Source organism: Lycium barbarum, chromosome 8 (assembly GCF_019175385.1).
Source record: "Lycium barbarum isolate Lr01 chromosome 8, ASM1917538v2, whole genome shotgun sequence".
Taxonomy (NCBI): Eukaryota; Viridiplantae; Streptophyta; class Magnoliopsida; order Solanales; family Solanaceae; genus Lycium; species Lycium barbarum.
In genome coordinates this window covers 69,780,036-69,849,388 of record NC_083344.1, presented here as the reverse complement: position 1 = coordinate 69,849,388, position 69,353 = coordinate 69,780,036, and the positions used below count along the sequence as shown (strand labels likewise).

General features: G+C 38.2%; 3 protein-coding genes and 1 long non-coding RNA gene across 5 annotated transcripts; 3 read left to right on the top strand and 1 right to left on the bottom strand.

Annotated features, from left to right (window-relative positions):
• The first annotated feature begins 9,045 nt into the window (after positions 1-9,045).
• LOC132605096 (uncharacterized) lies at positions 9,046-11,884 on the top strand. Its single transcript, XR_009569028.1, has 3 exons — positions 9,046-9,261; positions 10,089-10,139; positions 11,472-11,884. It is a non-coding gene; the product is annotated as an uncharacterized LOC132605096 (long non-coding RNA).
• A 2,603-nt stretch (positions 11,885-14,487) lies between these two features.
• Positions 14,488-48,315, top strand: LOC132606180 (actin-related protein 5). Of its 2 annotated transcripts, XM_060319555.1 has the most exons (12): positions 14,488-14,742; positions 14,812-14,882; positions 23,640-23,764; positions 24,407-24,451; positions 25,683-25,785; positions 26,064-26,173; positions 44,547-44,656; positions 44,750-44,840; positions 44,917-45,348; positions 45,766-45,893; positions 47,222-47,567; positions 47,648-48,315. In XM_060319555.1, the coding sequence occupies exons 1-12, from the start codon at positions 14,642-14,644 to the stop codon at positions 48,146-48,148; spliced, it is 2,163 nt and encodes a 720-aa protein (XP_060175538.1). In that variant the 5' UTR covers positions 14,488-14,641; the 3' UTR covers positions 48,149-48,315. The 2 variants fall into 2 exon arrangements, with proteins under 2 accessions (XP_060175538.1, XP_060175539.1); XM_060319556.1 differs by lacking the exons at positions 14,488-14,742; positions 14,812-14,882 and having other exon boundaries at positions 23,670-23,764; positions 25,678-25,785.
• Positions 48,316-48,459: 144 nt separating this feature from the next.
• Positions 48,460-51,877, bottom strand: LOC132607868 (uncharacterized). The gene is made up of 4 exons (XM_060321943.1): positions 51,522-51,877; positions 50,365-51,338; positions 49,801-49,872; positions 48,460-48,539 (listed from the first exon to the last, which is right to left on the bottom strand). Exons 1-4 carry the CDS (start codon positions 51,875-51,877, stop codon positions 48,460-48,462), a joined length of 1,482 nt encoding a protein of 493 aa, XP_060177926.1.
• A 2,000-nt stretch (positions 51,878-53,877) lies between these two features.
• On the top strand, positions 53,878-56,929 carry LOC132606178 (B-type cell cycle switch protein ccs52B). Its single transcript, XM_060319554.1, has 10 exons — positions 53,878-54,687; positions 54,948-55,070; positions 55,157-55,261; positions 55,341-55,520; positions 55,602-55,664; positions 55,756-55,950; positions 56,036-56,137; positions 56,227-56,289; positions 56,371-56,439; positions 56,566-56,929. Exons 1-10 carry the CDS (start codon positions 54,133-54,135, stop codon positions 56,617-56,619), a joined length of 1,509 nt encoding a protein of 502 aa, XP_060175537.1. The 5' UTR covers positions 53,878-54,132; the 3' UTR covers positions 56,620-56,929.
• Positions 56,930-69,353: the final 12,424 nt, after the last annotated feature.

The window sequence follows — 69,353 nt, the reverse complement described above, 5'->3', positions numbered from 1 at the left end:
GGGGGGGGGGGGGGGGCTTCCATTCATCAGCCCTTTTTCTATGTGTTGGTGTTCTATATGACCGACATAAGACTCGACTTTTTAGATATTACGGAGGTTCAGTGAGCACGAGTCCATGACTTGACATCGGTAGAATGCTACCTCCAATTCCCTGTATGTTCGATAGAGCCAAAGATCCCCCCCCCCCCCCCCCCCCCACTGATCGGAGTACGACGATTACCCCCCGAATCGTACGAGATAGTTACCACCTATCATACGACTTTCTAACTTCACTTCTTTTTCTGGTCGTTCCGCTCTGTCGATCGATGGTAGTATAAGAGATCTGTAACCCCCCACCTTTCTTCTAACATCATATACTACATGGCTTGGTATACACGGGCAACGCACATGGCGAGAAGCTAGTCATTTATGAAGGCACATATTTGTCAAGTATTAATTTTTAATTTTAAACTAATCAATTGTGTGATTATACATGTGCAGTATATTATAATTACACTATTACTTTATACAAACAAACATATCTATAGTAACTAGCAATACATGCTCGTGCGATACACGGGCCGAACATGTCTATTTACTTTAATTAGCCAGTCTTTAAGGTTTGTATTTTGAAAATAACTTTTAAAAACGTTCTAATTGTTATTATATATAGCAACATATACAAAATGTATTTTATGTACCATCACTTTAGTTATAATTAAAAAATGGAGTTTAAAAATTAAAAACATATGATGGAATTAAGTCTTTGAGATGAAAAGAGTCAGACTTTTTTCTCATTGTCATGACAATTTTCATCGATGTGAAAAAAGAAAATTAGTAAGAATATGAGGGAAAATTAATATTTTGATTCTAGATTTTTTTTTAAAATTCTTTAATATCTTATATGTATATCGACAGTTTGATATCCATTTCAACTAACTAATTGTTCAGATCCAAACATAAGAACCATTGTTGTATATATTGGATTTTTTAAAAGCAAAACTAATTTTTTTTAATTAAATTACTTAAAAAATATATTATAATTTTATATATTAACAATTATAGATAAAAAGAATTGTTACAAAGAAATCAAAAATAGAAAGATATATGTTATATCGTAAATCATCAAATTTTAATTTTGAAATGAAAATATAAAGTAATACATTTTATAAATGGGACGGGGGAAGTACTTCGTTTATTAATTCTTAAAGAACTTGAAAAGTCAAAGTCAATAAGTATAAGTGCACGGAGGAAATAAATGTGTCGGAGAATTAAAATTAAAGTGCATACGTGTATACATGAGAAGAGATAAATATTCATTGCTATGACATATGCCCACTTTTTAGTAATGTGGCCAAGTAATATGGGACGGAGAGGGTAAGATTTAATTAATTTTATCTTGGTTTTGTAAATGAACAAGTAATTTGGACATATACTTTTAGTAATGTTGAATACTTCATTTATTAATTCTTAAAGAACTTGAAAAGTCAAAAGTCAATAAGTATAAGTGCACGGAGGAAATAAATGTCTCAGAGAATTAAAATTGAAGTGCATACGTGTATACATGAGAAGAGATAAATATTCAGTACTATGACATATGTCCACACGGGATAAAAAAGTAGTTGGTTAAACTGTACTATTTATATAGCTTGTGGTACAAATTTGTATTGTTGTGTAAGTCATCTCTTCACATTTATGTATAAACTAGCCATATATGCCCGTGTGATGCACGGGCCGAACATATTTATTCATTTTAAGTAGCCTGTCTGTCACGACCCAAACCCCGTGGGCCGCGACTGGTACCCTAACTGGATACCCATACGTACCTATCTGATCGAATTCGAATCATACAGATTTTTTTTTTTTCGTTTCAAAACAGAAGTACGGAAATAGGCCGATGCAAATACGGCACGCGCGCAACCATACGTATATATACATATATACCTGAACATACAGACATTTACAAGTAAGCCGATAAGGCTAACATACAGACGAAACCCGTAACCCACATATCCATCTACAGGCCTCTACAGACATACAGAATCATATGACGGGACAGGGCCCCGCCGTACCCAGAATATACATACATACGGAGTACACAGAAGACAGAAAATATATACCAAAAGATATGCTCCGAGTCAAAGGAGCTCTTCGAATGGCAGAGTCAGAACCTACACTGGCGGCGTGTCACCTGGCGCGTCTGTACCTGCGGGCATGTAGCGCAGCCCCCGAAGAACGGGGGTCAGTACGGAAAATGTACCGAGTATGTAAAGCAGAAACGTAACAGATATAAACATAGTCCGAACTAGAGTCACAGAAATATGACGGGCAGAATCATAAGTCAAACTAACGGACAGAGTTATGATCCAGACAGACATACAGAGTCGTGTTACACACAAATGAACAGAATTATAGTTCGGACAGACAGACGGAATCATAATACGGACAGACGAGCAGAATCTGAATCCATACGGACATACAGAAGCAGAAGCCATACGGACATACAGAAATAGTTGTAACACAGACGGACAGACAGTAGTATGACGGACAGAATTATGCATGCAGAGTAGCACAGAGTCATACAAAATCATACAAAGGCGTGTGCTTTATAAATACAGATGGCACACGCATATATTCATACAGATCCCGGCCCTGTCTGGGGGCGCGGTAACAGAACCCGGCCCTCTTAGTACGGGACGCGGTGGACAGACAGAATCAAATCAGATCATATGCCATCCTGGCCGCCATCCCCATACACAGATCATACAGACATACAGATCCCGACCCGTACGCCGAGGGACGCGGTGAACAATGCAGAGAAATATGCACGATAACAGAACCTGGCCCGGGTCGCAGTGAAAGAATGCATTGAGACAGACACGAATCGATAAATGAGAAACCACCTACCTACAGACTCAACATACAGACTCGATCAATCAGAAGGGTGCCAAACGGCGAGCCAAAATCAGAATACCCAGATAGTATGCATAGCACGCGCTCATATCCTAGTTAGGAAGGCACGACAGATTATCAGAATGGGATGCTCGGATGTTCAGAAATAATATTGTATAAATTACACAAAAATATCCATAATATTCACAAAATAATAGTTCAGAAGTTTTTGGAGAAGATCGGACCAAAACAGAAGTATTTTAAAAATCGTACCGGAAGTATCGGGCCTTGTGGGCCCACCTCGGACCAACCCGAGGCTACATACGTAAATTACTGATGATTGACCTTATGAGGTCACCCATACTCATTCGGAAGTGTTCCGACTCCGTTTGGGGAAGTTTTGTACAAAATCTCACTTTAAGGGCAATTTGCAATAAAATAGTTTCAATTGAATTGAAGGAATTGGAGCGGTTTTCCGTCTCGAATTCCGGGGAACGGAGTCGGACCTAGGGCTCGCGGCCGAGCCTACCACATCCAGAACATGCCTAGGAGCGTATAGAAGTGCTTCACATACCTCGATGGCGCCTTATGCTCGCTCGGCGCCAATCCAAATTTCGTCCAAAATCTGGAAATGGTCAAGTTTACCATTTGGTTAGTTTCATTCTTTCAATACTCTATCTTTACACATAATTGCCTACCGAAATTTCGGCAGCATTTCCTCTGTATATACGACATCCCCGAGACTTAGCTCGGCTCAATTCCTCAACACAACAGCCCAGAGAAAACATCCAAACAACAACAAACATCAATAAACACTAATTCATACACTATGGCATTATTAGCCATCTTTCGACACAACGAGTTATTTTTCGTTTTAAACTTGCATTTCCAACCAAACTTATTATTTTCATATCCATTATCCATCAAAATCATTACGACACACATCGGAGGAATCCATAACATGTTCACATAATATTCACAAGATATTCATAAAATTCACAAACATTCAACTTTCCATCAAGTCACTACTTTTCCAATCCCTTCCTAACTTTCAACATGCAAACTCATCAACACATTTTTATATTCCAAGTTCATTGTCGTCAATCACAATTTCAAGACATTAGGCTAACGCAACATACTTTCCGACAACGACTTAACAAACAATTCTTCGTTTTGGCTTAACCATTATCCTTCAATCTACTTCACAAAGCCATAACACAATTAACATACAACCAAAATCAAATTCACATCCCATATTACACATAGTACCATACGGCCAACATACTATATTTTCCAACTCTCACTAATTCATCCCACTTTCCTTTCTAATACAATTTCCACCATACTACAACTAACTTACACAAGAATTCAAACCATTACAATCATGCAATACATATATATGCATTCGGCCACCACCCATATTTTTTCAACATACAAAATTTCCATGTTTTTCCTTCATTCACACATACTACAACATACCTATATCATTTTTAACACAACAAAAGCATGGAATCCTTACCTTTCTTCAAGTTCTTCACTTGGGGTTGAAGTTGTTTTCTTGCCAAAATCTTTACATCAACTTGTAGATAATCTTGTGCTTAGTAATAATCTCTCAAGAGAGGAACTTTTTAAACCCAAGAATTGGCTCCAAAAAAATTTTCTTTCTTTTCCTTTTCTTTCTCCTCTCACCCGAAACCCTCTCCTTTTGTTCCTTCTTTCTTGCTTTGTATTTTTTTTTCTTGAAAGTTCTAAGGATAATGATGGATATATAATGCCACATGGAAAATTAATCCATGGGCTTGGATCATGGTATGGCCGGTTGGGCCATCCCATTTGGGCCTAATTTTTTTTTTTGTCATTTTTGAGCCCAAAATTGTTGTCTAAAGATGGTAATTTATGGAGCAAATTTCCAAAATTCCCTTGGCCACCTTTCGTAATTCCACACCATTAAATTCATAACCTACACATGCATACAAAGTAAGGTCCAATTGTGGCCTTATTCATCACAAGTCAACCCACCTTGAATTTTTCGAATAAACAAAAATGTCGGATGTAACACTGTCTTTAAGGTTTGTATTTTATAAATAATTTTTAGAAGTTTTTCATAGTCATGACAATGAAAGTTGTTCATCAATGTGAAAAAGAAAATTAGTAAGAAGGTGAGGGAAAATTAATATTTTGATTTTAGATTTTTTCTTTTAAATTGTTTAATATTTTATATGTATACCGACAAGTTGATATCCATCTCAATCAATTAACTGTTCAGATCCAAACATAAGAACCATTGTTGTATATATTGATTTTTTTAAAAGCAAAACTAATAAAATATTTTTATTAAATTAATTAAAAAATATGGGGAAATAAATGTGTCAGATAATTAAATTGAATTGCATACGTCTATGCAATAAATATTAAGTATTAAGACATATTAGAAATGCAATATGTTATATCGTAAATCACCAAATTTTAATTCCGAAATGAAAATATAAAGTAATACATTTTATAAATGTAAAGAAACAATTATTAGAGAATGCAAAGGAGAATAAGATAAGTAAAATATTGACAAAGAAGGAAAACGGGTTTTCCTTCTTTCTTAATACTTTAAACGTGAAAAGAGGACGAACAATAGCAATGCAAATTTGTACCAAAAGTTATATAAATTGCACACTTTAACCAACTACTTTTTTATCCACTTAGACATTTGTCATAGTCTCTCTCCAATAGACTATTTTCAAGAATATTTATTAGAAAGGATTAATTTTATTTTGGTTTTATAAATGAACAAGTAATTTGGACACACACATATAATATTTTTCAAGAACGCGAAAAGTCAAGAGTGAACAAGTAAAACTGCATGGAGGAAATAAATGTGTCGGAGAATTAAAATTGAAGTGCATACGTCTATGGAAAAAATATTAAGTACTATGACATATTAGAAATGTCCACGTGGGATTAAAAAATAGTTGGGTAAAGTGTACAAGTTATATAGCTCATGGTACAAGCATTCATTGCGTGTACAATTTATGAAGCTCATGGGAAGAAAATGAATATTCACCAAAAACGTGAAAAGTCAAAAGTGAACAAGTAAAAGTTCACAGAGAAAATAAATTTGTCGGAGAATTAAAATAGAAGTGCACACGTGTACACATGAGAAGAGAATAAATATTCAGTACTATAACATATATCCACGTGGGATTTATTAATTCTTAAAGAACGTGAAAAGTCAAAAGTGTACAATTTGTGAAGCTTTTGGTACAAGTTTGGGCAGCTGTGTTCGTACCCCCAAGTCACTTATATATAATAGAAACATGGGAAGAAATTAAATATTCAGCAAAAACGTGAAAAGTCAAAAGTGAACAAGTAAAAGTGCACAGACGAAATAAATATGTGTCGGAGAATTAAAATAGAAGTGCACACGTGTATACATGAGAAGAGAATAAATATTCAGTACTATGACATATATTCACGTGAGATTTATTAATTCTTAAAGAATGTGAAAAGTCAAAAGTGAACATATTAAAGTGCACGAACGAAATAAATTTGTGTAGGAGAATTAAAATTTGAAGTACATACGTCTATACATGAGAAGGGAATAAATATTAAGTATTATGACATATGTCTACGTGGGATATAAAAATAGTTGGATAAAGTGTACAAGTTATATAGCTCATGGTACAGGCATTCATTGCGTGCACAATTTGTGAAGCTCATGGGAAGAAAATAAATATTCAGCAAAAACGTGAAAAGTCAAAAGTGAACAAGTAAAAGTGCACGGAGGAAATAAATATGTGTCGGAGAATTAAAATAGAAGTGCACACCTGTATACATGAGAAGAGAATAGATATTCAGTACTATTACATATATCCACGTGGGATTTATTAATTCTTAAAGAATATGAAAAGTCAAAAGTGAACATATTAAAGTCCACGAACGAAATAAATTTGTGTAGGAGAATTAAAATTGAACTGCATATGTCTATACATGAGAAGAGAATAAATATTCAGCTAGAATACAAAAAGTCAAAAGTGAATAAGTAAAAGTGCACGAAGGAAATAAATGTGTCGGAGAATTAAATTTGAAGTGCATACGTCTATACATGAGAAGGAATAAATATCAAGTACTATGACATATATCTACGTGGAATATAAAAATAGTTGGATAAAGTGTACAAGTTTATATAGCTCATGGTACAAGCATTCATTGCGTGTACAATTTGTGAAGCTCATTGTACAAGTGGGCAGCTGTGTTCGTACCCCCACCACACTTATATATAATGAAATGAAAATAAAAAGATAATAGAAATATAATATGATATAATATAGAATAGAATATAGTAGAAATAGATGGGTACAACATGGAATGCTCTATGTAAAATTTGTTAATGCAGTGTTGGTCCTCCTTTGACACTTATATATAATAAAAAGTGAACAAGTAAAAGTGCACGGAGGAAATAAATATGTGTCGAAGAATTAAATTGAAGTGCATACGTATATACATGAGAAGAAAATAAATATTCAGTACTATGACATATATCCACGTGAGATTTATTAATTTAAAGAACGCGAAAAAGTCAAAAGTGAACAAGTAAAAGTGCACAGAGGAAATAAATTTGTGTAGGAGAATTAAAATTGAACTGCATACGTTTATACATGAGAAGAGGATAAATATTTAGCAAGAGCGTGAAAAGTCAAAAGTGAACAAGTAAAAGTGCAAGGAGGAAATAAATGTGTCGGACAATTAAAATTTAAGTGCATGCGTCTATACATGAAAAGGGAATAAATATTAAGTATTATGACATATGTCCAAGTGGAATTAAAAAATAGTTGGGTAAAATATACAAGTTACAAAGCTTATGGTACAAGCATTCATTGCGTGTACAATTTGTAGAGCTTTTGGTACAACTTGGGTATGTTGTGTTCGTACCTGCAAGGCACTTATGCAATTTATGCCCGTGCGATGCACGGGCCGAACGTGTTTATTCGCTTTAATTAACAAGTTTTTAAGGTTTGTATTTTGTAAATAATTTTTAAAAATTTGTCATTGTCATGACAAAGAAAGTTGTTCATTTATCGATGTGAAAAAGAAAATTAGTAAGAAGGTGAGGGAAAATTAATATTTTGATCCTAGATTTTTTCTTTTAAATTCTTTAATATCTCATATGTATACCGACAAGTTAATATCTATCTCAATTAATTAACTGTTCAGATCCAAACATAAGAACCATTGTGTTGTATAAATTGGATTTTTTAAAAGTAAACTAATAAAATATTTTATTAAATTAATTAAAAAATATGTTAATAAGGGGTAAATTAGTTACATTATAATTTTTATATTAACAATTATAGATAAAAAGAATTGCTACAGAGAAATCAAAATTAGAAAGATATATGGTATATCGTAAATCACCAAATTAATTCTTAAATAACGTGAAAAGTCAAAAGTAATTGTCCACGTTAACATATCAAGAGAAAGAAATTTTTCTTCTTCTTATTTTACCCTTCACATTAATTACTGATTTTCAAATCATTTTTGTTATAGCCGTATGTTGCACGTTTGGATATTTCAATGTCGTCGTGGAAAGTTAAGGGCGAGACCATTTTCAAAAAATTATTTTAATGTACAAGTTGTTATGAATATTATTTATGACTATTATTAGTATGGAAATGTTGGAAAGGCCATGGGTAGAAAGAGAAATTCGCAAAATGGCTTATGGTAATATTGTGGAAGGCTAAGGGTAAAATGGGAATTTCACAAAGAGTCTTGAAAGTTCATGAAAAATTCCAAGTTGGCCGTGTGGCATAAGTGGTATATGTCCACATTTTATTATTTAATGGGGGCTAATTATAAATTACAAAGATGCATGGGCCAAAGCTTGCACAAGAAGACATTTAGTCTTCTTTGTTATTTTCAAAAAAAAAATTCTAGAAAAATGGAGGAAGGGGATCATGTGTCTATATTCTTATTTTAAGGGACTTAAAAATAAATAGAAGAAGTGGTGGAAAGAATATATAATAAGAAGACCATTAGTCTTCTTTGACCAATTTGGAAAACTTCAAGAAGAGAAAGAAATTTCTAGAACAATATGGAGAGAAAGGCATGTGCCCCTCACATGTTCATAATAACTATATATATATATACATAGAGAGAGATGGCCAAGCAAGACAAAATATTCATCTTCCAATTCAAGAAAAACTTGAAGAGAAAATATAGTAGTATTCGGCCAAGGTTGGCTAAAATGGAGTCCATGGAATTGATCAAGAAAAAATATTTTCTCCTAGTACTCTAAGTAATTGGAAGGTCCTCTACAACATGGAAGAGTTGTTGGAGCAAGAAAATCCTTCACTTGGACAAATCCATAACCTTGACTAAGAGGAAACATGAAAGGAAAAGGTAAGAATTTAACCTTCTTTTATATGTTATGGGTGATTATGAGTGTTGTAGAATGAAGGAATCCATGAAATTCATGACATATGCATATGTATGGTGTTTGGCCGAAAATGTGTTGCATGGTATAGAAATGATGAATTAATTTTATGTAGTATGTTGGTTGTTGTTATAATGTGTATAAATGGATGAAAATTTATAAGGATATGTGTGTAGTTGTTGTGGCCGAAAATAGGGGTGATGCTGTGAGATATGATGAATCGAATTTATGTAGCATTTTGATTGTTGTTGTGTGGTGGATTTTATGATAAATGAAGGCTTAATGGTTTAAATGAATATGAAATTGTTGGTGTGTTATGGAAGGAGTTAGTGCGACTTTGTTATGGCTTCTTATATTTGTAAGAATGATATTGTTAATGTGTAGGCTATAAATATAATTCATGAACTTGAAAGTGAGCCATTGTTTGGAAGATTGTAAGTTGGGTGGTGGTAATTGGATGTGAAAGAAGGGTTAAGTAGTTATTGTTCTTGTTGGAATTGGAAAGTGTTGGATGAAGTAGCATGTTGATTGAATTGTTTTGAAAGTCATGTGAATTAAATTGAATTAAATAGAATTGAATGTTGGAGTGTTGCAAGAATAATTGCTAGTGTTGTTGTTGGTTTGGCCGGGTTGAATTCCCGGATTGTTGTTGATTGAAATTGGCCAAGATAGATTCTTGGGGACGATGTATTTACAGGGGAAATGCTGCCGAAATTTCGGCAGACAAATGTTACTTTAAAATCCCACTTCTAAATGCTCTAATTAAGGTTTGGTAAATGTGACCAATTTGTAGATTTTGGTGAATTTGGAGCTTGAGTTTGGAGAAGAAAAAGGAGCGGAAAAGGTATGTAAGGCTTCACCCTTTCTTCTTTGGCATGTCTTAGACATAATAGGTCGAATACGAGCCTCGGAGACAACTCTATTCTCCGAAATCCGCGCCTAAAGTTTCCCTTTTTTTCATTCAGTAGAATTGAATTAAAAAGTGTGCAAAATGTTGGAAGAATTTCCTAAACCTCTAGAACTCGCATAAATAGGACCCGACTACCCTAAAACCCTCACAAGTAACACCATGACATGTAATATATGTAAATTTGGTACGCCGCCTCATTTGATCCGAGGTGGGCCCACTGGTTCCCGGATTTACCTTATTGTTCCGCTTGACTTACTTTGAAGTTGAATCCAAAAGAAACCTTCGATCCTTATTCCATTACCAAATGACAAGTACTGTACCTATCCCAACGAGAATACTTCCATGATGATAATGATAACGATGATGTCAGAAAAGAGTATATGCCTATGATAAGTACGACAAGAATGATTCCACGACTAAGAGTCTTGAGCTAAAAATCCAATGTGAATATGAAAGTGTTATACTAGTTCTTGAACCTTAATTCTATTCCGTAGCTATGACACTAGTTTCTAAAAGACTTCAAAGAATATGAATTGACGGATATAATGCCCATGATTTCATTCTATGCTCTCTCTTAAGGCTATTTTCCGTTGGTAGTCTCGCCTTAAAATACTCGTTCCTTCAAGGTGAGACAAAGTGACCATGAGTATTCCATAACGTAATCGGAGGTCACCGACCTTACGTCACTCCGATGGACACATGACTTCTTTGGGCTCTCATGCATGCCAGTTGTATGACATATGTATATGAACGTGAATATGTATATGTATATGTATATGGGGAAAAAGGGGAAGGGCCACTGCTATATCACCACCTGATTCAGCTGGATTTCGTCCCGGACGCGGGATGCCCGGACGCGGGATATGGGAGAGCCGGATACGGCGTCTGTATTTGTGATATATATATATATATATATATATATATATATATATATATTGGGACACTGTTGGGGAGGGGGGTGGGAGAGCCGATGTACTCGGCGTCTGTGAATGTAAATGAAGGACACCGTTTTCTGAAATGTTCTGTTTTTCTGTATATGTAAATAAGAAACACCGTTTTCCTAAAAAAGAAACTAAGCATGCATGACATCTGCAGAAAGGCATTCCTATGTACAGGTTACATCTGTTCCAAGATAAGCTCCATATGTCTATTCCGTTATTATTCATACTGTATATTCCTTTATTATGTCACTATTCATGCCTTACATACTCAGTACATTACTCGTACTGACCCCTCTTCTTCGGGGGCTGCGTTCATGCCGCGCAGGTACACCAGCTGAGCCACAGTTATCATAGAAGATGTTCCAGCGGAGTTGGCGGGCTCCACTTGTTCTGGAGTGCTGCCGAGTCAGAGTATATGAGCTATGGTGTTTGTTCAATGTTAGAGACTTTGCAGACAGAGTCATGAGTATAGAGTGTCAGCTTGGTAGACGGCTTCACCCGTCACAATGTTATTACGTTTCATGTCGCGGGTCCCATATGATGATAGACATTATTTATGAAAAAAAAATATATTGGAGGGCTTACCATGTATTTATTTCTTAATTGATACAAGAGTTTATCTATGTAATAAGAGTCAGCGGGTTCGCTCGGCTCCAGATATGGGGTCGGGTGCCCATCACACCCTAGTAAAGTCGGGGTGTGACAATTTTCTAAGGCTACTGAGACTATACTACACTAATAAATATGGATATTATGATAAAATATATACTTCATTTATTAATTCTTAAAGAACGTGAAAAGTCAAAAGTGGACAGAGGAAATAAATATGTTGGAGAATTGTTCGTCCTGTTTTCACATTTAAATTATTGAGAAAGAAGGAAAACGGGGATAAAAGTCGCTCCCTTTATTAGAGAGAAATAGGAGTATGCTAGTAAAATACATCTTTTATTTATGATTTCTTAAGGGTCATGTAAAACGGAAAGTGGGCAAGTAATATGGGACGGAGGGAGTTACCATAATATTCATATTTATTGGTGCATAATGTCAATAGCCTTGGAAGACGATTTGAAAATGAGTAATTAATGTGAAGGGTAAAATTAATAATAAGAAGAAAAATCAACGTGGACAGTACAAGTGCACGGACGGTGCATACATGTATACATGAGAAGACAATAAATATTCAGTACTATGACATATGTCCACATGGAATTAAAAAGTAGTTGGTTAAAGTGTACAATTTATTGTCCACGTAGAATTAAAAGTAGTTGGCTGAAGTGTACAATTTATATAGCTCTTGGTACAAGTATTCATTGCGTGTACAATTTGTAAAGCTTGTGGTACAAGCATTTTATGTTGTGTTCGTCCAGGCACCACACTTATATATAATAGAAATAAAGAAAAATATAGAATAGAAAAATAGACATATATTTTTAGTAATGTAGCCAAGTAATATGGGATGAAGGGTGTACTCCATTTATTAATTCTTAAAGAATGTAAAAAGTCGAGTATAGTAATGTGGCCAAGTAATATGAGACGAAGAGAGTATTTTATTTATTAATTAATTCTTAAAGAATGTAAAAAGCCAAGTATAGTATTGTGGCCAAGAAATATGGGACGAAGGGAGTACTTCATTTATTGATTCTTAAAGAACGTGAAAAGTCAAGTAATTTTCCCAATTAAAGAAGAGAGTATATATTTAGTACTATAATATATTTCTACGTGAGATTTATTAATTCTTAAAGAACGTGAAAAGTCAAAAGTGAACAAGTAAAAGTACACGGAGTAAATAAATAAGTGCATACGTGTATACATGAGAAGAGAATAAATATTAAGTACTATGACATATGTCCACGTGAGATAAGAAATAGTTGGTTAAAGAGTACAAAGCCAAGTAATATGGGACGGAGGGAATACTTCATTTATTAATTTTTAAAGAACGTGAAAAGTCAAGTATAGTAATGTGACCAAGTAATATGAGACGAAGGGAGTACTCCATTTATTAATTCTTAAAGAACGTGAAAAATCAAGTAATATGAGACGGAGGGAATACTTCATTTATTAATTTTTAAAGAATGTGAAAAGTCAAAAGTGAATAAGTAAGAGTGCACGGAGGAAATAAATATGTGTCGGAGAATTAAAATTGAAGTGCATACATGTATATATGAGAAGAGAATAAATATTCAACAAGAACATGAAAAGTCAAAAGTAAACAAGTAAAAGTGCACAGAGGAAATAAATATGTGTCGGAGAATTAAAATTGAAGTGCATACATGTATACATGAGAAGAGAATAAATATTCAGTACTATGACATATGTCCCCGTGGGATTTGTTAATTCTTAAAGAATGTGAAAAGTCAAAAGTGAACAAGTAAAAGTGCACGGAGAAAATAAATTTGTGTAGGAGAATTAAAATTGAACTGCATACGTCTATACATGAGAAGAGAATAAATATTCAGCAAGAACGTGAAAAGTCAAAAGTGAACAAATAAAAGTACATGGAGAAAATAAATGTGTCGGAGAATTAAAATTGAAGTGCATATAGAATAGAAAATTAGACATATGTTTTTAGTAATGTAGATAGGTAATATGGGACGAAGGGAGTACTGCATTTATTAATTCTTAAAGAATGTGAAAAGTCGAGTATAGTAATGTGGCCAAGTAATATGAGGCGAAAGAAGTACTTCATTTATTAATTAATTCTTAAAGAACAAGTATAGGAATGTGGCCAAGTAAGATGGGACAAAGGGAGTACTTCATTTATTAATTCTTAAAGAATGTGAAAAGTCAAGTAATTTGCCCAAGTAAAGAAGAGAATACATATTCAGTATTATAATATAGGTCTACGTGGGATTTATTAATTCTTAAAGAACGTGAAAAGTCAAAAGTGAACAAGTAAAAGTGCACGGAGAAAATAAATAAGTGCATACGTGTATACATGAAAAGAGAATAAATATTAAGTACTATGACATATGTCCACATGAGAAAAAAAAGTAGTTGGTTAGAGAGTACAAGTTATATAATTTTTAGTATAAGCATTCATTGAGTGTACAATTTCTAAAGCTGTTGGTACAAGCACGGGAAGCTGTGTTAGTCCTCCTTCCATGCTTATATATAATATAAATACATGAGAAGAGAATAAATATTAAGTACTATAACATATGTCCACGTGAGATAAAAAAGTAGTTGGTTAAAGAATACAAGTTATATAGCTTTTAGTATAAACATTTATTGAGTGTAAATTTTTTAAAGCTATTGGTACAAGCATGAGAAGCTGTGTTAGTCCTCATTCCATGCTTATATATATTAAAAATATTAGAAGAAAAAAACAAGTCCAATTAACGGGTGGCTTTCCAAATTGGCACGGAGGGAGTAAGTTTTTCAAGCGAAAAATAAAGAGAAAAGTAATGGGGTTTCATTGAAACTAGTGCTGGTTGACAAATTTGTCCATTAAGGCGAGTGGACTACTTACTTAGGGCAGGGAGGAAGAAGAGAAGAATGCCGTTCATATCGCAAATAGAGAGGCAAACAGATTACAGTTCCTTCAACTCAAGTTGCCCTATTGTCATTGACAATGGCGCTTCCTATTTCCGTCTTGGGTATGTATGAATTCCTAAATTCTCTCTCTTTATTTGGATTTGGTCTCTCTAAGGTCTATTTCTTGACAGGTGGGCAGGTGAGAATGACCCTCGCATTATCTTCCGTAATATTGTTCAGAGGCCTCGCCACAAAACCACTGGTACTCATCTTTTTTTATTCATTCAATATTTTCCTCCACTAACTAGGCATTTGCCCAGAGAAACCAAATATATTTTCACTTCAACTTGTACTTGTGTTTTTGCAAAGAATATTTAGTTGTTTTAATGTACTAAAAGTGAAAATAGAGTTTTAGGTGTTTTCTAAATTCCAAATATAATATCAAGTTGTATTTGGAATTTTCTGATTATCCTGTATTATCTGTGTCGCTTGCATTATTTCATTTCCATATCGCTTTAAATCTCTTATCCGAATCTCTTAACCTTATCTAATCGTAACTGACTTCTTTTTATGCTTTTATTGAGCCCGGGGTCTTTCGGAAACAGCCGTCCTACCTTGGTAGTCAGGTCTGCGTACACTCTACCCTCCCCAGACCCTACGATGTGGGATTTCACTGGGTTGTTGTTGTTGTTGTTGTTGTTGTTGTTGTTGTTGTATTTGGAATTTCATGGCCAAACGCTGATATTCAAATAAAGTGAAAAAAATAATTCCGGGAAAAAGTGACTAATTCTCATGGCCAAACGGGTCCTAAGAAGCTTTTAGATTAAGTAAGCTAGTTGAGAAGAAGGGATTTGCATTAACTGTTTTACTTCATAGTTGGTTTACCAGTTGTCCAAGTTAGTATTATCAACTGTTTGGCTTGCCTCTAAATTTCTATCTTCGTAAATGTTAATCCACCTGCCACCACATCCGGCGATCAGATCGCGTCCGGCGACCAGGTAACTCCGGCGATCAGGTAACGCCGGCCTCTTTTCCGGCCAGATCTACTTTTTTTCTCTTTCTCTCTTTCCTTTTCTTCTTCTTCTCTTCTCCATTTCCCCCTTTTTTATCTGCTCTTGGCGCTGCTAGAACACAGCTGCGTCATCGCCGGAGACTTTTTTCGGCACCATTTTCCGGCCAGCCCTCTCTCTCTCCTTTTTTTTTTTTTTTTTTTTTTTCTTGTTCCCCCTCTTCTCTGCTCCTGTTTCAGGACTCTGTGAAAATAATTCCGGCAGTGAACAGTGAACAGTACTCTTACAACCCGACATAAGCTCTTGGTGATGGATTTAGCGATCAAGATGACGAGGAAGAAGAGGGTCGTGGAGGACCGACCTAGGATCAGATGGGGGAGTTTGACCACTATTAGTGCCCTGGAGATGGGAGAGAAATTGAAGGATATGGGGGCCTGGGATAGTAGTGGGGATGCGACCAGTATGTGGGATAAGACGGCTAATTGCATTAGGGTGGTAGCAAGGGAAGTGTTGGGGGTCTCGACAGGTAGTCGTGGTCAGCATCGAGGGGACTGGTGGTGGAATGGAGAAGTTCAAGGGAAGGTGGAAGCAAAGAAGGTGGCGTATGCGAAGTTGATAGAAAGCAAGGATGAGGTGGAAAAGTGGACGAATACAGAACTTTATAAGATGGCGAGGAAGGAGGCGAAGTTGGCGGTTTCGACGGCAAAAACGGCAGCTTTTGAACGCATGTATGCTGACCTAGAAGAGAAAGGAGGGGAACAGAAATTGTTCAGGCTAGCCAAGGCAAGGGAGAGAAAGGCACGTGATGTGGATCAAGTAAAATGCATCAAGGACGAGCATGACAAAGTATTGCTAGAGGAAACTGTCATTAGACGGAGATGGCAGTCATACTTCTCCAAACTCTTGAATGAAGAAGGGGACAGAGACATTGTGTTGGGTGATTTAGAACATACAGAAAGGCGTCGCGACTTTGGCTATTGCAGGAGTATTAAGGTTGACGAGGTTAAGGGTGCTGTTCGTAGGATGCGCAGGGGAAGAGCAACCGGACCTGATGAGATTCCGGGGGAATTTTGGAAGAGCGCGGCCCCAGAAGGTTTGGAGTGGCTGACTAGGTTGTTTAATGTCATCTTTAAGACGGCATTGATGCCCGAAGAATGGAGGGCGAGTGTAATGATCCCTCTATACAAGAATAAGGGAGATATCCAGAGTTGCAACAACTATAGAGGTATCAAGCTGCTAAGCCATACTATGAAAGTGTGGGAAAGGGTGGTGGAGATGAGGGTGAGGAGAGGTGTGTCTATTTCAGAAAACCAGTTCGGATTTATGCCGGGACGTTCAACTACAGAAGCCATCCATCTTATGAGAAGGTTGGTGGAGCAGTATAGGGAGAGGAAGAGGGACTTACACATGGTATTCATCGACCTAGAAAAGGCTTATGATAAAGTTCCAAGACAGATCCTATGGAAATGCTTGGAGGCTAAAAGTGTACCTGTGGCGTACATTAGGGTGATCAAGGACATGTATGAGGGAGCTAAAACCAGGGTGAGGACAGTAGGAGGAGACTCAGAGCACTTTCCAGTTGTGATGGGGTTGCATCAAGGATCAGCTCTTAGTTCGTTTTTATTTGCCTTGGTGATGGATGGATTGACACGGCAAATTCAAGGTGAGGTGCCATGGTGTATGCTTTTCGCGGACGACATAGTCCTGATTGACGAGACTCGTAGCGGAGTTAACGCTAAGCTGGAGTGTTGGAGACATACTCTGGAGTCTAAAGGGTTTACGCTGAGTAGGACCAAGACAGAGTACTTGGAGTGTAAGTTCAGTGAAGCAACTCAGGAGGCTGACTTGGAAGTAAGGCTTGGTACCCAGGCCATCCAGAAGAAAAGTAGTTTCAAGTACCTTGGGTCTATTGTGCAAGGCAGCGGGGAGATTGACGATGATGTCACACATCGTATTGGGGCAGGGTGGATGAAATGGAGGCTTGCTTCCGGAGTGCTATGTGACAAAAAGGTGCCACCAAAACTTAAGGGCAAGTTCTACAAAGTGGTGGTTAGACCGACTATGCTGTATGGGGCGGAGTGTTGGTCAGTTAAGATCTCTCACGTTCAAAAGATGAAAGTTGTCGAGATGAGAATGTTGAGATGGATGTGTGGCCACACCAGGAGTGACAGGATTAGGAATGAGGATAGTCGGGATAAGGTGGGGGTGGCCTCGGTGGAAGACAAGATGCGAGAAGCGAGATTGAGATGGTTTGGGCATGTGAAGAGGAGAGATACAGATGCCCCAGTGCGGAGGTGTGAGAGGTTGGCCATGGATGGTTTCAGACGAGGTAGGGGTAGGCCGAAGAAGTATTGGGGAGAGGTAATTAGACACGACATGGCGCAATTACAGCTTACCGAGGACATGACCTTAGATAGGAGGGTTTGGAGGACCCAAATTAGGGTAGAAGGCTAGTAGATAGTCTCGTTATCCGTTCTTATTAGTAGTCGCATTATTGCAATATAATTTCTTGTGCTCCGATTTCTGCTATTATCTGTTATTATGTGTTATTTCCTGTGCTTTGGTTATCCTGTGTCATCTGCTCTGATTTCTGCTATTATCGGTTATTTTCTGTGCTCTGATTATCCTGTATTATCTGTGTCGCTTGCATTATTTCATTTCCATATCGCTTTAAATCTCTTGTCCGAATCTCTTAACCTTATCTAACCGTATCTGACTTCTTTTTATGCTTTTATTGAGCCGGGGGTCTTTCGGAAACAACCGTCCTACCTTGGTAGGAGTCAGGTCTGCGTACACTCTACCCTCCCCAGACCCTACGATGTGGGATTTCACTGGGATGTTGTTGTTGTTGTTGTTGTTGTAAATGTTAATCCTGCGCCTTTTACTTTCTTTTGATAAGTGAAAGCGACATTCAGTGAAAAAAGAAATCTTTTTTCTGTTTCGGATTGCACTTGACAGTCTGTATTCATATACTGAGCTGATTGCTCAGATGGTCATTCAACTTTAGGTAATTGACCATCAAAGTCTTGTATCTTTTTTTGTCTTCTATAAAAGTCACTTTGCTTTACTTAATTAGATGGAATGGTCATCTTCACTAGGGTTTGTATTTTCTGGTGAGATTAAACTAGTACTTCGTAAGAACTTGAACCAATTCAAGACCCAACTCAACCGTAAACCGACCCAAGACTTGACTCGGCCATAGTTTTGTTCACTATTCCATGTCTAGGATAAATTCTGAGGAGACCTCAACATTATGATTTTAGTTTTATTTGTTAGCTATCAATCGATATGAATAGTGTTAAATTTGAAAAATAAAAACAAACATGCTAAGATTACAAGACAATTACTATTGGAAGTTTCATGGAACACACTTCTGTTGTGCTGTTTATAGATTAGGATACAAAAATTCAAACAATCTTCTTGATCAAGGAAAACGTGGGTCAACCTTGAAAGCTTCCACATAAGGCCATGGAAATTAAAGTAATTATACATGTACATGGAACCAATAACAATTACAACAAATGGGAAGGTGCTTATGGATTTAGATATTAAGAGAAGGAAGAAGAAGAGGGTCGCTTATGGTCAACCGAGGATTAGATAGGGAGGCCGGCCTGAGGCAACAACCCAGGAGATTGGGGAGAAGTTGGTGGCTATGGGGGCTTGGGGGAGTAGTGGGGACACAGATAGTATGTGGGCTCGGACAGCTGACTGCATCAGGGAGGCAACTAGAGAGGTATTAGGGGTCGCGAAGGGTAACTCAGGTGGGCATAAGGGGGATTGATGGTGGAATAGAGAGGTCCAACGAAAAATGGAAGCCAAGAAGGCTGCGTAAGTGGCGTTAGTGGAGAGCGTAGATGAGGAGGACGAGGACAAGGACAAAAGGAGGAATAGGATACAAGTCAGCGAAGAAGAAAGCGAAGCTAGCGATCACGACGGCTAAAACGACAACTTTTGAGCACTTGTATGAAGAGCTCGAATGCAAAGAAGGGGATAGAAAGTTGTATACGCTCACCAAGGCGAGAGAAAGGAGGGCCCGCGATTTGGACCAAGTGAAGTGCATCAAGGATGAGAATGGTGATGTGTTGGGAGAAGAGGCGTGCGTTAGACGGAGATGGCAGACATACTTCCACAAGCTCTTGAATGAAAGAGACAGGGCTATAGTATTGAGGGAGTTAGAGCATTCTGAGAGTCGTAGGGATTTTGGGTATTGTAGGAGCATAAGGGCTGCAGAGGTCAAGGGAGCCATTTGGAAGATAAGGAAGGGAAGAGCGATCGGGCCAGACGAGATACCGGTGGATTTTTGGAATGGCACAGGCGAGGCAGGTATGGAGTGGTTGACTGGGTTGTTCAATGTCATTTTGAGGACGGCTAAGGTGCCAGAAGAATAGAGGTGGAGTACAATGGTTCCGTTGTACAAGAACAAGGGTGATATTCAAAGTTGTAATACCTATAGGGGTATCAAGCTACTAAGCCATACTATGAAAGTTTGGAAGAGAGTGGCTGAGATGAGGATGAGGTTGGGTGTGTTTATCTCTGAAAACCAATCTGGATTCATGCAGGGGTGATCAACTACAGAAGCTATTCACCGTGTACGGAGACTGTTGGAGTTGTATAGGGACAGAAAGAGAGACGTACACATGGTGTTCATTGACTTGGAAAAGGCGTATGATAAGGTCCCTAGAGAGATCCTTTGGAGTCTAAAGGTGTACCTGTGGTTTATATTAGGGCTATTAAGGACTTGTATGATGGAACCAAGACCTGAGTTAGAATAGTGGGGGGCGACTCAAAGCACTTCCCGGTCATGATGGGGTTGCACTTGGGATCAGCCCTTAGTCCGTTCCTATTTGCCTTAGTGATGGATGAATTGACACGACATATTCAAGGGGAGGTGCCGTGGTGTATGCTATTCACAGATGACATAGTTTTGATTGACGAGTCATGTGATGGAGTTAACGATATGCTGGAAGTTTGGCGACAAACCCTGGAGTCGAAAGGTTTCAGGCTAAGCAGGACTAAGACAAAGTATCTAGAGTGCAAGTTTAGTGGCGTGACGCAAGATGCGGAGGTGGAAGTGAAGTTCGATGCACAAGTCGTACCTAAGAAACATAATTTCAAGTATCTTGGGTCCATAATCCAAGGAGACAAAGAGATTGAGGATGATGTTGCTCATTGTATTGGAGCGGGTGGGTGAAATGGAGGCTTGCATCCGAGTACTATGCGATAAGAATGTGTCACCAAGACTTAAAGGTAAATTCTACAGAGTGGTGGTTAGACCGACTTTGTTGTATGGTGCAGAATGTTGGCCAGTCAAGAACACTCACGTCCAGAAGATGAGTGTAGCGGAGATGAGGATGCTTAGGTGGATGTGTGGGTGTACTAGGATGGATATGGTTAGGAATGATGTTATACGGGGCAAAATAGAAGTGGCTTCTATGGCGGACAAGATGAGGGAAGCGAGATTGAGATGGTTCGGGCATGTGAAAAGGTGTGTGGATGCGCCAGTAAGGAGGTGTGAGAGGTTGGCTATAACAAAAGTTAGGAGAGGTAGAGGTAGACCGAAGAAGAACTGGGGGAGGTGATTAGGCAATACATGACACAACTCCAGCTTAATGAGGACATGGCCCTAGATAGGAAAGTTTGGAGGTCGAGGATTAGGATAGTAGGTTAGTAGGTAGCCGAGTATTCACCTTATTATAGTAGTAGTTAGTAATCGTGTAGATTCTTTTTCTCAAGGTGTACTACTATATGGCTCTTATTTTGCTTTTATCATGCTACTTTGTTGTCATATATATATATTTTTTTTTTTGATATCATGCTTCTTTTTCCTTTTATCTTGTTTTGTTCTCTTGAGCCAAGGGTCTACCGGAAACAGCCTCCCTACCCCCAAAAGGTAGGGGTAAGGTCTGCATACATCCTACCCTCCCCAGACCCTACTTGTGGGAATACATTGGGTATGTTGTTGTTGTTGTTGGGAAGCTAGTTACATTGACTTCTCAAATTTCACATAAAGAAACAACATTACATTCACTTAGTATTGATCAAAACAACATTCAACATATGAAATGTTGGAAACCACCCTTGAATGAAAGTATGAGCACTTGGGCTTTTTTAGAATAAAAAGGGATCGGTCGGGTCAGCTATTAGGTTGATTTTGGGTTGGATTGGATTCTAAACTGGTTCAGATTCTTAATTAGTGTTTTAACTAGTTTTTGTTCTTAAAATTAAACTTGCTAAGTGCTCCAGCTCATATATGCATCCTTGATACTCCCTGGCATAACCCAGCTAAGTCCATATAGGGAGATAAACATGTTCCAAATATCTGCTGTTATTGTACAATGTAATAAAAGGTGTCTATTAGTTTCTATATTCTGCTGACAAATATAACATCTATTGACTATGCAAATGGATCTTCCCATCATGTTGTCTTGAGTTAAAGTTGCTTCATTGAGTACAGTCCAATTGAAACAGGATGTGTATATTCTGTCCATTCGAATAATGGGAACATTAATAGGCTTAGTCATTAGGCTGATTATATTATCCTCTGTGATCGACCTCTCTTCCCCACATGAAGGATAGGATTGATACTAAAGGCTTGTTTGGTTAAGTTAGCAAACTTTTACTGATCGTTTAACTAATTGATCATCTTGGTAGTTGATTGAAAAATGATAACTCTTTTGGAAGCGATGTTGGGACCACTTTGGAAGGTGAGTTTACTGTAATCTCTAATCTGACAAGTGCTTAATTATCCATTTATGATTAAAAATACGGAAAAGGCTCAAATATGCCATCGAACTATCGAAAATGGCTTATTTATGCCACTCGTCAATAGTTTGGCTCATTTATGCCATCGAACTATCAGGAATGACTCATCCATGTCATTTTTCAATAAAGTCGGTTTTACAATACCAGATATGACACTTGGTCACCAATTAGAGGTCCACGTCGTTTAACTAAACCAACACAAATTAAATCCTAAATTAAGCTAAAACCCGACCCACAAATCTGTGCTGGTTTAATTAAACGACATGGACCTCTAATTGGAGGCCAAGTGTCATATCTGATATTGTAAAACCTGCGTTAATGAAAAATGGCATGGATGAACCATTTCTGATAGTTCGATGGCATAAATGAGCCAAACTATTGACGAACGACATAAATGAGCCATTTCCGATAGTTCGATGGCATATTTGAGCCTTTTCCGTTAAAAATATTCCATAATGAAGCACACAAGGGTATGGCCTAAAGTTCAATGAAGTTGAAATGGACCAAAAGAGACCAGGGCTCAATTCTCGTGGAAAAAAAACAGTTAGGTGATTTCTTCCCATTTGTATAAGTCTTGGTGGATAGAGTTACTCCATACTTGTGCCAATGGGAGGTAGCAAGCACTTGGTAGATTTGTCGAGGTGCAAGCGTTCTGATCTGACCACTATCTTTTTTTTTTTGATTAAGCACCGGGTGTCCGGGTCTCTTTGAGCCCCGACTAATCCCGGGGGTGCACAGACCCTCGGCAAGGAGTTTCCCGCAAGTGCACCACGGGTAATTCAGGGTTTTACCCCAGTCCGATGGCCCTCAGAAATTGTTTGCACCCAGTGGGTTTCGAACTTGAGACCTTGAAAGGGAGCATCCCAAGGCTCAAGCCAATTACCACCAGGCCAACCCCTGAGGGTTCTGATCTGACCACTATCTTATTAAAAAAAGTTCTATGACAATCAGATTGTAGTGAAGCTTGGTGAAGAAACGATCAAAATCACTTCTTACTAAACAACACCTTCTATGGACATTTTTAAATAGTCTAGGTGCGTGCAATCTGCCCTGGACACAACTATTTTTTTTTTCTTTAAAATGTTCCCATAATGAACAGTCTGTAGTGAAGTTTGGTGAAGCAATGATCAAAATTACTTCTTGCTAGACATCACCTACCATGAACATGTTTTAAGTAGTGAATGCATATAATGGATCATCATTTCATTGGTGAATATTGGCTTCAATGTTTTGTTATCATATTGCAGGTGAAACAGTAACAGTTGTGGGTGATCACAATCCTGCACTTCTGAAGTACTTTGATTGCACACGTTCAGGACCTCGTTCAGCATTTGAGAACAATGTTGTTTATCAGTTTGAGATAATGGAATATGTAAGGCTTTTGTATTTGGTAGGGATAGTTTTTGGGTAAATGGTTTTGTTGAGTTTGTAAACTTGACCATGAAATTTGTGATATCAGTAAATTTTATTGCCAATGGGACAACCCCCTCCCCCCAAAACAAAGAAAGAAAGATCAAACTATCTACCAGAAGATGAAGCTAGCAGGAGAGCTGACAATTTATGTAGTCTTTAGGTCTAACTACTGTGTTCTATGACCCATTCCTATTTTCAAGAGACAATACCCTCTCTGGATATTAACTGTAACCTCTTTGGGATGTAAGGCCAAGGGGCCAAGGCAAATTCATGATGTTATTTTAGAGTGTCAAGACAGTGCAATCTGACTAAAATATTGATGTGCTGCCGATTGTAGTGCAAAGCTTCTCAATAATGATTCATTTTCCAACTTTTGGCTGGCACTGATGCCATACATGGCACTCTTGGTGTAAACGATAGTTGGATGCATATATTTGGTTTATGTGATGCTATGTTGCTAACCACTGACATATAAAACAAATGATGGTTACGGATTAGCTTGTTTTTCTACTTACTCTTATTTGCATTAATCAGGTTACCATTATGTTTTTTTATTTCCTTAAAAAGGTACTCATGGCACCATTATGTTTCCTGTATGTAGATCCTGGACTTTGGGTTTGATCGGTTAGGTGCTGATCAGTCACAGGTATGCTTGCTTCCATCCAACTGTTTCTCAGGATGATTGATGGATCTGATGTAATTACATTCAGCTTGGTTTATTTAGAATCTCTTGGTTCTTACTGTTTCGAATGAAGCTTTGAAATCATTGTTGTGGCCTTTGACTATTGCTTCTCTTTGATATAAACTGTCTATGTTGGTCTTTGATGATCCTTGACAATTGTCAAATTATTTTCTCTCTCTCTCTCTCTCTTTTTTTAATCTTTCATTTTTTCCTCAGAATTTTATCCAACTGTAGTTTCTAGGAAGCGTTTACCGGATGCAAATTGATATGCTTACGCAGAAAAGAAATAGAAGAGACATGGACTAAGCAAGCATCATATAAGGTCCTTATAGTTTTACATATATATCTGAATAAAAAAAAGACTACATATTAACATTACAATTGACAGACAAATATTTATGGTAATGATTGTCTGACCTTAATGATATCAATATAATCAGTTTTCACTCTCCGATATTATCCTCTTTTATCATCCTTAAACAATTGGGCGGTTTGCAATTGCAAATATGTAAACGAAGAGATGCACTTCAGTTTGCACACCTTTGTTTCTCACAAGGCGTACATATTATAGCAGATATGCACAGAGATACCACAACTCAAGCTATTTGGCCTACAATCTATTTTTTTCACTTCCAAACTGATTTTTATGGCATAGGTAATGGTGCATAGCATGTATATTTGGGTTTCAGTGGGTCATGTGAGGGATAGTCAGGGAGCTGCTAGTCTAAGATTAGGATAGCGTGGGACTTGACTACTCTGGCACTTATGCGGACAATAAAGTGAAAGAGGAATAGAAGTGTGTAAGGGTGTTGAGAATTCTTTTGTACACAAACAAAAGCTATTTTTTTACATTGTGAAGTTTTGGAGCGCATATGATATTCCAGTCAGCAGGCTAGATGCTCTTTCTAAAGAATCTGTCTTTGTGTAGAATTCTCTAAGTATACATCCTCAGTTTCCCTATCTTATCAGTAGAACCATTAGCTTTATTTTAGAACAAAATAAGTTGGACTGGCAAAGCTAAGATGTTTAAAATATGGTGAAAGGCAAACCTTTCACATTTTTTTTGTCCCTTTTCTTCAAACGTAACATGTCCATGTTATTTTGTGCATTTACTTTCTGCTGCATATATCCTGTTATTCAACTTCAGCTTGCAGTCCCTTAAACCATTTCTTATTCTAAATCGGTGGCAGGGCAGATTGACCACCCTATCTTAATTACTGAATGTGCTTGCAATCCCGTTCAATCTCGTGGCAAAATGGCTGAGCTTCTCTTTGAGTCATATGGAGTTCCTTCAGTAGGTATGAACACCCATATCAGTTGTCCAGGGATGTTTTGCATTGCTCTGGATTTTTGTTCATAAAGTCGTATGGCGTACTTGCAGTCATGTCATCTTTTTTATCAGCCTAAAGATTGCTTTGTTTTATCATGATCTTGTTGAAAGTAATTTCATGGATGACAATAGTTACTTGGTTCACTTCTCACCAAACAACAGTTCATGGATTTGATAATTAAGAACATATCCGGTGGCATTTATGTGAACTTCTTGCTCACAATAGACATTTTTCCTGTGTTGCAGCATTCGGTGTAGATGCTGCATTCAGCTATAAATACAACCAACAGCTTGGAATTTGTAATGATACAGGCCTTGCAATCAGCTCTGGATTTAACACATCTCATGTCATCCCGGTATGCTTTAGAGGCCTAACATGCAGCTGTAATGAATTGGCATGGTAGTAGCGTAATTGCATGATACATTTGATGTAAGGTTAAAAATGCATTGTGCCTTATCAATTTAGAAAGGAAAAAAGAAATTATGGGTAGTATTGAGGTTGTGACCATCTCATATAAAAGCTTAAGCTATTAGAGAGAGAACACACTTTTATTTACTTAGTTGTATCTTCAACACACATGCAGGCTTATTCCCTTTTAATGAGTCAAGCTCATGAATTTTTTGATAATGAACGACGGCGAGATGTTAAGAAATAGACCTTGAGCATAACACGATCCTATTATCTCACATAGGATCTAGAAACTGAATTACGCTACTCACTGAAAAGGAAATTTCAAATTATCAGGTTGTAACCTTGATAATTCGATTTCACAACTACTCTACTGTATCTCCCAAACGAAGTAGTTAGAACTAGGGGTGTCAAATGGGTGGGTTGGGCTGAATTTAGACTATTCAAAATAGGCAGAGTTAATTAATAAATGTACCGGTTAATAAGGTTACTTGGGCTGAGATGAGCTAAACAATGGGTCATAGCCCGATCCGCCCAACCATTAGCATGTTTTAATTTCTTTGTTTCATTGTCAAACAAAACTAGTACTCCGTCTGTCCCAATTTATATGATACACTTTCGTTTTTAGTCTGTTCCAAAAAGAATGATACATTTCCTTATTTGGCAACAATGTAATTTTAAACTTTACCTTTTACGCTTTATGAGATGATCTATAACCACACAAATATCTTTAGCTTATTTTAGACCACAAGATTCAAAAGTCTTCTTTATTTCTTAAACTCCGTGCCCAGTCAAACTATATCACATAAATTGGGACGGAGGGAGTAATTTTTTTCTCTTTATTATGGCTATGTATAACATATCAAACAAAAAGTCTTTTTAAAAATATTTTGTCAAGGTTTCTTATGGATCAATTTAGGCTATATATGTAGCCCAAATTAGTCAACTTTGAGATGGCTTGAATTGGGCGGGTCGAAATGGCTGAGCTAATAAACGGGTGGGGCGGGTAATTGACCTGCCCAAACTTGGACGGATTGAGCGGTTCACGTCTTCATGGGCTAATTTTGCCACCCCTAGTTAGAACCTACAAGTAAGGGTTCCAAAGTAATCATGGGACTCGAGTTTTCGAATCTCGTATATTTTTTTTTTTGAGATTGGTAACAGTTACACTATATGTCCACAGGTATACTGCATCCAAATGTGTAGTCCCCCTTCAAAAAGTTACATCTTAGAGCTTGTTCCTTACATGATCTTCCTTTTACAGTGAGTCCAAAACATCAAAAATATCTTCTGTTTGCACTAAAACTACCTGTTTACACAAAAGCACCAAAAGTAAAAAAGACTTAAACAATTCATCTTGAACTTCTGTAGACCACACTGTTTACTCTCAAAGCACCTCCGTTTCCTTCCATTCCACACAGTCCACCATATGCATGATGGGACAATCTTCCATCTCTCCTCCTTCTTTGTTGCATTTCCATCTCTATTCCAACTGTTTAGAATCCCTTTAATGTTCCCAGGTTTCACCCACTTGATCTTCCTTAGGCTGATGAACATCTTCCATAGTTGTTCTGTCCATTTGCAGTGTAAAAAGAGATGGTTGATTGTCTCATTTTGTTCCCCACATAAGAAACACCTTGAGCATAGATGGAAACCTCTTTTGTTCAAGTTGTCATGAGTCAGCACTGCTTCTTTTGCCAAAAGCCAGTTGAAACAGTTCACTTTGTATGGAACTTTTGTCCTCCAGATCATCTTCCAGGGCCAGTCATCCTCCTGCATAGTTGAGGTGTTCAAATCCTTATATGCTGAATTAACTGAGAAAATTCCTTTCATGTCCTTCTGCCACTCAAATAGTGTCTCTTTCTCCTGTCAAGTTGTTGAAAGTGGCCATTGTATTATGAAATGCTGCTATCCTCTCTATCTCCCTATCATTCAAGTTTCTTCTCAGATTCAAGTTCCATCCCTGTCCAGTCCATATCTCAACAGTAGCTTGCTGCAATTGACGAAGAACAAATAGATCAGGGTACAACTGTTTCAGGGTTGTACTATCAATCCACTTATCATTCCAAAATGAAACCTTTAACCCATTCCCAACCTTACATCTGATCCTTGCTAGCATAATAGGCCACAAGTTCCTGATTGCTCTCCAAACAGTGCAAGTGTATGGTATAGTTACCATGTTTGTTGTCCAGTTCTCTTCCATTCCATATTTAGCATTGATGACATCTTTCCAGAGTATGCTCTCTTCTGTAGCAAATTTCCATAACAATTTCATCATTAGGCTTTGGTTCTGGATCTTCATGTCTCTAATACCCACTCCTCCTGCCTTCTTGCTAATTGTCAATTCTTCCCACTTGACTAGATGTATCTTTTTCTTGTCTTCAGTGCCTTGCCAGAGAAAGTTCCTTCTAAGTGTGTCAGTCCTTTTAATCATATTAACAGGTGTTGGAAAGATGGACATCATGTAAGATGGTAAAGCATCTAGCACACTGTTGACCATAGTCAGTCTACCCCCAAGAGAAAGGTACTGACTTTTCCAGTTAGACAGTCTTTTCTCACATTTCTCTAAAACCCCATTCCATATCCCTTTGGATTTGCTTTTAGCTCCCAAAGGCATGCCCAAATATATGGTTGGGAGCTCCCCCACTTTGCCTCCAAGCTTCTCAGCTAGCCTCTCCAGTTCTGGCACCTCATTTATAGGATAGATGAAACTTTTCCCCCAATTGATGTGTATTCCAGAAACTGCTTAAAAAAATTATGAAAATAACCCTTAGCATTAGCATATCATTTTCCTCTGCACCACAAAATACTAAGTTGTCATCTGCATACTGTAAATGTGTGATCTCTAAATTGTTTCCATCTCCCACCTGGAATCCCCTTATCCATCCTCTCTCCTGTGCTGTGTTTAACATGTTGCTCATCCCTTCCATTGCAAGAATGAATAGAAAAGGGGATAAAGGATCCCCCCGTCTCAATCCCCTTTCAGAAGGAAAGAAACCACAAGGAGTTCTGTTGACCAACTGAGAATTTTACGGTGCTGATGCACTGTTTAATCCATCTAGTACTAAAGCCCATCTGCTCCAGCATCTTGATCAGGAAGCTCCAGTTCAAATGATCATAGGCTTTTTGGATGTCAAGTTTGCATAGAATGCTTGGTTTTTTACTTCTCTGCCTGGAATCCACATACTCATTAGCTATAATAATTGCATCCATAATCTGTCTCCCTTTTATGAAAGCCATTTGCTGTCTATCCACCAGTTTGTGGATAACCTTTTTCAGTCTCTCTGCCAGTAGCTTGGCAATGATTTTGTATACTCCACCTATTAAGCGAATAGGTCTGAAGTCATTGAGTTCTATTGCCCCAACCTTCTTTGGAATTAGTGCCACAAAAGTAGCATTCAAACTCCTTTCAAAATAGCCATCTGCATGAAAGTTCTGAGTAGCTGCTACTAGGTCAGTCCTGATGATTTCCCAACATTGAGTAAAGAAAGCCATTGTATACCCATCCGGACCTGGTGCCTTGTCTCCTGCACATGCTTTAATGGAATCCAATATCTCTTGAGCTTCAAAAGGTGCCATAAGGTAAGTGTTGTCATCTTCCTCTATACTGGGACAGTTTCTCATATCTAATTGAGGCCTCCAATTCTCTGTCTCTGTGTAAAGTTTCTCATAGTAGGCTACTATCTCATTCTTCACTTCTATAGGATCTTCCACAACTTCAGCATCTACTCTCAGCTTATCTATTGTGTTTACTCTACAGTGGTCATTAGCAATTTTATGAAAAAACTAGTGTTTCTGTCCCCCTCTTTTAGCCAGATTGCCCTGGATCTCTGCCTCCATGCCATCTCTTCATGTCTGGCTATTTCTTCAAATTCCAACTTCAGTGCCATTCTAGATGCTATTTCTCCCTCCTCCAGAATTCTGTCCTCCTGTATCTCTTCCAGATCAGCCAATTGGGCAAGCACTATTTGTTTCTGGATCTTCAAGTTTCCTTGAGCAGTTTTGCACCATTCCTTCAGTTTATCCTTAAGAGCTTTCAACTTTGCCACCAAAATATAGTCAGGTTTGCCAATGAAAGTGAAGGATTCCCACCAGTTTTTTACTCTTTCATTGAAACCTTCTGTTTGCAGCCACCAATTCTCAAACTTGAATTATGAACTGGTTTTCTCCCATTCCCCACATTGTAACATCAATGGGGAGTGATCAGAAGTTACCCTGTGAAGTATAGTCTGCTTGATGTTTCTGAAACTGGCATCCCATTCTTCTGATATGAGAAATCTATTAATCTTGCTGCAATAGTATGTCTGTCTCCCTTTTTCCATGTGAACTTTCCTCCTGTTAAGTCCAAATCCACCAGCTCCATGTCTATAATAAACTGAGAGAAGTCAGTCATTGCTTTGTTGATTCTCCTGCAATTCTTCTTCTCTGATGGGAATCTAACTGTATTAAAATCCCCACACAGGACCCAGGGACCTGGAATCAGTCCCCTTGCTGCTCCCACTTCTCCCCAAGTTTCCTCTCTTTCCTATCTGTCATTAGGAGCATACACCCCAGTCATTTGCGAACTGAAATCTTGATTTTTCCCAATGAAACTGCATGAAACTGAGTACATTCCCACACTACTGATCACACCTTCCCATTCCCTTTTATCCCACATTATGACTATACCTCCTCTGGTCCCACTTGCTTCTAACTGCACATAACTGACCCACTTCCCCAAACTTCCTTAACTATATCTATGATTTCCCCCTCCACATTTGTTTCCTGCAAGCAAACTACACCTGCTCTCCAGCTTTGTAAACAATCCCTGATCATACCCGTCTTCTTGCTACAGTTTAACCCCTTCCAAGATACTATATTTAACTTCATTGATTGTTGATTGCCAGATATCCCCCCCTGCTCCTAGTACCATTGCTCATAAATTTAGTATTTATTTCTAATCCTTTCAATTCATTCATCCCCTTCCTCTTTGTGGTTGACTGCTCCCCTTTGTTCTCTTTCTTATTGTTGTCAATTTTCAAAAATAACTCTCTGGCCTTCTCTTCACACCCTCTGAAGCTTGCTCCAAACTCTGTACTGAGTCTGGTAATGTGCTGTTTAACCCATTCTGGAGTACTGACTTGCTTGGTAATTTGTTCCTCTGAAAGTTGGATTCTCAAAGGAACAATATCTTCTGCAATCTCTTCTGTGATTTCTTCTTGTGTGCTGAGTTATAAGCATACTGTTTCTCTTGCTTCCACCTGTAGCTTGTTTTTTTCCATAGCTTGCCCCTCCCAGTGATCAATTTGAATGGGTTGGGTCTCTTTTTCCCCATCTCTGCTTCTCAGATTCTGGAACATGTGCGTGGTAAGCTTAGAAATATTTGCGTGCATTTCTATGCTTACCATGTCTTGAAATTGGGCTTCAGGGGTTAATTGATTTAAATGATGGTGGACCACTGCAAATGGGTCCACTAAATCTTGGCCCAATCTGTCAATTCTTTTAATTTGGCACGCCACCGCCTCTAAAGGCCCTTTCCCTTTTTCCTCCAGCCCACGTGTCCAAATATTTAAAATTTCCCGAGTACTCGATGTACCCACGTGGGATCCCCTTTTATACGCTGTTTCTGGCAGTGTATACGACCTCTGTCCTTTATTATCCACTGGACAAAAGACCTCTGCTCTCTTTCCTTCGATAGCTCTGACCGTCACTGGAATATCGCACCATATTGGGATGGTGTATGAGAATCCATCGCTGGACACCTCGATAAACCTCAGAACTTCCTTCCCATCCCCTTTCACCTTAATACGAGCCCAATGAAGATGGTTCTTGAGCTCAGTTTCCTCCTCTGTTTCCAGATACCCCCCACACTTGTCTACTATTTGCTTGAAGATTTCGTGTGACCACATGCTCAGAGGAAGCCCTAGAATTCTGACCCACACCCAGTCTCTTTTACTCTCTGCTGGCCAGCATCCCGTCGTCGGTTTCCACCAATCAATTTTCAATTTCATCTTTTTCCAGTCCCATTCTCCGGTCATAATGTGTTCCGCTACTTTCCTTGATGGGAGTTCGAAGAGAAAATGGCCATCATTCATCGCAAAGACATTAAGACCGAACACCGTCTTCCATGTGTTGCTTGCCCATCTTCTTACATCATTCAGCGTAATAGCCTCGTGTGAAGAGTTCTGGAACTTCCCAACAATACACCTGTTTGGCAGATCTTTCTCAGAGATTGGATTTTCCCCAGCTATCTTTATGTTATTATCCTTGGACTGAATCTGCACCTTTTTTGTGTTTTCCGTCGTCCATCTGTTGCCGATGATGACTTGTTTGAAGGATGCACCCAACTGTTTCGTAGCTGGTCTCTGTTGCTTCTGGACTTGCACTGGCTTATATATGAACTTAGCGATCTTATGTGCTATGTTCCCCCATCCTTCTTTGTATGTGGTCTCCGGTGTAATGATTACTGATTTGTTTTGTCCTTGAATGGCAATGAACTTATGTATCTACCACTCTCATTGTATTTAAGAGTGCGGAAAAATTCTGAAAAATGATCCTTCAGATTCCATCTCCTGACTACCTTCCCCTGTACTTTGGAGTTTGGATGCTTCAATAAATACTGATATCATCCACTTTAAGACTTTAATGCTAATTTTCACTCTTCTCATTAAATTCCTGCTCTGTTCCACCCATTCGTACCATGTTTCTACACCAGAATTGCATATAAAAATATCTGAAGACTTAAAACCTGCATTGTAAAATATACTACTGTCCCCCAATGCATAAGAACCAACCATGGTGGCCGGAAAAAGACCCCAGTAAAGGCAATAAATTTGAAATTACACTAAAAGCTCACTGGCCTCGAAAATCGTGCCTGGGAGCATTTTCTCTCTCTTTAAAAATGATCAGGAAAAGTCTGTGTTATCAACTTCTAAAAAGAGACACGGAATCTCGTATATTTGGAACCACAAAAACGCCAAAATAAAGCGACATAATGTTGGATTGAAGAGAGTTCCAACCAAGAATAAACAAATTACCTCCAAAAAATAGCCGAAAAGGTTGTTCAGGAAGTATATTCCAGAAAATAGTATCAGATTTGCTGGAAATACTCCTCAGCAGACGGCTAGAGAGCTGCTTGCTGTCTGAAACTGGCCAGAGAATCAACAAAAATTCTGCAAACTAAACGGATGCAATGGCTACAAGTTACCCCCAGACTGACGGAAATCCGCAGAGAAGTTGTCGGAGAAGAGAGATCTGGCCGAAAACAAGTCTGGAACGCCGAACCCTACACCCGGTGGTCGGAAAATTGTAGGAATTTAGATGGGTGGCCTCAAAATAGACCGGGAAACCCTAAGGAGTAAAAAAACCGGCTTGAAAATTATAAATGCAGGAAAGTGGAGTGAAAGGTTTATGTATTATTTGATGAGCCTCCAATGGAGTTTATATACAACTGAAATAAACCAATTATCCTAAACTAACTCCTATAACATAGGAAGAGATTAGCAGTAGCCAATACACAACTGATGCCCGAAATAATTGAGGAAGCCTAATCCTAAACAAACATGACTAGTGAGTAGTAGTACAACAGTGCAGTAAAACAGTAATTCTAGAAGTAGTAAAACACTATTTCTTATGCGCTATTACGCCCCTCTCAAGTTAGGTGTGAAGAGACAACGCCTAACTTGGGAAGCATTCTCTGAAAATCTGGCTTGGACAATGGTTTGGTGAGCGGATCTGCAAGTTGATCAGCAGAGTGGACATGTGATACTTGGACCAATTCAGTGCGGACTTGGTTACGAACAAAGTGTAGATCAACCTCAAGGTGCTTCATTTTGGTGTGATGTACTGGATTCTTAGCAATGTACGTGACTCCAAGGTTATCACAAAGTATTATAGGAGCAGCGGAAAGCGACACATGAAGATCTTTGAGCAAGTGAGTAACCCAGTTCGTTTCAGACAAGGCAGAAGCAACCGCATGATACTCAGCCTCAGTAGAGGAGCGGGAGACAGTAGGTAGCTTACGAGAACACCAGGAGATAGGCGTCGTGCCTAGATAAACAATGTAACCAGAGATCGAGCGGCGATCATTTATGTCACCTGCCCATTCGGCATCAGCATAGGCATAGTGAGCAGTTGAGTTCTGTGGGGAAATACGACTACCATACTGGGACAGTTGAGTTCTGTGGGGAAATACGACTACCATACTGGGATGTTTCTTTAAGGTATCGAAGGATACATTTAACTGCCTTCCAGTGAAGCATAGAGGGTGAGTTGTTGAACTGAGTAAGCTTGTTTACCGAATATGTGATGTCAGGTCGGGTAAACGAAAGGTACTGAAGCTTACCAAGAACACTCCTGTATTCTTTGCCATTAGTTTTAGGTGCTCCGTCATCAACCAGTAGTTGCTCGGACATGCTCATAGGTGACTGAATACCTTTGCAGTCTTGCATCTGAGTGTCATGTAGAATCTCCTGTATGTACTTGGATTGACTGAGAAATAATCCATCAACATCCCTGTCTACTTCAATGCCCATGAAATAGTGTAATAAACCAAGATACTTAAGAGATTTTTTTTTTTGAAAGAGAGGTAATGACATGTTTAATGACTGTTTCATTACTGCCCGTGACTATGAGGTCATCCACGTAAATCAAAATGTAAACAGTAACCCCCATATTTTGAAGAACAAAAAGAGAATTATCACACTCAGACATCTTGAATCCCATTCGAATCAAAGAATCAGTGAGTGCATCATACCAGGCCTTAGGAGCTTGTCGGAGTCCGTAAATTGCCTTTTTGAGATGGCAGATTGTTGATTTGGTATTAATGATTAAGATTGAGATGTTGATTTGATATTGATGATTAAGATTGATAGCTTAATTTTAGGAATATATTGTATTGATGTAAATGATTAGGAATTGATTGTGTAATATTGTCTTTCCTTATTTATTCTTAGAACTCATGTATAAGTACCCATTCTTATGGATTGTATATTCATTCAGAAATACAAGAAGCCCTTTCTTCTTGCTAAAAATCTGTATGGTATCAGAGCCATTGCTGCCTTTTTGAGGTGAGTTTTCTCCCTCGCAGCACTAGGGTTCCGTGTTTTATCAAAGAGGTCGAGTTTTTCTCTCTCTTTGTGGTTGTCCGCACAAAAAACTCCTCCCGTTCATTTCGTTTCTGGATTATTTTTCTCTGTTGGGTCGCTGGAACATTTTGAGCCTATCCCTATTAGTTTTGATTTTTTCCGATCACCGGAATTAGGATTCCGGCGTGGCAGCCAACTTTCCGGCGATTTTTTTCTGGAATTTTTTTTTCCAGTTCTCGGGTCGTAGGCCTATTCTAACCCTTCCCATCCCAGATAATATGGGTGACACTACTTCTGGAGAGACTTTGTCTCAAGATGAAGTTCAATATCTTCGCCGTCTTTTGAACAAACTTGACTCTTCTAGTGTTGCTAGCCCCAATTATGTGCAGTCAGGTATTGCTTTTAATGCTCAGCTTAATTGTTGGATTATTGATTCTGGTGTAAATAGACACATGACAGGATCTTCTAAAGGCCTTCAAAATTACTCTCCTAGTCCCAAAGGGGATTATGTCAGAATAGCCAATGGCTCCCTAACCCCTGTCTCTGGAACAGGTTCAATCTTTTGTACTCCTGATATTACCTTATCATCCATTCTTCATGTGCCTGATTTTCCTATTAACCTATCACCAAAGAACTAAATTGTAGTGTCAGATTCTTTCCTGATTATTGTGTTTTTGAAGACCTTCATACAGGGAAGAAGATTGGCAGTGGTAGATTGCATGATGGCTTATATTTGATCGATGGAACTCGAGACTCTGGTCAGGCCTTTTTTGTAGGAAATAAGGATGTCAACCGAGAAATAATACAGTGGCATAGACGGTTGGGACACCCATCTTTTTTTGCTTTAAAAAAGTTATACCCTGGTTTATTTTCTAGAACTGAGTTTGAATCTTTGTCTTGTGATGCATGTGAATATGCCAAGCACACTAAAAACTCTTATCCTCTGAGTGACAATAAAAGCACAATTCCCTTTTCGACTATTCATTCTGATGTCTGGGGTCCTACTCAAACACTTTCTTTGTCTGGTAGTCGATGGTTTGTTACTTTTATCGATTGTTGCACTAGAATGACATGGGTAAAGGGCAGCCCGGTGCACTAAGCTCCCGCTATGCGCGGGGTCCGGGGAAGGGCCGGACCACAAGGGTCTATTGTACGTATATCTGTTAAAAGCCAAAAGTGAAGTTTTCTCCTGTTTTAAGTCATTTCATAAGATGATTTGTACTCAGTTTGAGGCTAAGATAAAGATATTTCGAACTGACAATGGCACAGAATACATGGATAAAACTTTTGGAGCTTACTTGGAGTCTTTTGGGATAATCCATCAAACTAGTTGTCCTTATACTGGTGCACAAAATGGGGTTGCTGAAAGAAAAAATAGGCATTTGTTAGAAGTAGCAAGATCCCTTTTGTTTACCATGAATTTGCCGAAGCCTTACTGGGGGATGCCATTCTAGTAGCTGCCTACCTCATCAATAGAATGCCACTTAAAACTCTTAATTTCCGGAGTCCTTTAGAAGCTTTAAAGGGTAAAAATGACTATACTGTTCCTCCAAAGATATTTGGGTGTGTTTGCTTTGTTCACGCTAGGAACTCTAGGAAACTTGAACCTAGAGCTCTTAAATGTGTTTTTATTGGGTATTCTCCAACACAGAAAGGGTACAAATGTTATCACCCTCCTAGGAGATTCTTTGTCAGTATTGATGTTACCTTTCGGGAATCTGAGCCCTATTTCAGTATTACACCATCACCTCTTCAGGGGGAGAATTATAAGGAAGAAGAGATGTTTTTTCCTAGTTCTATTGTTGAAACTACTGCCACAAGGGAAAGTGAAATTGGAGAAAGAATTCAGGGGGAGACTATTGAAACTACTGCCATAAGAGACAGTGAAATTAGAGAAAGAATTCAGGGGGAGAGTGTTGGGCGTTTGGATAGGCCTGATTTGATTACTTACTCAAGGAGAAATAGAGCAGAAGAAGCCATCATGCAACCTGCCGAAGCCGAACCTTCTTCTTCTGGTGAGTTATCTATACTTCCTAATGAGTTAGATTTGCCTATTGCTCACAGGAAAGGAGTCAGATCTTGCACTAAACACCCTTTATCTAACTTTGTTTCCTATAATTCTTTATCGCCCTCCTATAGAGCCTTTGCCTTGTCTATTTCTTCTGTGTCTATTCCCCAGAATTGGATCTATTCCCCAGAATTGGAGGGAAGCTTTTGCAGATTCTAAGTGGAAGCAAGTTATGATGGAAGAAATGAAGGCCTTATCAAAGAATGAGACTTGGGAACTTGTCGCATCACCACCAGACAAGAAGTTGGTTGGTTGCAAATGGGTCTTCACTGTAAAACATAAAGTTGATGGTTCCATTGAAAGGTTCAAAGCAAGATTGGTGGCTAAAGGATTCACTGAGACTTTTGGAGTGGATTATCAAGAGACATTTGCTCCTGTTGCAAAAATGAATACTATTAGAATTCTTCTATCTTGTGCAGCTAATCTTGACTGGGACTTGCAACAGTTTGATGTGAAGAATGCATTTCTTCATGGAGACTTAGAAGAAGAGGTGTACATGGAGATTCCTCCTGGTTTTGGTACTGAACAAAGTCAAGGAAAGGTATGCAGACTGAAGAAAGCCTTGTACGGATTGAAGCAATCTCCTAGAGCTTGGTTTGACAGATTCTATAAAGCAATGATCTCCTTTGGTTACCAACAAAGCAATGCGGATCACACCCTCTTTATACGACATTTAAAGGGTAAACTCACTCTTCTCATTGTTTATGTTGATGGCATAGTAATGACAGGAGATGACAAAGAGGAGATGACCCGATTGAAGAAGTTGTTGGCACAGGAATTTGAGATCAAGGATCTAGGAAAATTGTAGTACTTCTTGGGAATTGAAGTTGCTAGATCAAAAAGAGGAATCTTTATTTCTCAAAGAAAGTATATTCTGGATCTCTTGAAAGAAACAAGTATGACAGGTTGCAAACCAGCAGAATCACCCATTGAAAGCAATCACAAACTACAAAGCGAAGTTGGAAAGTCAGTTGATAAAGAGAGATATCAGAGGCTGGTTGGAAGACTCATTTATCTCTCTCACACTAGACCAGACATAGCCTATTCAGTCAGCCTATGAGTCAGTTTATGCATGATCCTCGAGATCCTCATATGCAAGCTGTCTTTCACATTTTGCGGTATCTGAAGTCTGCTCCAGGAAAAGGTCTACTTTACTCCAGACATGGTCACCTCCAAATAGAAGCCTTTACCGATGTAGATTGGGCTGGATCTTTAGATGACAAAAGGTTTACATCCGGTTACTGTACACTCGTAGGAGGAAACTTGGTCACTTGGAGAAGCAAGAAGCAAAGTGTAGTTGCTAGATCAAGTGCGGAGGCAGAATATAGAGCTATGGCCCAAGGTGTTTGCGAACTTTTGTGGTTACAAAAGTTACTAGAAGAATTGAGATTGTCTGAAAAAAGGAAACTTTCCTTGTATTGTGACAACAAGGCTGCAATCAGTATAGCTCGAAATCCAGTCCAGCATGACCGAACAAAGCACGTTGAAATTGATCGACACTTCATCAAAGAAAAAGTCACAGGTGGTGTCTTGAGTTTATTCCACGTGTCATCAGAAAAACAACTAGCTGATGTGTTTATTAAAGGCCTCAACAAACGGACTTTTCATACACTGGTTTGCAAGTTGGGCATGTGCGACATCTTTGCACCAACTTGAGGGGGAGTGTTGATTTGGTATTAATGACTAAGATTGAGATGTTGATTTGATATTGATGATTAAGATTGATAGCTTAATTTTAGGAATATATTGTATTGATGTAAATGATTAGGAATTGATTGTGTAATATTGTGTTTCCTTATTTAGTCTTAGAACTCATGTATAAGTACCCATTCTTATGGATTGTATATTCATTCAGAAATACAAGAAGCCCTTTCTTCTTGCTAAAAATCTTCACAGACATAGTTGGGATGATTCAGATTTTCATAGCCAGGAGGTTGGGACATATACACGTCTTCATGAATCTTTCCTTGAAGAAAAGTATTGTTGACATCTATCTGATGTAGAATGATCTGACTGCGGGCAGTTCCCCTGTGCGGCACGAAGTGAACACGTATCTTGATGTGTATCTCGCATTAACGGAATAGTGGGGGGCAACTGATTGGTATTTATATCAAGCCTATTTTCCTGTGGATATGAAATACTAGAATTATTCTGATTTAAAATATTTTCCCACTGTAACGATGAAAAATTCTGTTTTAAATGAGAAAATATACTTTCAAATGGAAAAATATCTTCTAAAAATTTAACATCCCGTGAAAGAAATTTTTTGGAACTTGTGGGGTCAAAACACTGATGGGAATGATGAATGATGGAGAAACCTAGATAGACACAAGGTTTGGAGTACGGTTATAATTTATTTTGGGCATATGGTCGAAGCCAGGGGTAGCACAAACAACCAAACGTACGAAGAGATTCATAAGCTGTTTTTTCCTTGAAAAGAACTTCAAATGTTCACTTGTTATTAAGTGTGTTAGTGGGTAGAGGGTTTATGAGATATATTGCATGATGGCAGGCAAATGTCCAAAAATTGGATGGTAAAGCAGCTTGATGAAGGAGTGTTTTGGCGGTCTCGATAAGGTGACGATGGCATCTTTCCGCCACGGAAACCCTTTGAGGTGTGTATGGGGGAGAAACAAGATGTTGTATGCCATTGGAATGGAGGTAGGGTTCTAGTGTTTGATATTCACCTCCACCATCCGTGTAGTGAGTATTTTTTTGTCAAAATGTTTTTCAAGCACAGGATGCAGGTTTTGAAAAATTTGTTGAACCTCATTTTTGTTTTTCATTGTTGAACCTCATTTTTGAGCCGAGGGTCTTTCGGAAACAGCCGCCCTACCTTTCAAGGTGGGGGTTAGGTCTGCGTACACTCTACCCTCCCCAGACCCCACATAGTGGGATTATACTGGGCTTGTTGTTGTTGTTGTTGTATTGTGTATAACCAGATGTACTTACTATAGTGATCAACAAAAATACAGTAGTTCTCTTTTTATCAATTGAGAGCACCGGAGATGGCCCCCACAAATCACTATAAATTGTTTCTAATGGAAAGTTGCTGGACAATGTGTTTGAATAAAATGGAAATCTGTGGGCTTTATTGCAGCAACAAGAATTACAATAAGTAAATTTGTCTTTCGAGGAATAAGAAAGACTGGAATTATTTAGAACTGAAAATAAAACTCGAGAATGGGAGTGACCCACTCTTCGATGCCACAAATGCAATGAAGGTCTGGTAACAGCTACGTTGATGGTTGGGCGAGACAGTGACGGCCATTCGTAGAGTCCTTTATTCAGGCCGCACAGAAGAGTTTTTCCTGTAGTCAGATCCTTCACAAGAAAGTTAAAAGGAAAAAATTCTATTGAGGTTAGGTACTCTTTGCAAAATTGAGAAACTGAAAGAAGCTTGCGCTTGATAGCTGGAGCACATAAATAGTAGAGAGTTTGAAGGCATTATTTGATGCATATAAATGAGTAGTACCAGTTTGAGTAATTGGAATCACATTACCGTTACCCATTGTCACTTCCTTGATCCCTTTGAAGTCTTGAACATTGTGAAGAGTTGGTGTCAGAGGTAATGTGGTGAGAGGCGCCTGAATCAACAATCCAGGGGTCATTTGGTAGTGTTTGTGCAACAAAGTTTGCTTTTGCTTCAAAGTGGTTATGGGACCGGGAGCGGCAAACATCTGCTGTATGTCCAAAGCGGTCGCTGAGTTGACAGCGGACTCGTGGGGGTCGGGCAGGTTGGTTTGGGTATTTGCGCCACTGAGGACCGGTGTTCTGACTGGACTGCCTGTTTGGTGTACGCCTGTTGTTATTGTTGGGTGGGCGCCGATTGTTGCGCTGAGTTGGTGGAGAATATGTTACTCGTTGAGCAACGGCAACTGTTACACCTGTGTGGTAGTCTTCTTAAGGTCATCATGTTTGAGAAATAATTCATGATCAAGAAGCTTATCAAAAAGTTCTTCATAGCTTATGGGAGAGTCCCGGGCCCGTATGGCTGCGGATATTTCACGAAACTTTGGGCCGAGTCCGCTTAGTATTTTCACCACAAGTTCCTCATTAGTGACAGGAGAACCTGCTGTGGCAAGTTCATCACAAAGAGAGCGAATCTCTCGCATATAGTCAGCAATTGATTAGGTGTCTTTGGTGATACGACTTAGATGGTGGCGGAGACTGAAGATGCGTGTTTGCGATTTATTCGCAAAGGAAGCGTGAAGCTGATCCCAGGCAGCTTTGGAATTGACTGCACAAGCAACTGTGGATGCAATGGTAGCATCAACAGAGGCCATGACTGCGTTTTGGATCAGTTTGTCTTGACGAAACCAGTCCTATATGCTGGGTTGGGCGTCTCACGGTTGTTGGTGGTGATTTTTTCAGGAGGGGACGGTTGAGAGCCGTGAAGGTGACCGTAGAGGTCGTGGCCATGGAGCAGCATGGTAGTTTGGGCCTTCCATGTAGTGAAGTTATGGCTGCCAGACAGCTTGATGGGTAACTGAGACGATGGGTTGAATTGGACTAAGCGGTTTGAGATCGTAGTGGTGTCGACATTAACTACTGGGGTAGAAGAGGCCATTTTTGCAGGGATTTTTTTTTTTTTTTTGGATCTTGGATTGTTTACTCGTTAGAGTTTGATTTGGCTCTGATACCGTATAAATGCAGGAAACTGGAGTGAAAGGTTTATGTATCATTTGATGAGCCTCCAATGGAGTTTATATACAACTGAAATAAACCAATTATCCTAAACTAACTCCTATAAAGTAGGAAGAGATTAGCAGTAGCCAATACACAACTATACAACTGATGCCTAAAATAACTGAGGAAGCCTAATCCTAAACAAACGTGACTAGTGAGTAGTAGTACAACAGTGCAGTAAAACAGTAATTCTAGTAGTAGTAAAACACTATTTCTTCTACGCTATTAAAAATACCCACCGACGCGTGAGACTGGCATGTTGCAGGAGTCGAAACTGCCAATGGCGCGTGAGAGCACATGCGGCGGTGTTTGGTGAAGCTTCTTTCTGTAGTTTGATCGCCCGGAGGCTGAGGAACCCTAGGGTAGTGTTGGTTTTTGCACAACACTGACGAAAAAGATTTTGATGCTAACAACCCCTAACGTTGCCAGAAAATTTCCCAGGGACAAGTTTTTTTTTCCAGATTAGCTGGTATGTTACATAGTGATATCTTCTCACTAAAGCTCTGAGACCATGTTGAGATGTGTGACCATCGTATTTAAAAGCTTTAGTTTTGTTAGAGGGAATACACTATTTACTTAAAGATATATTCAACAAACCTTTCAATAGACCTTTATCACATGTTAAAAGGTGCCAACCTTGCCCCTGTCTGACAGTGCAAAAAGTAAAGCAAGAAGGTGTCATCTTTGAAAGATGAAAAGGGCCAAAATTGCCCCTCAACTATCGAAAATAGGCCAGAACTTTACCCTCCGTGTGCAAGCCCTTGCCTTTAATAAAATGGATCATCTCCACTCTTAAAAACTAACAAACCTCCATGTGATTCTTTTTCCCCTTTTAATTTATATAGGTGGAAAATAAAAAGCCATAAACCCACTGACCCGTCCCACTAACCTAATTACCCATTTCAATGACTCGGAACCAGAAGAGCATTTCTTCTTCAGTGACCCCTGATCTCACATACCCACACTGTCCTCCATCTTCATACATTAATACATAAACTAAATCTAAAAATCCCTACACAAAAGTCACATTTAAATATTGCCAAAATTATTCACAACTCCAAATTATCCCTTCACTTATTCAACATTAGTAAATCTGAAATATAAAATTTAAAAGTTAAAAACAAAAATCCCAACCTGAAATACGAAGCGGCAGAAAATTTTTCGAAGCTAAATTTAGAAGTGAGTGAATTGCACGAGAAAAATCGGCGATTATTACCTAGCCGGGAAAGTTTCACGATTTGTCAATTTCATCAACAAAGTTTTTTTGTCAAGGGCAAAAAAAGGAATCAACGGAGAGAGAAGCAAAGAGAAGAACATTGGTTTGGATTCTGGGCGTGGTTGTATATATGAGAGTGCTAAACAAAGACATAAAAAGGGACAAAGATAAAAGTATATTGTATAGTAGTTGTAGTTATGTCAATGGAATGGTTGTTCTACTAAGCTGGTAGAACTAGGAATATATTTTGTTCATTTAATTCGAAGAACTTTAAGACATTTTTCCCGGGAATGAAAATGTAATCTGCAATTCTTTTAACCAAGTTAAAAAGAGAAAGGAGGAGCCCATCTGAGTTTGCAATTTTTCACACTGCATTTCAGATAGCGTATAGGCCTTTGTGGACAATTATCAAATTTAAAGTCTTGATAGATAGTGAAAGAGAAAATAGTTGTATATTGTCATGACTGGCGTGGGTAATTGGGTTAGTGAGACGCTAAGTTGCGCGGACTCTTCGTTTTTTATGCCGAACCCATCTCGACACAAGACTGGGACGAGTGTGGGATACGTCTCGGATTCGGTCAACCAACCTCGGATACTTCAACCGGAGTCCACGGACAAATTTGGGGGAAAAATTGAGATTTTGATTTCTCAAAATAAAAGATAAAATAGATTTAAGACATGGGAAATGACACACCTTCAATATTATAGTCCTTTTGTCTCATATTCGTTGCTTCATATCTTTATAGCTATCTTTTTTATAATTTTGAATTTTCTTAGCCGAACCCCCGCACCCGTATCCATACCTAGATCCGCACCTCCGAATCTTAAAATTAGATTTTGCCGAATCCGACACTCGGATCCGTACCCGTACCGGATACCCGCACCCGATTCCGAGCAACTTAGTTGGGACGGCTTAGATGGGTTCATGGGTCTTTATTTTCCACTTTTATAAATTAATGGTTAAAAAATGAGACGGGGGTCTGTTAGTTTTTAAGGGTAGAAATGACCCACTTTATTAACGTCAGGGGCATATTTGGGACCATTGGCAAACGAAGGGTAACCTTGACCCATTTTCCATAGTTGAAGGGCAATTTCGGCCCTTTTCCCATTTTTCAATTGGTGCAGGTGAGTATGTGAAAGAGATCAATGTAAGACCTCATACACTTTCAGGCTAATTTCTACTTTGACATATTATGAATTTATGATGCAGTTTTTGCTAGCGGCAGGCTATCATTTCTCAACCTATGCTACTAATATATGACGTAATTTGTTGTATTTTTAGTTTATAAATGGAGAACCTGTCTATGAAGCGTGCTGTCGAACTAACGTTGGTGGATACCATGTCACTGATTATCTGAAGCAGCTTGTTTCGCTCAAGTACCCTCATCACATGTAGGTGCCATAGTTATAGTTCTTTGAAATTCATGATGTTGCTATAAACTTTTGGCTGCTTCTCAGGCTTCATTTTTTCAAATGCTTAAACAGATCAACGCTTACATGGGAAAAGGTTGAAGAACTGAAGATGGAACACTGTTACATAGCTGCAGACTATGCTTCAGAGGTTCAACTATTTCAGGTAATTAGCACTTATCTCTTGCCCAGCCTCTCTTTTCTGGTTTCCGGAGGTAAAACATTTGATTTTGTTGTGACAGAGGGGGGATAAGGAAGCTGAAGAAAAAACCAGATGTTGGCAGCTTCCTTGGACTCCATCACCAGCCGAAGTGCCTCCATCAGAAGAAGAAATTGCTAGAAAGGCAGCTGTGAAGGAGAAACAAAGTCAACGATTGCGTGAGATGGCTGAAGCGAAAAGATCCTCAAAAATAAATGAACTTGAAAATGAATTAAAAGGGTTGGAATTCCTGTTGGAGGAGTTGAAGGGCATTGGGGATGACGAAATTGTGTCGTTCCTTGCGAGTAGAGGTTATACTTCTAAACGTGAAGTGGAATCCGCTTTTGCAAAAGTTACTCAATCACTTCGGAAGGCCAAGGGTGAGCAAGTTCCAAGTGAAGAGAAAGCGGATGCTTCTGCAGCTGAGAAGTATTATCTCATTGATATACCTGATGATGAACTTTCAGCGGAGCAGGTATGCTCGTAAATCTCCATATTGGTAGTCACTGTTGTTGGGTAACTGTATATCGGAAAATTCTTTGTGATGGTAAAGAAGTCGATATCCAAGTCTTGTCCCCTTTACTTTCTGAATATTATGGTGTTACATTAATGCACTTTGTATGAGAAATAAACTCATGAAATCATAATGTTTTAATAGCTCATCTTATACTGAAATTCCCATATGATTTGTCTCTTGAACTTAACTGCTGGTCCTTTATGTAGTAAATTTAAAGCAAAAGAGAGCTGCTGTAACTAAATTTATTGTTACAATTGTCTCTTCCACTTCACTCTTGGCCAGCTTTGTGCAAAATCATCTTCCACTTATTTTCTAGATCATTTTTTTATATTAAAACTTTTTAACTGATATGAAAATGCTGAAACTTCTTAATAGCTCAAGGAGAAGAGAAGACAAGTGTTCCTGAAGTCCACAACTGAAGCACGGCAGCGAGCTAAACAAAAGCGTCTGGAGGAGGAGTTAGAAAAGGAGAAGGAAAAGAAACTTGAGGAACAAAAGCGCCTGTATGTTGTATTTCTTGTCACATAATACTTAGCTAGCTTATTATAGCATTATTAAACTTCTTTACAATGATGCGCCGTAATATCTGTTTCTACACTATTAAAAGCAGGAACCCCTAACTTGAAAAGTTAAGAAAAAATGTAGCGTAAACCGAGAGAAGCAACGCGCCTGTTCTAACTCTGTTCCACCAAAAGTTGCACCGTTTTGTAGAAGCCGAGCATGGCACAGTTAAAAGAATGATCACCAAAGAACTTCTAATGTTGGATGCAACAGATTATCTTCGACAAATAGAAAAATCAAAGGAACAAAGGTTGTCTGCTACTGCCATTCTCCATCTGCATACTAAAAGCAATAGAAGATGAAAGTATAAAGTATCTTCGAGATGTAGTAATTAAACAAGTTTTGTGGTAATAAACTGAACCAAAATTTTGCGTTTATGATATCTTCCTTCTTTTCTTTGTCCACATTAGTTTTTTATTGTGTTGCACCAAAGTCAATATCAGTGGCGGATCCATGATTTTCAGTGAGGGGATTCGAAAAATAAAAATGTAGTGCCTAGGATTTGAACTTGGAACCTCAAGGTGAATTTTGAACCCCCTAATCCACAGAACCAACCTCTTCTCTTGTTTTCAGGATATTCAAAATCTATATATGTACATAAAAGCTTAAAAAATACCTTATATATACGGTGTAATTTTTTGCTGAGGGTGTTCGGGTGAACACCTAGATCCGCCCCTGGTCAATATATGTCTAAGTATTACTATTATTCGTTTCTTTTTATTTTTTCTAAAAATTTTAGTTTTAATACGTATCACCTTTTTTTATTTTTTTTTATTTTTAAAATACCTTTAGCGGATGGTTTGTTCATTACGATATAACTATGGATAAATAAGAGTATTAACGTATTTGTTGTGAAATCAATTTCATATTTTTTACATAACTTAGATGGAATGATCTAATTCTATAGATCCATGCATCTTTCAAAAGATACTTGAGTACTGCTAACACTTTAATTATTAGTAGATAGCACTAAAAAGAGTTCCTATATTATGAATCTACCAAACCGAAATAATGAATAAAATTATAAAACAAATATTGACTTACAAATAATGTGTGTCAAACTACCTTTATCTCGTTCAGAAATTCTTGAAATATGAAATATGATTAAAATCTTATAATGATGTTATGAAATAAACGTGCGTATTCGGAGAGACTAGTTAGTTATTTATAAAGATGAGGCAGAAACATTTAATTTACAGTTTTACTGCATAGTGCTATATTTCATATTTCAATATCTCTTTGTTTTATAAATATATCTTATGTTGTGTAGGGAAAACCCAGAATGCTATTTGGAGCAGTTGCGAGCAAAATACAAAGAGCTCTCTGAAAAACTTGAGCAGCGAAAGCGATTGAAGACAAACGGGAACCATGCAAATGGCAATAATAATGTTTCCGGAGGTGTCGGTCGTGGGGAGAGGTTGAATGCTGCCCAAAGAGAGAGGATGCGCCTGTTAACCACAGCAGCATTTGATAGAGGGAAAGGTGAAGATACTTTTGGCCAAAGGGATGAAGATTGGCAACTCTACAAGCTAATGAGTAGAGATAATGACGATGATGACGATGATAAGCCAGATCATGATGAAGCTGAGTTGGCTCGCATCTCCTCTAGGCTTCAGGTCACTTCATTTTCTTGACACTAAAGTCTTGTTTGGATTGTTCGTAACTAGACGTATCCTGATGTAACATATCTGTGCAGGAAATCGACCCTACATTTTTCCCAGGATCAGAAGCTGGAGCCTCTGCCTCAGAGGCGCCACGTTTCCGTCCTCTAACAAAGGAGGATTTTCAAATCATACTTGGGGTTGAAAGATTTAGATGTCCTGAAGTTCTATTCAGTCCTAACATCATTGGGATAGACCAGTCGGGGTTGGATGAAATGGTTGGAGTGTCATTGAGAAGGTTGCCTACTTGGGGACAAGGCTTGGAGGATAAAATGACAAGTTCAATACTTGTGACTGGCGGGAGCTGTCTCTACCCAGGTATGGCTGAGCGCTTGGAAGCAGGAATTCGGATGATCAGGCCATGTGGAACTCCTATAAAGATTCTCAGAGCAACAGATCCAATTATGGATGCATGGCATGGTGCTTCGGCCTATGCTGCTGCTATGGAATTCCCGCAGCAAACATTCAGTAGAATGGATTATTATGAAAAAGGTGAAAATTGGCTTCGTAGATATAAGTTCAGATACACTATCTAATTGTTCAAGTTGAAACTGATCGATTTACATAGGTTTTAGTACAGTCAGCGGGCTATGTCATATATGAATAGTGGACCATTAAGACCATTGCGCATACAGGGTAATTATTCTGCTGTATTCAAAATGATGTATTTCACAACTTGAACTTAAGCAACTTTTGTATGGCCTGGCTTCTTGTTCTTCTTTAATCGTGCTGGTCCTTCCGGCACCGGAGAAAGTGGAGCCGCATAGTTTAAAGAGTTTACCTTCAAGGTCTTGCCGAAATGTGGATTTGTACAAGTTGGATGAGTAGGTTGTTGACTAGCTAATTGTTATAGTTGCCTTGTTTTGGTTCTCAGATTCCCAACTGGTGGATCACGTTTTGACTCGGGAACTTTGTTCAGGTCTGTACCTATAAAGCGGAAGGCATATGAAAAAAAAAAACATGTGAAAAGCTTTTGTTAAACTTAGTTTCATTTCAACATCTGACTCACAATTCCAAAATGGAAAATTCAAGAGGTGCTTTGCTCGTTCTGCCAGTAGTGGGATTCTTGGATGGGAGAGAGTGTAAAGTATGACGGAGGAGTATGGCGTTTAATTGAGTTTCTACAGATACAGTTTCTTCCAACACTGTTTTGAGAAGTTTTGCCAAAGGAAACCAATAAATAAAATAACTCCCTCAAAAGGCTGAGGTGGCACTATTAGTTTGCAAGTAAACTCTTATCTTTTAATTTTTGAAAAAGGAGTGTTAGTTTCAACTGTATTTGCAAACTCTAAAAACCGCTGAATTTGGAAATATTTTTAATTTTTTTTTTCTCAACAAAAATAGCTCAATCAAACATTTTGTTAATAACTGGAACAGAGTTAAAAAAATCATCATTTTGTAGGAACACAAACAAAGGCAAATATATACTCCCTTCGTTTTATTTTACTTGGTTAATGTTTACTTGACGCTTCTCTTAAGAAAATACTTATTAGAGGTTTATTTTACTAAATTAATTTTATTAATTATGCTTTGAAAATTTTAATTTGACAAGTACTTCTCCCGTTTTACAATAAGTGGTGTTTTTATTTTTTTATGTTTCAAAATAAGTGGTGTTTCACAAAATAAAAAAAAACATTAGTTTTTTCTTTCAATTTTACGCTTACTTAAATATGTGAAGTTTTACATAACCAAGAAACCACTATAGAGCTACTTTTTTGTCAAGACATTTGATTGGGGATAAATTAGTAAAAACACTTCTTCCTTTATAGGCAGAGGCGTATATAGTCTACAAGGTAGGGGTTCAATTGAACCCCAAACTTTTGATGCGGGTCTAAATTTATGTGTAAAAAATTACTAATATTGTAATAAATAGTAGATATGAACCCACAACTTTAAAAATATTTGAATTCAATGCTAAGAATCTTAAAATTGAATCTATAAAATTTAAATTTTGGATCCGCCTCTGTTTATAGGAGTTAGTGGCGGAGGCAGGATTTCCATTCAGGGGGTTCAAAAAATTAAATAAGCACGCTTGTGTTGGCAAATGAGCGGGTCGGATCAGGAATAACTTAAATACATAAAGTATACTTAACGAAGCACATAACAATGGAAAGTCAAAAAGCAACTAACTTGCATGAGAGAACCTTAATAGTCCAATAATATATAAAATTTGGAATATAAGTAATACCTTGCAGACTTTTATCTAAATCACGCAGTAAGGCATACTTCCTCCGTAAATGGTTCGGAAGAGCTTCTATATCTGAGACAATGTCATCAATGTAGCAAATTGTTAGAAATCAAAGCAGAACTACACATAGGAACTAATTCCTATATAATAAATCAAGCATCACTCTTGCACAGACAATACTAAAAATCATGCTCGAAGCTAGAATAGTGTTGTCAAAGGCCTGCTTGAGGCGTACATAAACCTCGAAGCTGGGTGAAGGCACCTCCGCTCATGATGAAGAAAAATATCACAATAAAATGTCACAATATAGGTAATAAACTAAGCAAAAGCTAATAAAGTAAGAAGTTTCCATTAAGAAAGGCAACTTGAAGATGCCATATTACAAAAGTAAAATCTTGGGAGCTTTTGAAGCAAAAACAAAGAAACTAAGTTTGACTACACAAGCAAGAACCATGGAGTTCTACAATTGTACTCTACGAGGTTTCATATCTTGAAATGTCTTAATAATAACATCATTAGAAACATTATCAAATACATATTTTTCTAGATAAGGCACCAAACAACCGCTAAAAAAATCATCACTCATTTGACTCCGCAAGTCATTCTTGATAAACTTCATTGCTGAAAAAGCTCTTTCAACGGATGCAGTGGCAACCGGCAGAAGCAAAGCAAGTTTCACTAAGCGGAATACAAGAGGATAATTTGAATGCTTCTTTGTCTGAACTAATTTTTTCGAATGATCACAAAGCCCTTTTAGATTGGAGAACCTTTCATCAACATCACGAACATCAATAATGTAACTTGCAAGTTGATTCTCAAGAGAACCCATATTGAATTCATTAAAGTCATCGGGATATAATTTAGCCATTTTCATTATTTTCCTAATATCAAAACTTGAAAACAAGTCAATTGGATTCAAACAAGAAATTCCATGAAGCAAATCAGTCGTCGCTTCGCCAAAATGATCTTTAAGTTCTTGAAGTTGCCAATCAATAATATTGGAAAATACCTCAACACGATAATGATGAGAGACTTTATTGTCACCAAGTCTCCTTCGTGATCTTAAAGAGCTAACATATGGCTCCTCAAAGTTAGGTACCAAAATTTCATGCTTGATACAAAACAAAGACACCATAGTAATAAGAGAATCCCATTCTTCATCCCTATATGCTTGCAACCTTATTTTTGCTACTTCAACAAGTAACATGGCATTTGCCAAATCTTGCTCCTTTTTTTGTAAGCATTTATTAAGCTCATTTGTGATTGCTAAAACATCACTCATCAAATGCAACATGAACGCAATCTCATATGTTCGACAAGCTTCAAGATATCTCATTGCCTTGGCTCTTTCATCCAATAATCGTGCATCAAGAACAAGTGATTCAAGAACATTAAGAATAGAGCCAAATATAAGAATAAAATTGTTGAAAGATTTAAAATGAGATCCCCAACGCGTATCACAAGCTCTTGAAAGACCAAGTTCTTGATTCAAGCCACTACCGGTTGTAAGCTCACCCAAATCTAATGCCTCTTGAATTCTTTATTTTTGAGAATCTCGAAATTCATCCATACGCTTAAAAGAAGATCCCAATACATTCAAAATATTTGAAACCAACACAACAAGTTTTCCCACTTCAATACATTTTTTCGAGACCGCAACAAGAGTTAGTTGAAGTTGATGAGCAAAACAATGAATGGAATGGGCTGATCTACTTTCTTGCCTAATCAACATTTTAAGGTCATTGATCTCACCTTGCATATTGCTTGCCCCATCGTAACATTGTCCACACACATATGATAGACTTAAGGAATGTTGAGCAAGTAAATTAACAATTGCCCTCTTTAGAGATAAAGCACTAGTATCTTGAACATGAACAATGTCAAGAAGCCGCTCTATCACAAATCCATTTCTATCAATATATCGTAAGACAATAGCCATTTGCTCCTTGCTTGACACATCAAAAGACTCATCAACTAGTAAAGTAAAGTAGTCACCATTTAATTCCTCAAGAATAGCTTTAATTGTTTCTATCTTACAAGCACTCACAATATCTTTTTGAATCATTGGAGAAGTCATTTGATCATTTTGAGGAGCATGTTCCAGTACATAATCACGAATATTATCACACTTTTTCGCATACCATGAGAGAATTTGAAGAAAATTACCCCTACTAAGTGATGATTTAGATTCATCATGACCTCGAAATGCCGATCCTTGAGTTATAAGAAGTCTTACTACATCAACGGAAGCACTTCAGCGGACCAAATACGCATGCTTAAATTGACTAAATTGCATCTCAAGCGCAAAATGAATAGACTGTTGTACCCGCAATAAATCTTGACATTTCTTTTTTGACTGGTTATGTGGGCTGTTCGGTAGACCAATATGTTTTCCAAGATTCTTCTTTTTCTGCCAACTCTTAAACCCAACAGTTGAAAATATTTCACCCCCACCTTGATTGGTGTTGTAGCCTTTAAATAGATAACAATACAAACAATAGACTGCATCTTTACTAACACTATACTCCAACCAATCATGATATACATCATCAAACCATTCAGAATTAAAACGGCGCATTGATCCAGAAATATTCGTTTGAGGATACTCATGCTGAAGCAACCTGGTTGACAAGGACCATTAATAAGGTATGCTCTTCTAATAACATCACGATGATTTGGATGATAGTCCAAGATTGGGGTTCTTTCACCCGGATCATAATTTAAAGTACTCAAATCAAATACTTGAGAAGAAGGTAATGGTACTTCTGAATGGTTGGCATTTGCTTCCTGGTTAGATTGACTAGAAGAAGCTACACTTGATCTCGGTACTTTCGTAAAATAGTTCTTCACTGAACGTTGAGACTGAATCGTAAAAAATAAGAATTTTGTTAAAACTTAAAAGAAATAAACAGTTCTGTAGACAATTTTACTCATTTAGTTCCTTCTTCCTAGAATAAATTGTTCTTCCTAAACTAAGTAATTTAAACACAGCAAGAAATCTAATCTCTACACAGTACACTAATTAATTATACATGAAACTAAACTGAGTCATTATAATATTTCCCAAAATGATTAACTGATTAGTAGAATGACATTTTCAACTATCATATCTCCAAATACAAAAAATACTTCATGGGTATAATCTAAAAAGCAAGAGAGAATATTTTGCAACTGACCAATTCTCAGTCACTCCGAGCAAATTTGAAGCAATCGAGCTAAACTTTATAGCAAATATACAAAATAACAACAACAACAACAACAACAACATACCCAGTATTTTATTCTCGCAATAAAGCAAATATATAGAGTTTTAGAAAAGATAAAAAAAATGGAGAAAGGAGGGAACTAAGAACTTACCGAAGAAGCCATGAACGGAGACCAGAGAGATGACCGACGTTAAGGAGAGGACGATGTCGACAATCAGCAATGGCTAAATCAGCAAACAAAACTGAGCAAAAAAAAAAAAAAAAAAAAAGAAAGGTGACAGTGACGGAAGAGAAGAGAAAGAAAACCTTTGGTTTGTTTAATATTTAACTTATTTAGGGATTTGAATCCAATTAGACTTGTCCCCTACAAAACTACGTCGTTTTGTCCATTTATTTTAAGTAAATATAACGTTACTAAACTACGTCGTTTTGTTTAATGAAACAGCTGAAATAAAATGTTCAGAAAAATATTACAAGCGGGGCTGCTGGGGTTCGAATCCACGTGCATCGTGCAACTCTGAACCCCCTGCACCACTGAGCTGCGCCTTTCGTTTGTATTGAGGGGGTTCAATATTAAATATATACACATAAAATAAAAATTTGACCTTATATAAACAGTGTAATTTTTCGACTGAGGGGGTTCGGATGAACACCCTGGGATATACGTAGATCCGCCCCTGCTGGGAGTGTAGTAAATTTCTCTTGATTTACTAAAACGTACGAGTAAAAAAACTATTTTTAGTATAAGGGCTAAATAAAATAAAATGGAGGGAGTAATAATCTATATTAAAGCTAGAACTAGTTTCAGCTGTCAAAATAATCCCGAAAATGAGCAACGGCAAGTAGAGTTAATAAGACCAACAGAGACGTACCAGGCACAAACCCCTACGAGACAACATAAAATAAAAGCTTCGCCAACACAAAGCTCACAAAGTAACCGTTAGGAGTGTATCACTTAAAAGCGCTCCTAATATTTCATCAAATTTTCTTTCCTTTCTCACAAAACTATCCGTTACCTACTGGCTTATCCCTTACCTCCATTCTCTGTTTTTCAACAGAGAGGTTTTTAATTTTTTCTATACAGTCTTCCATCCCCTCATCGAAGCTCAAACAGAAGAAAACAATCATGGAATCAACAACACAAAGAAGAAAGAGTGGAATTAACCTTCCATCTACAATGTCTGAAACCTCTCTTCGTCTTGACGCCTTTTCATCTCCTCCCAGCACAAAGCTTCAATCAAGAACAATAACCAACTTGGGTTCCCCAATGTCCAACAGATCACCTAGGACTATATCGAACCTGTCATCATCACCATCATCTAAATCATCTGCAACTTGCAGTGACAGGTTCATTCCTTGTAGATCTTCGTCGAGGCTACACACATTTGGGCTGGTGGAGAAGGCGTCTCCGGTGAAGGAGGGATCAGGAGGAAACAACGATGCTTATTCCAGGTTGTTGAAATCTGAGCTTTTTGGGGCTGATTTTGGTTGTTTTTCTTCTCCTGCAGGTACTAAAGGCTCTCCCATGAGTCCTAGCAAGAATATGCTGAGGTTCAAGACTGAGAATTCAGGGCCTAATTCTCCTTATTCGCCTTCGGTTTTGGGGCATGACAGTTCCCTCTCTAATGAGGTTTCTACCCCTCCTAAACCACCTAGGAAAGTGCCCAAGACACCCCACAAGGTATTTGCTTTCATCTATTCAAATTGTGAGCTCATGACTAGTTTGAGAAATTGGACTAGCTCTTTGTATCAAGTCAGAAGGGTTTATTTTTATCGCACTATAAATATAGATATCTCTTCTGCAAGTAGTAATAAAATATAGGAATTGCAAGCGAAATAAGTAGGTTTGGTGAAACTTGAAAGTGGTCGATGGATTTATAAACAAAGTAGTTAACACATAATTGCATAGTTTCTGATTTGCATCCTACAATTGAATTGCAGGTTCTGGATGCACCAGCACTTCAAGATGACTTCTATTTGAACCTAGTTGATTGGTCCTCTCAGAATGTCCTCGCTGTTGGGTTAGGAACTTGTGTTTATTTATGGACAGCCTCAAATAGTAGAGTGAGTATATAGAATGAATGCTTTTTGTACTTGTATCATATATAGTCCACTATTTCAACTGAATATTGAATATTGCATCTCAATAGGTGACAAAGTTGTGCGACTTAGGACCCACTGATAGCGTCTGTTCGGTCCAATGGACCCGTGAGGGGTCTTATATATCAATTGGTACAAGTCTTGGCCAAGTTCAGGTAACACAAATCAATGATGTCCAGCTTGATTTGTCTAGAGATAGAATCATATATAGGGACTGATTGCCTCTTTCTTCAGGTTTGGGATGGAAGTCAATGCAAAAAGGTTAGAACATTTGGTGGACATCAGACAAGAACTGGAGTCCTCGCGTGGAGTTCTCGCATCCTATCTTCTGGTAGCAGAGACAGAAACATCCTTCAGCATGACGTTCGCGTTCCAAGTGACTTTGTCAGCAAATTTGTTGGTCACAAGTCCGAGGTAATTTTGGTAGAAAACAATCTTGAAAGCAATTAAAAGCATAGCATCTTTAAGGCAGTTGCTTTTTGTCATCTATCTCAGGTATGTGGGTTGAAATGGTCTCATGATGATAGAGAGCTTGCGTCAGGGGGAAATGACAATCAGGTAATAACTGTCACAACTCACACATTTGGCTGATCTTACCATTGTCTTCAACAAAAAACTTACTTGCACAAGTATGTATGTTGGTGATCAGCTCTTAGTGTGGAATCAGAGATCTCAGCAACCAGTTTTGAAGCTAATGGAGCATACTGCCGCTGTGAAGGCCATTGCCTGGTCTCCTCACCAATGTGGCCTTCTTGCATCAGGGGGAGGAACTGCTGATCGATGCATTCGCTTTTGGAACACAACCAATGGCAATCAGTTGAACCATGTTGATACAGGAAGCCAGGTTTGTATACTGAATCACATTTATTCTTTTGTTTTTGTGTGCAAAGTTATAGGAAATTTGAAAACATTTATGCTGCACCGTGTAGGTATGCAATCTAGCCTGGAGTAGAAATGTGAATGAGATAGTTAGCACACATGGCTATTCCCAAAACCAAATCATGGTGTGGAAGTATCCTTCAATGTCAAAAGTAATCTAAGTTATTCTTCATTTATTATTCCTTTACATCTTAATTTTGGAAGCTTGGGTATTTTGATTAAATCACCATGTTGTTGACAGGTTGCCACTCTAACTGGCCATAGCCTGCGCGTCCTATATCTTGCCATGTCACCTGATGGCCAGGTACTGCAAAAACTCTGTTCTGAAACTTTATCAGAGAAAGAAAGGATTGTACTTATGTTTCAATTTAATGTGCTCGCGCAGACAATAGTAACTGGAGCAGGAGACGAGACATTGCGCTTTTGGAATGTATTTCCCTCTGTAAAAACTCCTGTAAGTCAGAATATGCCAGTGACTTGTGAATTTTTTAAACCCTTTGACAGTGAGGATGTTAGAAATGTAGCAGCTGAATTACTTAATGAGAGCAACCTGTTGTTTGTTCGTTCTTTGTTTTTCCAGGCAGCAGTGAAGGACACAGGACTTTGGTCTTTAGGCAGAACGCACATACGGTGATGGAGTTGATTTAATAATTGTTGCTGTAAATGGAAATGTGCAGATTGTGAAGGAAGACACAAAACATACATATATTCATACTATTCTTTTTGCAAATATGCCTGTGAACAATCACCCCTAAATTCAATTCGCAAACATATGGATACATACTTTTCTTTGCAAAACATGCCTGTAAACAATGTCCCAAAAATTGTGAAGTCTTTTTGTTTACCTTTTCAAAGAATAATGGTGCTTACACATACTGTGGGAACCAGCCACAATCACTAATTGACATTGTTATTAATCTATCGTTCAGTTAATATCTCCATAACTGTTGCAATACTGCTATTATTTACATCGAATTCAATGTGAAAACATTTTATATTAAGCAGTGTATTAATCACGCAAATGACAAAATATATTAGTACCTGTTATATTACAGAAAATACAGAATGCGTGATTAAATTATGGAATACTGCTCTTAAATGTTTAAAAGAAGAATGCAAGATTCATTTTCTCTGAAAAGACACCCATTTACTTTTTGAAAAGGGCTAATTTTTCCCTTCAACTATTGGAAATGGGACAATACCCTCCGTTTGATTTTGGTCCCAAAAAAATCCTCGTCGTTCGTTACTCAAGTAACCCACTTAACCCCTCAAAACTGACGAACTTCTTCTACGCATAAATTCAAAAAAACGCAACGGGCCAAATTTCCCCTTAATTACACGAGTTGGACCAATTTTGCCCCTTTTGTTAATAGTTGGGATCACTTCTACTCTCACCGTTACCAAATGACTTAACACATTATTCACTAACAAACTAGGTTCAGGGACATTTGTGTCTCTAATTAGTCTGCACTGTCTAGATATGGTTTTTGCTATACCAAACCTCATCTGAATTGGGTCTTAGCCAAATCACTCAAACAAGTCCTAAATGATAAATTTGACTTTAACGAAGTTTTGAAACATGAAATTGAGCTATTAACCGAAAAAAGAGGTTGGGTTGTTAAATTAGTATTTTAATTACTTTTAGCGTGAAGCTAAAATACTCTCCGTACACTCTCCTAACGGGAATAACAACGACTAAATTTCCCCTCTTTCTGGGCGAGTGGTGTTCACGCACTAGCCGATGGGGACGCCGACAAGCTCTCAACCGGCACGTCCAAGGGAGATTTATCCCCCATCGACCTCTGCTTTATCACCAGGGGTAACAATTCTGCCAAAAGGTTATGCTTATGCCCTAATTGTTCCTATAAAACCAAAGCCCATCGGAAAGAGATTGGGTGACCCGACGGTGAAAACCAAAGTCATGTCGCACAATGGCGGTCCAGCGGTAGTCTTCCAATCCTCTTACTTCTATGGAGTTATGGCTAAAGAGTGTAAGTACACTATTATAGGTAAGTTCCTTCGAACTCGGCCTCAAATTGAGAGAGTAAGATCTGTTTTTGATGAAAGAATTAAGATTAATGGAGAAGTGAGAATGGGCTTTTGATTACCGGACTGTTTTCAATGATGTTTTTAATGAGGAGGACCTCCAAACTGTTTGGTTCAAACGATCCATTGAGGTGGATGGAATGGTCATGTGGTTCCAAAAATGGACACCGAATTTCTCTCCTAATGAGGATTCACCAGTGGTGCCGATTTGGGTTCTTCTACCTAATCTACCATTCCATTGCCACTCATGGCACTATGTCAAACAAATTTTGAGTCCATTAGGGGTACCTCTTTCGCTTGATAATGCTACAGAGAACAGGGCAAGGCCAAGCATGGCAAAGGTTAGGGTTGAGGTCGACTTAACCAAACCTCAATTAAACCAAATCTGGATTTGGTCTGGAAAGCCCTAACACTCCCCTCAAAGGTTTTTATCAGAAAACTGAATATGAAGGAGTCCCTAAGTTTTGCAAACATTGCAAGATATTGGGATATAACATAGCTCAATGCAAAGTATGGAAAAGTTGAAAGAGAAAGAGAAGGAGGCCAAAGCAAAATAACAAGAGGAAGCTAAGGCCAAGGCTGAAGACAAGGTTAATAAGGAGAAACAGGGAAGTGATAATACTAATGTGGTTTTTCAGGGAGGAAAAAATCCTATAGCACCAGAAAATAGTTCTAGCAATGCCGCTACAAAGGCTGTAACCATAAACAGCAAGGAACATGATGAGCATATGAAACTAAAAGAAATGATGAAGGAAATAAAGAGCAAAAAGAAAGCTGCTACAGTGGCCAAAATGAAAGAGCAGGAAAAGAAGAAAAAGAAAAATAAGAAGAGAAAAGAAGCTAGAAACTTGAAAGTGAAAAACATCCTAGCTTCAAGGAACCCATGGATAAGGCAAAAAAGACCAAAGAGGGAAACAAAGCCAAAATTCAAGACAGTAGCCAGAAAGAAGAGAGCAACCAAGAAAAACAGATCCAAGCTCAACCAGATGAGGAAAGCAAAGTGGAGGAATCAAAGGACATTGGAAACCAGGACACTGGCTACTCAGAAAACAAGAGTCAAGATCAACAAAAAGAGGAATCTCAAGAAGTAGAATATCAAAATGGAAAAAATGTAGGAAAGAAGGATAAAAACAAACAGGGACAGCATCAACAAGGTGGAAGAACCATTGATATCATTTTAAACATTGACAGCAATGAGAAAAATGGAGCAGGAAACAAAGGAAAGAAGAATCAAAGTGCATCAAGTTCCGACTTGGAAAGGTAGAAGGATGAGGTTGCTTTCAAGCTCATAGAGACCTTCACATCACATCACATCAAACATAATCAGAAGATGCAGTGAGCAAGGAATTCGAGGAAATCACTGAGAAAGGGGGGCTTTCACGAAGAGGCAGATACAAATCCAAGAAAAAGAGACCACAGACTAACTCTGATCACTCTGCTAGTAGAGTGAAGGATGTCAAAAATTGATCCCATCCCTATTAATTTTTTGTTTAACACCATAGATTGGAATATTATGGGTGCAAAATCCAAAAACTCTTTTGAAAGACTTATCAAGTTAGTCAACTTAAACAAAGTCCATCTAGTTACTATCAAGGAGCCCTTTTTTAAAGCTGACAAACTTGAATTTTTCAAAAGAAAACTTGGCTTCACTAATGTTTTGCTAACAACAATGGAAAAATATGGTGTTTTCGGAAAGACACTATAGAAGCATGAATTCTTTCTAACCATAAACAACAAATATCTTTCAATATGAAATTTATTCCTACTAACACAGGCTTTTGTTTTACAGTTGTTTATGCAAAAACTAAGGCTAGAAGGAGGAAAAGATTATGGGAGAATCTGAGGAAAATCAGTGAGAAAGTCGACTGCCCTTGGGCAGTCACTGGAGATAGCATCATAGCACCAGAGGAAAAAAAAAAGGGGCACTCCACATAGGATGTTACACCTCGGAAAATTTTCCGTTGATGCACAGTGAATAGACTAACGAAGAGCACGAGTATACAATATTTAGATAAGTAAGGAATGACATTTGATGACCCTAATTAAAATTTCAAAGACGTTCGAGAAAAGGGAAGAAAGTTTGCCAAGAGAAGGCAAGGCTTACGATAGGTATCGAAAAGGAATTGCGGGTAAAAAGTTAACGAGGACTTAATAATGCTTTGGAGAAGAGTTATAACGTCCCTTAGATTGTTAATGAGGTGATAAACAAGTGCTAAGAAGGTTCCATAAGGATTGGAGATCAAACGAGTCGACGAGAACGAACTTCGAAAAACTGGGGATTATACGACCAAACATACTGGTCGTATAAAACATACGGACCGTATGTTGGACCGTATTGTCACACCCTAATCCCGTTAGGGTGTGATGGGCACCCGACCCCATATCCGGAGCCGAGCGAACCCACAGACTCTTATTACACACATAACTCTTTGGACCTTTAAATCAAATAAAGATGAAGTGTATAGTAAGCTTTTAAATCAAATAAAATCTGTAATCAAATTGAGTTTATCACATAATACAGAATGACACATCGGCTGATGGAGCCGCTTACAGAACTGACAACCAATACCCACGACTTTGTCTGCAAAGTCTCTAACATCAATCCAGAAAGCATATCATACAAACTCTGACTCGGCAACACTCCAGGAGAAAATGGAGCTTGCCGTCTCCACTGGGACATCTTCTATAATAGCTTCAACTTATCTGGGTGTACCTGCGCGGCATGAAACGCAGCCCCCGAAGAAAGGGGGTCAGTACGGAATATGTACTGAGTATGTAAAGCATGAAACACAGAAAACAGAACCATATCCGAAGCAAACAGTACAAGAGTGAGTACATTATCCAGATTACCAAAGCGCTTATTTTCCAATCATAAAGCGTGTATGCAGAGGTCATAAGTCAGAAATGGTGCAGATCCAGAATATCAGAATGTTTGTTTCCAGACTCAGATCATATATGCCGATATCTTATGTCAGAAGAAGTACAGAAAGTACCGAATGCCAAAATGCTTACTTTCCAAACACAAATCATGCATGACAAAATCATATATCATATATGCATATAACGTGCCCCGGCCCTCCCGTGAGGGACGCGGTAGATCATATATTATGTAAGCATATAACGTGCCCCGGCCCTTGGTGAGAGACGCGGTAAATCATATATCATGTGAACATATAACGTGCCCCGACCCTTGGTGAGGGACGCGGTGAATCATATATCATGTATGCCAATGTCATGTATCAGATATGCATGTAACGTGCCCCGACCCTCTTTTGCGGGACGCGGTGAATGTGCCATCCTGGCCACCACCCCGTCATCATATCATATATAACATGCCCCGACCCGCAAGTGAGAGGGATGCGGTGAACAATGCAGAGGAGTACGCACGAGAACATATCCTGGCCTGGGCTCAGTGAAAGACATACGGAAGCTTGCACGAACAGAGTAGTGCGAAACTGTATGCACACAAATCAAGACTCGATAGTCAAGTATACTTACCGACACCTGAAGGCTCAGAAACAAGTTTCGAGTCAATCCCGACTTAGTATAAGAAAGTTATGAGCGTTTGAAGTACAGAACCTTCTACGAACGTTTCAGAAGCCATTTTTGGAAAATCAAAGCCATGATCATGTCAAGTACCTTTCGGATATCGTTATGGATCAAATCAAATGGAGCTTTTGGGGCCATGTATACATATCAAATTATATCGAAGACTCGATGGAATAATCGAACGAACTATTATTTGAGAATCAAGACATTTGTCACACCAAATATCATTCGAATGCCACTCAGAAACATATCAAACATCATAAGCACATCGAGAGCCATAGAGATCATAGTCATAGATCAAATCGATCCAAGACCATATACCAAAGTTAGGGACATTAATACTTACGGAATTCTTTTACGAGCATTTCAGAAGCCATTTTTTTTTTGGAAGAATCGAAACAATAATCATATCAAGTATCTTTCGGATATCATATAGATTAAATCAAATATGACTTTTAGAATCATATGTACTTATCAAAGACTCAACGGAATAATCAAACGTACTATCATTCGAAAATCAAAACATTAATCATACCAATTGTCTTTCGAAAGCCATTCGGAAACGTATTAAACAAAACTTCGGACATTAACACATACAAAACTCTTTAGGGACAAAACTCAGAATCCAAGAGTAGAATTACCCCAAAATGCATATCATATCATACCTTATGTGGCTCTAGGACATGCCAAAGAAAGAAAGGGTAAGCCTTACATACCTATTCCACGACCAACTAGCTACGCTTATTTGTCCAAACTTGCTAATCTACATTCAAGAGAATTGACATAATCATTAGATTCATCGACATATACTTGTCTTAGTTTTTCAAATGAATTCACTTATATTCTGCCGAAATTTCGGCAGCATTTCCCCTGTAAATGCAACATCCCCGAGAATCTAACTCGGCCAATTTAAGAACAACAAACCCGAGAATACAACTCGGCCAAACTATCAATAACAATACCAACAATCATATCTCCAATCTTCAACAATTTACTCAAAATGCATTCTAACATTAATAACTTGTTTTGCATAATTCAACGACATTTTATTTAGGTTCCAACCGATTATCACAACACAATCCGCAACCTTCCAAATTAAATAAAAACATCAATAACACATTCCTTACTTTCAAATTCATGAACTAGATCAACAACCTACACTTCGACAACTTCCTTTCAAGTTACCAAACCATCATTTTCATCATAGAATCCACATCGACAACTACTAAAATGTCAAATAGAATCAATTCACCATAACTTACCAAACCACCCATCATTCGGCCACAACAACTACATGCATATTTTCATGAATTTTCCATCCATTTCTATGCATTACAACAACAACCAACATACTAAATAAAATTAATCCATTCTTTCTACACAACATCACACATACACGGCCAACACTATACATATACGACCACAACTTCAACATCATTCTTTTCATGAATTTCATTCATTTCCACACACTCTAACATGCATAAATCATCCATAACATATGTAAAAGAAGATTGAACCTTACCTCTTCCACTTGTCCCTTCAACTTTCGGCTAGGGTTAAGACAACACCAAAGGAATGGTTTGCTTGCTCCAACAACTATACCACGTCGTAGAGGACCTCCCAATTTGTTGAAAGGCTATAAGAAAATAATTTTTTTGTGGTCAATTCCCATGGGGCTAGGTTCGGCCATGGCTTGGCCGAATACCCTCCCCTTCTCCTTCTTTCTTTTCTTTTCTCTTAAGTTGTGAAGGGAGATGAATTATCTAGATTTTTCTTCCACTTATTCATATATATATATTTCCCACAAGCATGTGAGGGGCACATGCCCTCTATCTTGAAGTTTCTAAAAATAAACAAATATGACCACTTGGTCATCTAATTATACACATGGATAATTAATTCAATTGGGCCAAAGCCCACCCCATGTGCACGGCCAACATGGCCCCTTTTTATTCAAGCCCACTTCTTTTTCTTCTTTGTTTGTACTTAGTCTTGTAATTCACGAAAAATATTTTTTTCCAAATTCCGAATTTACCCTTAGCCTTCCGCCATATTACCATAAGCCATCTTGTGAATTTCCCTTTTTATCCTTAGTCTTTGTCAATATTTCCGCGTCAATATTTTCGTGAACAACTTATGTATTGAACAAGATCAAGAACATAGCATTGCTCTTAACTTCGCACAATTATCTTGAATTATCCGAACGTACAAAATGCGGGATATAACACGTATAATCAGACCAGATTGGCACCCCTCTCTGGACCAAATCTACGGCCAGACATACGGTCAGTATAAATTATACGGACCGTATGTTGGTCTGTAGAACTGGTCGGGACAGATTTGGTGTATTTAATGAGGGATCCAAGTCTTATTTCATTTCATTTCCTTTCACACCCCTTCTCTCTAAAACATCTCTCTACACTTCTCCCACAAGAATTCAAGAGATATTAGTGATCAACAACATCAATCTAAGTGAATCAAGTGTAGGAACCCATTAAAGTTCATCCAAGGCAAGGAATCCAAGTGAAGTTGAAACTAGGGTTTTGCTCAAGTGAGGTGTTTTCACCCAAGGTTCATCCCTACACCATCTAAGGTAAGATTTATGGTATTTTCATGTTGTTTAAGGTATTTGAAAGTTGAAACACTTGGATTGTAGAAGGATATAGAAAAAAATGGGTCATGAATGTGGAAATAGTGCAATTTTGAGTAATAACTTGAATTGAGTCATGATTCTTGATGTGTTGTGATATGGATATGTTATAAATGATGTTAAGAACATGGGATAGGCAATGTATATGAATGAACGGAGTCGTGTGCTATGACCATGGATATGGGTGATTGGAAGTGAATTGAGAAATATAGAAAATGTGGATAAATAAAGACTATTGTTATGATATTGTGAATGTATTATTGACGTTTGGGAGTTGATTTACGATATGGAGGAATGTCGTATAAATAAAGGAGATGCTGTCCAATTTTCTCTAGCCTTAGTCATGTATGCTAGCTATCGGTTTTCTAATGATAATATACCTCTAATGAAGGTAGAAGCGTGGGCATTGAAGGAGAACGTGCAAGTGATAAAATAGTTGAACGGAAAGGTATGTAAGGCTAACCCTTCTTTCATAAGGCATGGTTCTTTCGCCAAATATCTATTCTTCTATGAGCCTATGATGCGCTCCAAATGATTCTATCTTCAAAAAGCTACAAAGCTTATAATCCTTGATATGTATTTCGATTGTACTAAATTCCTCATATGACGAATAATCCTATAAGGATAGACATAATGAATGACGATAATGGTAATGATGATGATGATGATGATGACGATAATAGCGATAACGATAATGATGATGATGATAGTAGTGATAATGCTAAAGATGTCTATGAACTTATATGTATGTGTGCCTATGTATGGCTATTATGAAACCCGGAGCTCATATGGCCGGGTGGAATATATAGATGTATATATATGTATATGACGATGCGCGCGCACCACTACAGTTGGGTGCGGATAACACTGAGCCTTGGTAGGGTCAGGTATGTGTAACACTGAGCCTTGGTAGGGTCAGGTATGCGTAACACTGAGCCTTGGTTGGCCAAGTATGTATGAACACCGAGTCTAACCATGGTCGGGTACGTGAAACACCGAACCTTCGTGGTCGGGTATGCTATGTAAATGATATGTATATGATATGGATATGTATATGATATAGATATGAGTATGAATACGAACATGATACAAATACGAATAAGAATATGTATAAGAATACGATTATGGATACAAATGTAAATGAGTACGAATATAAATATGGATACAGATACGGATACGGATACGGATGTATGTACACAATCACGTACTAGAAATGGAAAGTCCCTATGAAAGGCAAGTAAGTGCTTATGACGTTGATACTACTATCTCCCATCTTATGCTATTTCTTATGTTGCTTATTATGTTTCTATATTGATATTGATCATGCTTTACATACTCAGTACATTTTTTATACTGACGTCCTTTTGTTTGTGGACGCTGCGTCATGCCCGCAGGTGGCCAGGGAGACAGGCTTGATCCATAGCTATATTTCTCAGGGACTACATAGCGGAGCTCCATCTCATTCGGAGCTATAGCTTTTGGTACTTATTCTTTTGTGTACATATTTATGGGCAGAGCGGGGTCCTGTCCCGCCTATACGATATGACATACTCTCCTTAGAGGCTCGTAGAAATGTTTATATGGTTAGATGTGTTTGGCCTTGTCGGCCTATATTTTGGACGTCATTTTCTTAGCCTCGTTGGCTTATGTACATTGATATGGGCATAGTTGCTAATGTTGATATAAAGGTATTGTTGTCCAATGGGATTAGTATGATTGATGCATAGAAATGTATGATTTTATATGTGGCTCACCTAGATGTAAATGTAAAGGTATGTTAGAGGTGCCCGGGTTGGCTAGCACCGGGTGCCCGTCGCGGCCCTCCGGTTGGGTCGTGACACAGGGTAAAGCATAGTTTAGATTTTATAGAATGTATGGATAACTGTAAAATTTTTGATGCAGGGTTCAGTGGTGACATTTATACATGGAAAAATGGATGGGAAGCAAATAGAAGAGTATACAAGAGACTGGAAAGGCTTCTTATCAATGATTCATGGAGTGATACAATGGGGAGCACATCAGTAATTCACTTGGCAAGGAAAGGCTCTGATCATAAAGCCCTTCTCATCAAGTGTGTCTCCCCTTATCAGAACCACATCTTTTATTTTAAGTTTCTAAACTTCTGGATTGGTCAACCTGGATTTGATGAGTTGATTGCAGAAATCTGGGGTAGATCCTATAGTGGAAATCCAATGAGAGCTCTTTAGGAAAAACTTAAAGCCTTATCCAAAGAGCTTAGTCATTGGTCTAAAACTTCTATAGGTGACATCTATTAGAAGGTTAAAGTCTTTGAGAAACTAGTGGAAGATCATGAAGTTTTAATGGACTCAGACCCTTCAGACCTAATAGACAAAACCTTAATAAGTAGCTGCTGAATATACTAGATATCTAGGGTTGCAAAGCAGTATTCTCCAGCAAAAGGATAATCTACAATGGAGGGAAGAAGGGGACTCATGTTACATCTCGTAACTTCTGTACATTGAGATTCGTGAGGTATTAGCTATTCAATTGCAGACATCGGAGTTATTGTCGAGAAGACACAAGATCACAGGTGCCTGTGTTATGATTATAAGAGTCCGAGTTCGCGTAACAGGTTATAGGAGGATTGAAAAACCAGTAAACTAAGGAGATTGAGCTTTCGAGGCTTTGAAGGAAAGTTGGGCAAGGTTTGGTACGGAAATTTTGGCCTAATTTGAAGAAAGAATATGTTTTGGTATATTAAGAGTTTTGAAGCGAAACAAAATTCTAAAGTGAAGTTCCGGAAGTCTAGTTTCCAACACAACAAACCGCTCATCGATCGGACATCGGGGTAAGGAGATATGGACATTACAAGTAGGGCTGGCAGACCAGGAAAATGGCCTGCGCGAACGCGCAGAAGGCCAAGGGCCAACACAGCGCGAACGCGCTGAGCAATTTTGGGGCCCGGGTTCAGGATGAAGGTTATATGATAAGAATGTAATAATAACTTATATATGACATTTGGAGACCATATGGGGTGAAATGGTTCATACGACACTTGATGAAAGACCCTCGTTGCTGTAAGCTAAGTGGGGCCCACACACCAGAGTTTATAAAGGACATATGAAGAGATATATGAGTAATACATGGAAAGTTGAGAAAGTCCTAAGAAGGACCCTTAAGCCAAAAATGGGCATAAGCCCTCCAAAAGGATGATTTAATAAAACATTTTCGGATGATCTGACTTGGAGGGGACAAAACGCTATTATAAGTTTGGAATTTGGAAATATTCCAAGAATAAAAGTTGTAGATAATTGAAAGATATTTCCAACCGTATGTCGTGGGCCCTCACACGACATCTGGATTGAGAGGTATGACCTTTTTACTGAACAAACGCGCAGGCAGAAAATATAAAACAGGGCGAACGCGCCAGAATGCACCGCGAACGCGCTGACCAAATTTCAAGTCGGTCAGGGCAGTTTCTGGAACTCTATATAAGGGGGGCTTACCCCCCCTTCTTCATCCAAAACGCCTAGAAGACCCCCAAAATTCTGAAAAACCTCCCCCAACTCTTCAACATCAAATTTTAGCCCGGATCAAGTATAATCCCCGAATTCCGGTCCCGGTAGCGTATAGTTGCGATTACAAAATCATATAACAACTCGTTTGGCTCAGTCCAAGGTGGGAAAAAGTGATGATATAGAAATATTAACGGGAGAAAGGTATGGATCTCTTCCTATTTATATTAATACTGGCTTATTTACAAAGATAGAACGGTTAAATGGTTGTATAGTGAGTTGTTTAGTTATGGAAGTTGGAAAACAACGTGTGGGATGTTTTATGGAATAATTTGATATGGTAAATGATATTATGGATATATGTATTGTTGTTGTTATTTTCGGTTGATGAATTAAGAATTCGGGCTAGGGATATAAACAGGGGAGGTGCTGCCGAAATTTTGGCAGATCCTAGAAAGAGTTAATGTAAAGGCTTAGGATAAGCATATGGTAACGAGCCTAACGGTAGTATGAATTCCCTTGATTGTAGATTTGGGAGTTCGAGAAGTCGAAGTTGAGCGAATAAATAAGCTTCAAGGTATGTAAAGCTAACCCTTCTTTCTTTTTGGCATGATCTTTATAAGACAAACAGACGACGTGTATATGACTCCAAAGAAGCTCCTATTCTTAGAGACACTAGGATGGCTAATGTTCTTGATTCCCAGAACTTATTTTATTATGTCTTATTACGTGTCTATGATTCCAGACGTCCTATTTTGATATAATCCATAGTGACATTCGAAGCGTACTTGATATGATTATTCTTGATTTTCAAATGATAGTTCATTTTGATTATTCTATTGAGTCTCAGATATGATTTAGTTTGCATATGGTTGCTCACTACTCTGCTCGTGCATGCCTCAATATATCTTTCACCGAGTCCCGGGCCGGGGTACGTTCTCGTGCACAGTTTCATTGCATTGTTCACCGAGTCCCTCACTAGAGGGCCGCGAGACGGTATATATATATATATATATGATATGATGATATGATTATGTGATTATGGCGCCAAGGATGGTATGTGATGCCTTTATTCACCGAGTCCCATAGTGGGCCGGGTATGATATACGATATTGATATGCATGATTTTCATTTCATAAGGCAAGCGTATCGGTATTTTGAATGTCATACTTGTTTCCTGTAATCTCTATTTCAGTCATGATCCTCTTTATTGTAATTCATGCTTTATATACTCAGTACATATCTCGTACTGACCCCCCTTTCTCCGGGGGGCTGCGTTTCATGACCGCAGGTACAGATACTCGACTTGGTGATCCTCCAGCTTAGGACTTTTTCTCAGCTGTTCGAAGAGCTCCATTGTTCGGAGCCTAGATATTTTGGGTACAAATCTTTTATATAGACTTACGTATATATCCAGGGGTACGGCGGGGCCCTGTCCCGTCGTATTTCACTCTGATACTCTTAGAGGTCTGTAGACATATGTGTGGGTTGTGTATAAGTTTGTTCGGCTGTGTCTATATGATTTGCTAAGGATATTCCCGTCTGTAGTGGCAGCCTTGTTGGCTTGCGTATCATACCGGATGTAGTGGCAGCCTTGTCGGCTTGCGTATTTTGTTATGTTTGGTTAGCTGTGGCTTCTCAAGAGAC

What these genes read in the sequence shown, in the direction of transcription:
- LOC132606180 (XM_060319555.1), top strand. Translation starts at nt 14,642, where the DNA reads ATGCCGTTCATATCGCAAATAGAGAGGCAAACAGATTACAGTTCCTTC. An exon ending in ACACATCTCATGTCATCCCG is followed by an intron (nt 26,174 to 44,546) that starts GTATGCTTTAGA and finishes TTGTATTTTTAG; the next exon opens with TTTATAAATGGAGAACCTGT. An exon ending in ATGAACTTTCAGCGGAGCAG is followed by an intron (nt 45,349 to 45,765) that starts GTATGCTCGTAA and finishes ACTTCTTAATAG; the next exon opens with CTCAAGGAGAAGAGAAGACA.
- LOC132607868 (XM_060321943.1), bottom strand. Translation starts at nt 51,877, where the DNA reads ATGACTTCTCCAATGATTCAAAAAGATATTGTGAGTGCTTGTAAGATA. An exon ending in GACCTTAAAATGTTGATTAG is followed by an intron (nt 51,339 to 51,521) that starts GCAAGAAAGTAG and finishes TCAAAAATAAAG; the next exon opens with AATTCAAGAGGCATTAGATT. An exon ending in GAGTGATGATTTTTTTAGCG is followed by an intron (nt 49,873 to 50,364) that starts GTTGTTTGGTGC and finishes ACATTGTCTCAG; the next exon opens with ATATAGAAGCTCTTCCGAAC.
- LOC132606178 (XM_060319554.1), top strand. Translation starts at nt 54,133, where the DNA reads ATGGAATCAACAACACAAAGAAGAAAGAGTGGAATTAACCTTCCATCT. An exon ending in TGCCCAAGACACCCCACAAG is followed by an intron (nt 54,688 to 54,947) that starts GTATTTGCTTTC and finishes ATTGAATTGCAG; the next exon opens with GTTCTGGATGCACCAGCACT. An exon ending in ATGTTGATACAGGAAGCCAG is followed by an intron (nt 55,951 to 56,035) that starts GTTTGTATACTG and finishes TGCACCGTGTAG; the next exon opens with GTATGCAATCTAGCCTGGAG.